Source organism: Strongylocentrotus purpuratus, unplaced genomic scaffold (assembly GCF_000002235.5).
Source record: "Strongylocentrotus purpuratus isolate Spur 01 unplaced genomic scaffold, Spur_5.0 spur5_scaffold_4, whole genome shotgun sequence".
In the NCBI taxonomy this organism is placed as follows: Eukaryota; Metazoa; Echinodermata; class Echinoidea; order Camarodonta; family Strongylocentrotidae; genus Strongylocentrotus; species Strongylocentrotus purpuratus.
This window is the reverse complement of record NW_022145610.1, coordinates 32520453-32585721: the sequence shown is the minus strand read 5'-3', so window position 1 is coordinate 32585721 and position 65269 is coordinate 32520453. Positions and strand designations below refer to the sequence as shown.

Here is a 65269-nt window from a genome sequence, read left to right as displayed (position 1 = left end):
GTAGAGTAGTAGTATAGTAGTAGTATAATAAGAAGTACTAGTTGTAGTAGTAGTAGTAGAAGTAGTAGAAGTAGTAGTAGTAGTAGTAGTATTAGTAGTATTAGTAGTAGTAGTAGTAGTGGTGGTAGTAGTGGTAGTTGTGGTAGAGTAGTAGTAGAAGTAGTAGTACATGTAGTAGCAGTTGAAGTGATAGGAGGAAGAGAAGCCATTTCTAAATTAACGATTCGGACGATGAACGGTATACAAAAATGTTTTAAGTTCTTATGTAAACTTAAAATATATACATATATGTTTAGGTTAATGATTTGGAATAGAAGATAGATAAAAATGTATATTCGGAGATTTTTTTAATAGATTTCCTGGGGCTTTTTGTTCCTACTAGTTTTACACCATTTTATTTTGACTAGGCTTAGCGCACTTCTGTTGTAACACTACCTACTTGCATGTTGACAAGACTTATCAATGCAATCCAGTTTAATTAACGTTTACAAGTAGGTTATGTATTCAACGCCCTGCATTCCAGTCCTATTCAATGATATTTCTATATCTCATTTGACGTCCTCTTTTATCCTGGTGAAATATTTTTTTCTTCATTCCACGGTACCCCCATACAAACATTGGATTCAGCTCATTGCTCACTAATACGTTGCGTGTGAAATAGCGGTTACACCCTACAGGCACAGACGTAGCCAGGATATTTGAATAGTGGAGGGGGGGGGGGCAGATGGGACGTGTCCACACACAAAACAATTTATCCCGAAACTCTATAACGAAACGTCGTATAAAGAATCATAGTCTAAATTTCAAAGTGTCCACACACAAGAAACGTCATATAAATAATCATCGTATAAATTCAAGGATGTCCATAAACAGAAGAAAGTAATCCTGAAACTCTACAGTCTGGTCTCCTTTCGCTCGAGGTCACGTTAAGCCCCGCCCAGTTAGTTACACTAGTTACACTCTCCCTGTCCACACACAACATTTCCGTGATTAGGCGTGATTCTTTATCGAGTTTCAGTTCGAAACGATGCCCAAACCTGCGTTTCGTTAGACTAGTTTCGTTATACGACGTATCGTTAGTGAGCGTCCACACCTACAATTTGCATCGTAAAACTATCGCGAAACGGTATCACTATCGCGAAACGGTATAGCTAATCATGACTAATGACGGAAAATGTTGTGTGTGGACCACCTGGTGTGGACAGGGGGGAAATTAAACAGACTTGGACGTCTCCCTTAGTGAACCGTGAAGACAATACATTTTGTTCCTGTAACTCATTTTTTCGTAATTTCAATGTATCCACATTTTGTTAAGTTATGTTTAATTTTTAAAGTAATTTTCTAAAGTATCGTGCATAGAATATTGGAAAAAATAACATTTATCTTCAGCCCGCATTATTTTGTGGTGCACCTCATTCAGTCAGTAGATCTAAATCTAGAACACAATTGGTGCTACACTATATTGAAGGAAGGAAGGAAAAACGGGCAAAAGAAAGAATCAGAAAGAAAGAACGTAATACTGTTTGAGCTCTGAGACTGTTTAATGGGATATATTTAGTTTCGCTCGTAAGTATAACAAAATAACAGGGGGAAATTTAGGGGAGGGGCCGGGCACAATACCGCAACATGAAAACACCACCTGGAAACACCATCAGCATGTCACAATAGGCCAGTTTACCAAAGCTGTTTTCACAAGTTTTAGTTAACTCGACTGGCCTTTGTGAAATCTACAAGCGGTTAAGTTTCATTTTTTTTCATTTTTTTAAGCTGAAACGTGCCCAGCAAAACAGCTATAGATGAAATTCCACATTCCTACATTTTTTCTTCACGTCCCTGTAAGATGCATGATCGAACTATTAACAAAGTACCCTTTGTCTTGTCACACATGGTTAACTCAAATTCATATAAATTCAACTTTATCACACTAACCACCTTTTGGTTTATAAAAGTGGGGGGGAAAATACATAATTTTCAACATTAAATTTTGAATTAAAAAAAAAAATCGCGCTGCAAAACAAATATTAGCAAGGATATGGCGACCTCAGAATTCAAACATTCATAACCCAATCAGGCGATCCCTTATTATTGGCCTAATTTTAATAAATGTTTGCACTATTAATGTTTTTTCTGTGCTTCTATACCAATAACCTATTTACATGGGTAGGATTGCCCTTTAATCTCTACTTTTTTCACCTTGAATAACTTAAAAGGTCTGATACACATTTTGCCCAGAGCCCTAGGTTCACACAGCCAATATATTATAATAATTTCATTTTTTGTGTACGCCTGGTTTGGTTGTGAATTCCATTCGAAGTTTTACACAAGTTTACGGTTGTGTTTAAAATTAGGTTCTAAATCTTGCTCTAAATGATCCTTCTGTGCACAAGGGATAAGAGTGGTTTCTATGTGGGTCAATAAAAAAAAATGATAATGTCCATTTTTGGAAGAAAAAATAGGTTTATACAGGGTAGCCCCTAAAAGCGGAGTGGTCTATGTTCGTTATTTTAGCATTATTGATTATTAGTTTTCATGCTGAAGCAAATGGCTCTACAAGATATCCAAGATCATACATTTTGGTTGAGTAGTTTTGCTACTACTCTATCTTCTCTTTCGAAATTCCGCGATCCAGGAGTGCTCCGAACCGCGAAACGATGGAACTTGGGTTACTGCGCCAAGTGAGCACTGATTGAGCGGGTATACAAAGGCATTCGCGCGGGCATTAATTGTTTCACGGCCCAATGAGCCCAATTTCCCAAACAATGACTTTGGCCTGCAGCTTGTGTTTAATTGCCCTAAAACAAGACAATTTTCGAAAATGACATCGTTCCTCTAAAATATGGGTAGGATCACCCTTCGTATGAAATACACTACCCGATAGAACCATTCTTTTTAGGGGAGGGGGGGGGGGGGGGAGGTTACACAATTCCTACATGAAGCATGAGGTACTGCATTAAAAAAAATAGGGACTGAATATGAGGGGGGCAGGGCCCCCTTTGTCCCCCCCCCCCCTGGCTACACCAGCAGCTACACCAAATGCAAATCTACCGTGCGCAAAAGGATGAAAATTAAAGGTAAAGTTGAGTTCTGGTCAGGGTTTTGCATTGTGAAAGAAACTATGTCGAAGTAGTTGGAAAATGTTAAGACAGGTAGCACATCAATATTGTTATATACCATGAGGTGACGGAATCATAGAAACTGACTCAGTCATGCTGAAAGTCACATGAACTGGTGTATAAATATGAGGCTACGTGGTATGACAGTGTGATATCCAACCTATACATACTGCTTATCATATTTCGAATTATGAGGACATTTGAATAGCCATACTGTTCAATGGACATTTTCTTTTCTATAATACTTGTCCACACTAATATATATATATATATTTTTTTTTTAATGCAAAAGCTCACAAAAATTATTTTTCACCTTTCCCAGAACTGTACTAACGGCATATTTCCCATTATTACGGTATGTATCAATGACGAAAAGAATGATTGTAATGTTAATAATTTAAAATAAGCTTCGTGAACAGTATTGCACAAAAATTGTAAGCCATTACGAAAATTCATATGTAACGCAACTTTTTTTGTCTGACGGGAAATGAAGTACGTTCACACTAAATGGAATATTTCATTGTGATGTTTTTTGTCTTAAAAATGGGGACTTAACTACTTACTATTAAAGATCCTGTCTTCCATATATTGGATACCACACCTTTCAAGTTTGGCTTTGGTGTACATAATTATTAGCCAAACGGTTAATTCAGTATTGAAAGATACAGTCATTCACTCCAACCCCCTCCTCTTTCCCCCACCCTCTTCCCAGACAATATTTCATGTTCTAGGAGGAGATGGGGCGTAGTCTCCATTTAAATGTATGCATGTTTTTTCCTCCAGAATCCTCTAAGTAATCATAAGTCCTTCAATCAATCGCAAACTTACATTTTCCTAACATGAAGAGTTACAACTCATATCTATCATGTCGTTATACTTGTTTATTAATGTATTTATATGTATACATGTTATTCTCTAGAGCCTCCTAGTTAATCTTTTGCATCACCTGTTATACATAATGACATCTCTATAAATGGAATTTATTTGCATGCATTAAGTGTTGCTATGTCTGAGAAGCCTCCAATATGTACATTAAGTTATGCATACACTATCTATTCATGTTGTGAGGGATTCAAAAAAATCGTAACTCTTTATAGGACGGGGCCCTGATTTTATTTACAATTATTTCTAAAATTGATGCAGATAACCTTTAATATTTGTATTTTCGAAGATCTCCGTGAACTAAAGATACTGTAATCACACATGTATCCACACACACCCACACCCACTTGCGCATCGTAATATCCTCTTATCTTCCTCATACCCATCACCCCACCCCTCTCTCCCTCTCTCTCTCTCTCTCTCTCTCTTCCTCTCCAACTCTCTCGTGCGCTTCTCCTCCCCTCTCTTCTTCCTCTTAGCCTCCTCTCTCTCTCTCTCTCTCTCTCTCTCTCCCTCTTTCTTTCCTCCATTTCTCCCTCTTAATAGTCAGGAGAAATTGATTTACTATTGAGTAAAGATATACTGATTCCTTTATAAAAGTTAAAAATTATGTAAGCATCACCACCATAAGAAATTAAAAGACAGGAACTCACCTCTGATAAGCAAAATCCTCCCAGCGCCAGCCAAAGGAATAGAACCGTATACGTCAAGCCCATGTTTCTAGAGATCATCTAACATGAGCCGAAAAATTGTTCAAAGTTGAACTAGTTTAACCTCGGCCGTGAAAACTTAATGAAATTGGTAATAGAACGAAATCATGGGTCGTTTGCATGTATTTCGTCCAATTAAGCGGCACTAATTGTTAAACTCTAGTCGACGGTCAAATTTATTAGTTACAACATCGATACTTTATTCACCGACAGCGCTGATTTTATGATTTCGTCCTGGTCCTCCTCTATCAAATGAAGTTATGGAAGCAGTAGCAATAATTGCTCATATTTTGGAAGGTATTTATCCAACAGCGATGCGTGGTTAAGCTTGGATGGACATCATGAATGGTCACAAAAACCACTAGAAGCGGATCTATTGAATGGATTCCATATTTCTGTACGCATTCGCATGCCCTCTAGAAAGCACCCTACAGATCACTATCAATATCGTAAAGCACAATGATAACGAACGAACCGTAACCTTTGCGTGACGTCACATGACGCGTTTTGGGCGTCGTCCCTTATCACAATTTCTTTCAAGTTGAATATTGTTATTGTAAAACAAATATTTCTTCATTTTAGTTTTGGATTTGGTTATAAACAAGTTAAGATTCAAATAAACCTGATTGACATATAAAAAGGCTAGGATCTTCGAAAGCAATACCTGTAAAAATGTACATCCAATACTACAATTTTGTAGGCCATATAGCATTCACTTTATTACGACGTGTTGCATAATTCTATCGTAACATTACTAATTTCTTTTTTTGGGGGTAATAAAACAAGGTAACATTCAATCAAACCTGATTTGCGACCGATAAGACTAGCTTCTTTGAAAGCAAAGCTATTCGAGTTACAATGTCATCCAATAATAAACTTTTGTAGGCCATATCATTCACGGTATTGCTGGTCAGATTTGTACAACCTACTTTGTAGATTTTCCGGTAATACATGGATCACCAAAAAAGATGCATTTTGCCAAAGTCTTATGGTTTCCTAGTAATGATCTCGGAACTGTACTGCTGAAAATGTAGGGATATCCAAGGAATTATTTCTTCTTTTTTTCAAAATAAGTAGGAGATAGCATATGATAAGCATTTAGGCCTACTTCAAGTACTGAGTGGTAAACTGCCGATCCTGATAACGGATATCAATGTCGCGGTTAGGATTTGAACCCTGAACCATTTGATTGACAGCCCCGGCGACGTAACCACTTGCCCACGACACCTCAAAATGTCATTACCACATTAGGCAAACAAATAATAATAACGTGTTTCTCGCCCGGGCTTTTGAAAAAAAAGGAGAAGGCAGGGCATTACTGTTTCCATTTTTGCATGTTTGCATTTTTTTCTCTAAGATGGCTACCATGCTAATTAAGACTGGCCTAGCCCATATTCACAGATATTGTGCTATGTGAGTTTTCTGATGCAATTTATGACAAAACAAATGATTTGGATCACACTAGAAGCTATTTAAACAAAATGTATATCACAGTATATTTTTTTTGCGTTTTTTCTTCTTTTCAGCTTTTTTTGGTATGGCTTTTCCCCCCTGAATGGTAAATGGTAAAAAAAAAAGAAAAAAAAAAAGAGGAGGCGGGCGGGGACAAGAAACACTTCATTTTTGTTATTTTGGCCTTATGGTGCGTGGGTGCGTTTTGTGAATAAAGGGGGGGGGGGGGATGTTGTAGGACAATAGGTGTGTGTGGTTATGTACTTGTAGGAACAAACGTCTGGCTGTATCAATCAGTTCTGTTATCCAGGCATATTATGAGACCGACCTTCACCTTCCTACATACGGGACTTGGGATCTAACTCGGATCGTTTCATGGACAGACCAGGGAAGTGGCCACTAGTAAAGATTGACTTATATGTTCCTCCTATTTTAAGGAACCCTTTATAACATTTGCGATAGATACATGTAGGATTCTACCAAGGGTGTCGATTTGTATCCGTGGTTGAGGGGATGATAGGTGCCAAAATATTTTCGGCAATAAATCAAAGCAACACAGAGGTATAAGCGTGTGGCAGGTTGCACCCCCTCCCCAAGCGCGTAGCTAGCATTTCATTTTAGGGGGGCGGTAGTGAGAACGCGAAGCGTGCGAATCACTTACAGAGCGTGCAAAACGCCCTCCCTAGGGGGTTGGGTGCAGGGAGGGGGGAGTTTCATTAAAGTATTAGAAAAAGAATACGATTCGTTGCTCGACTCTTAATCCTTGTTTGAATTAAGTTCCCCTTCCTCCGCGCGTAGCACGGCAGCTCTGACATTTCATTAGATTATTGAAGAAAGAAGACGATTCGATGTACCATTCTCGACTCTTAATCTTTGTTGGAATTAAGTTTCTTTATTTCCTGGTGATAGAAACATACGTTTTATGAATATTGAATAAATTCATCAATTCCTGATGAGCCGTATGATGGTGAATTATGGGGGGGGGGGGGGATGATTGTACAGGCCACCCCCCCCCCCCCCCCCACCTGAGATATTTAGGGGGGATATATCCCACCATCCCCCCCCCCCCCGGGATCAACACCCATGGATTCTACAGTGCTTCACATTAAAACCTATTATTTATTTGAGGTCACTACTTGACAATGTGAGGGAGATCGTATGCACTTTTTTAGGCTCAACAGGGAAGGGGGGGGGGGGGGGGTGTTGAGAAAGATTTTATTTTCGAAGTGCTCACTATACCTATTTTTAAGGAACCCTTTATACCGTGTGAGTCAAAACAAAAGTTTACGCCTAGAAAATTGCTAATTATGTTAAAAATCATCTATAAACAATACATTATTATACATCTTATAAAAGAGTTTTTGTTTTATCCCAAATCATTTGGTATCATTTGTGTGTGGTATGAGTTCACGCTTGAATGAACAGGGGGCATTGTTTGCGAGAGTGCACAAATCGACTTGCGCCAAAGTGATGCCTATTCAGCATGTATTATGTTGGGATTAGCGGAGTGAGAGAATGCATTGAATGTATCAAATGAAATGCATTGCATATGGTTTTTTGCAGAAGCAAAGTCAAACAAACACACAGACGCGGGGGCACACAATTTTATGTTCGTTGATATTTGATATTCGATATGTGTGGCATGATTAATTTTGTTAGGGATGATATTTGGATCTGCAAAGACCAAATTAATACCCAAATCCCAATTGTTTTCTTCAAACATCACATTAGCGACTTTGGCGCTAATCGATTTTTGAACTCTCGCAAACAATGCTGTTTATCCTATTGAAGCGTGAACAAATACCACACACAAATGATACCAAATGATTTGGGATAAAACACTCTTTCATAAGATGTATAATATTTACTGTTCATAGATGATTTTTTAAATAATTAGCAAATAAATAGCGTTTATAAGAATTAAACCAATAAATAACAAACAAGGGTGTCGATTTGTATCCGTGGTTGGGGGGATGATAGGTGCCAAAATATTTTCGGCAATGGATCAAAGCAACCAAGAGGTAGAAGCGTGTGGCAGGTTGCACCCTCTCCCCAAGCGGTAGCCAGGATTTCATTTTAGGGGGCGGTAGTGAGCACGCGAAACGTGCGAATCACTTACAGAGCGCGCTTCTTTAGGGGGTTGGCTGCAGGGAGGGGGGGGGGGGGGGTTCCCTCCTTCCCCGCGAAGCGCAGAAGCTTTGAGGTTTCATTAGATAATTAAAGAAAGAAGACGATTCGATGTACCATTCTCGACTCTTAATCCTTGTTTGAATCAAGTTTTCCTTCTTCCACGCGTAGCGCGGAAGCTCTGACGTTTCATTAGATTATTAAAGAAAGAAGACGATTCGATGTACCATTCTCGACTCATAATCCTTGTTTGAATCAAGTTTTCCTTCTTCCGCGCGTAGCGCGGAAACTCTGACGTTTTATTAGATTATTAAAGAAAGAAGATGATTCGATGTACCATTCTCGACTCATAATCCTTGTTTGAATCAAGTTTCCCTTCTTCCGCGCGTAGCGCGGAAGCTTTGACGTTTCATTACATTATTAGGGAAAGAAGACGATTCTTTGTATCGTGTCCTTATATGAGCGCAATTCCACCGCCCTCCCGCGCAAAGCGCGGAAGCTTTGGCGTTTCAATAAATTATTACTCTTAATCCTTGTCTGCATTCATTTTCGCCCATCCAGCGCTAAGCGCGGAAGCTTTACCGTTTCATTAAATTATAAGAGAAGGAAGACGATTCGTTGTATCGTGTCCTTGTCTGAATTCAGTTTTTCCCCTCCCGTGCGAAGCGCGGAAGCTTTGACGTTTCATTTGATTATTACTCTTAATCCACGTCTTAAATCATTTTCACCCATTCCGCGCGTAGCGCGGAAGCTTTCACGTTTCATTTAATTATTAGAAAAAGAAGATGATTCGTTGTATCGTGTACTTTGACGTTTCATTTAATTATAACTCTTAATCCTAGTCTGAATTCAGTTGCCCCCCTCCCGCGCAAAGCGCGGAAGCTTTGCCGTTTCACTAAATTATTAGAGAAAGAAGACGATTCGTTGTACTGTTCTCTATATTAATCGTTGTTTGAATTCAGTTTCCCCACATGATGTACATAATTATGGAACGTTTGTTCGCAAATCTGGGTAGAATGTTATAGTATTAATGACTGCTTTGAGAGAAATAGTTGTTTTATTACGCTCAAGGGAAGGTTAGAATTGTGCTATTCCCCGAGGCTTGCCGAGGGGAATAGCCCAATTGTAACCTTCCCGAGAGCGTATGAAAACAACTATTTCTCGAATATTAAAGCAGTCATTAATACTTTTATATGCCGAAAAAAAATAGACTAAAAAATAAAAAATAAAAAATAATTTACATTTTTGTCGAAGCCGGGATTCGAACTCTTGCGTACAACAAGAGGTGTATCGAAAACCAACGCTTAGACCACTCGGCTATCGCGCGACGTTAACATGCTCGGCAGTTTTCTCCAATATATACATTAAAATGGATTGAAAACGGCTCCGCGTGAGGGATGCTTCGCAAAAGCTCCATGAAACGGACCCTTCTTTTACTTTTGCAATGCACATTGGCACGAACTTAGATCAAGATCTATCGGCAGATGTTGTTTTTTGTTTTTGAGAGTTAATTTTCGTCTTCATGTCAACAATGCAAGATAAAATTGTCGGTAAGATCGATCGAGATTTAATTGTATTGAAATTGCCGACCAATTTTTCGCACACGTATGGTATCCTCCATCGCTCAAACCATTTTTTAACATGTAAACCTATGGGGTAACCATGGAGACTGACCTATTTTTTTAATAACCATGGTTATTAAAAATATTGAAATGTTTTATGCATGGTTACCGGGAATTTTACAGGAACAGTTGAAGTTTATGAATGCAATTCGACCAATCAGATGGCTGGATTTCTTAAGTGAGGTATATAAAGCATTTTATCTCCCGGCAGTGCTTGTCGCAATAGCTTCTGGAAAGGAATTGTATACTACTATTAGTGTTAATGACCACTAATTATAGGCCCATTAGTGACTATACAAAATATATGCTCTTCCTGGCTATTTGGGAATGTATCAGTTTGCAACAGAAATGGAGAAACGCGAATTTTGTTGAAAATCATGTGATATCACGAACATTTATAAATCACTTGTATGAAATTGAAAATTCGTCATGGTTGAATTTATTTTATTTTTATTTATTTATTTATTTATTTTTTAATTTTATTATTATTATTATTATTTTAATTTTTTTAATTTTTTTTTTTTAAATTTGTTTGTTTGTTTGTTTGTTTGTTTTGTTTTGTTTTTTTTTGTTTTTTTTTGGGGGGGGGGGCGCTAGCACCCAAAGCCGCCCTCCACCGGTACGCTAGTGACATAGGCCTACATCAGCTTTTCAATCAAACAAAAATTTGTTGTGACATAATAATCTTTCTCCAAAAATGAAAAATGTTTTAGGAAATATCAGGAAACAAAATGAGTGAAAAAACAAACAAATAAAGATACAATGACGTGAATTTTTAAAAGGGTGGAGGGAAACAACATAACACTAGTGAACTATCTTATAAGTCATACTAATGTCCGAAAATCTTTCTCCTTGTCTTTGATCTCATCACGAATTTGTCACAGAGTTCATACTGTCCAGGATTGTCTGATGTGCATTGCAGATTGCTACTTTTGCGCTTCGCGTTTAACATTTAGCTCGTTGCTTTTTAACGTTGCGTCTTTGCATTTGGCGCACTGCATTTCTATGATGCTGTTGATTGAACAAATTGAATAAATTCATCAATTCCTGATGAAGCCGTATGAGCGAGAATTCAATTTATTCTTATCTCATATACAGTTGTCTCACTTACTTCGTATATATGTATGTATTTTGAAAATGAGATAGCAAAATGTGTATATTGATGCCCATCTTGCGAGTAATAACCATTAACTACTCTCATCGGGTTCTCATCATTAATTGTTCTCTTTTTTTTTTTTTTTTTTTTGAGGGTGAATTATTGGGGGGGGGGGGGGGGAATGATTGTACAGGCCATCCCCCCCACCTAAAACATATTGGGGGGGGGGGATATATCCCCCCATCCCCCCGGATCGACACCCATGATAACAAGAAACACAATCAAATAATTTACTATGATATCTAAAATGTCTAATAAAAGTGTTTACCTAGTCTTGCATATCAGTCGTTTATTTATTAAAATAACGAAAAATAATATCCATTTCTTTCTATGTATGGAATTCAAAAAGCCCACCCCCCCCCCCCCGCCCGCTTATCCCGAAAGGGTGCATAAAGGTGGTAGGCCTACTCCGTTATTTATTTATTTATTTATTTCTTATTTCATTTGTAAAGACTGTTAAGCATGACTAGTTTACATCAAAAAAGAATTCTATACATAGAAAGAAATGGATTTCATTTTTATTTGGCCTTTTAAAAATATTTATTGAATTCATTAATTGATGTTATTCTTATAAACGCCTGATCTGCAAGACTACGTAAAACTAGTTTTATTTAATTTTTAATCTGTTTCTATCTTGATTATTTGAATTTAAACAACTTAATTTACTATTCCGTAAATTCTATTATAAACGACTGATGTGGAAGACTAGTCAACGCACCCTTTCGGCCAAACCGGGGGGGGGGGGGCTTTGGACGAATGGTCGCGTTCAAGTCAACGCGACGCTAACCACCCTTTCGGCATAAGCCTCTGCAGCCTGCTTTGACCGGCGTACTCTGTCCAAACATCGTATAAACGACCTTCACAAAGAGACATTTTTCTTTAAAGCTGTATAGTAAAACAGCTTTAAACTAATCAGCTCTAGATCGATACGATGATTTTATCCCTGTGTGAAAAGGCTGAATGTCATGTAAGGGGTTAGGAAATCAACCTGTAACCTGTAGAGGGCGGATTGCTGAGACAAGCCGGTAGCGACTATTTGCTTGTCCCTCTTATAGTCTTACAGGTGAGTTGACCAAACTTGATCCATTTTTATGATTAGTAATAAGTATTGATATTGTTACGCTAAATATTTGTTATGTAGGTCTAGACCTACATAATTATTTGCATTATTAGTCTTACAGGTGAGTTGACCAAAATTGAGCCACATTTATGATTAGTAGATCTAGATCTAACTTTAGATCTAGATCTAATAAGTAGACCTATTGATATTGTTAGGCTAAATATTGTTATGTAGGTCTAGACCTACAAAATTATTTGCATTATGTCAGAACGATTTCAGTGATTATTTTGATGTATCATGCGGGATGATATGATTATATCGAAAGCAAGGATTTAATGTTAACATGAGTGATGATTTAGATTAGCAATATGATTTGTTATATGCATTTACATTGTAGCATTTCATGCTCATTGAATTAATGCGGTACCAAAATTGGGTGTAGTGCGTGCGCGCTAATGTTTACCTGGTCCCAGGACCAGGACCAGGGTTACGCTCTAATTTGTGTGACGAGTATACGTCTTGGTTCAGGAACGAGGTCAGTGAGAAATATAGGGAGCATAGAAAAGAAGTGCCTATGATAGAAGTTGAGTGTTTCAAAGTATTGCATGTTGTTTGTATTTTGGTTTCTATTAAAAAGGATATTATGTCACGTCTAACAGTGATGATTGAACTTTGACTATTTAGCCATTAGGGGTTTTCTAGCGCCCTCTATCATTGCAAACCTTATTTCTCATTTTGCAGATTACTATGAAAGAATATTTGTGCATGTTAAATTGATACGGAATGATAAGAGTAAGGGCAGAGTTTAGGGTTAGACCATGAGATTATTTGGAGTTTGTTTGGAAGCAAGAAAAGTATGAAAGATAAATATTTGGATTGGATTGGTTGATGAAAGTTGTATTTGATGCAGATCAAAAGAGATTTATAGTTTCCAGGATTTATCAATGTCTCTGGTCTTGGGATATTTTAATATTTAAAAGCAGAGATATTTTGTCTTTGTTCCATTGTTATGATATTGTTAGTTTCATTATTCATCCTGTAATATGTGCTTACTTTGAAAAGGGGGAACCAGGATAGCCCTATTTAAGTTTATGTTACTAGGATATTTGCATTGTCCTTTGTCTTTAATTACAATGTAAAAGTTAAAAGTATAGTTAATATTGAACAGGAATTAAGTAGTGATATAGAGGTCAAGGTCATTAAACCTAGCTTGGTGTGTTGGTTTATCCAACTTTGTGAATTAGTTGCTTTAAATGAGTTTTATATTGACTGTTACTTATTTGTTTAAGTATTTGGGTCAGGTATTTACCTGTGTTAATGTTGAGAGTTTCAGCTACATTGTACTGTGGCAGTTGGTTTTAAAGGGCAAATTTACTCTTTGATAAACTGACACGTAAAGGGGAATGCATGATCTCCATGATTATCAGCATTATTATGTGTCAGTTATGTGTAATGTGTCAGTTACTGGTTACTACTAATAAAGATACTCTTTGCTTGTCCATCTTACAGGATGTGTGTTACTGATGTGTCCGAGTTCTCGATATAAATTAATACGTTGTGGTGTTGGTTATTTTACCTGACTGCTAAGAAAGCATAAATGCTTGTAAGTAAGCAACCAGACGGCCGATGTCTTTAGGTCCTCTCCGAGGGACCTGGTAATGAGGATTAATGCCTTACCAAAGGGCACTAGCGCATCGCCTTGGTTTCGAACCCGGGTCACCGGAGTACGAGACCATTGCTCTACTGACTGAGCTATCGCGCCTCCTAATACAACAACCTCGCTGCTTGAATATTCTTTTCTTTCATTTTTGTTTTCTTTTGATGGAGATCTTTGCTTTGAAATAGAGAAAATCATTGGTGCTTTAAAAAAACAATATCGTATATTGAACTAAATGCATATTCCATTGAGTTTTTGAATATACCTTGAATATACCTTGAATATACCTTGAAGTCCACACCTCACCATCGTGGTGATAAAGATCCCGTAGATAGTGTGGTGTGGCAAGGTCAAGGGGGTCCCATGGGACCCATTTAAAAACCCAGGTTGGATAGTTGTCTTTGAAGCTTAGGAGTGTCTACGAAATGACAGCGTATGCTTCTGATAACCCACGGGCATCTGCCCAATAATATAAAATAGTTTCAATCATTTCGATGGGGGAATGAGTCATTATTCCCTCTAGTCTCCGCCTCTTACGGACGTGGGTTCATATTCAAAAGCATACACTGTCCAACACCCGGGGAATTCGTCAAAGAAGACGAAAGACTTGATGCATGCCTGATCGTCAACAAAGCGGAGTTAAGTCTCTTGTCAACTCTGTTGCTACGGCAGGCATCCAGCGAAAACGAATTCGTTTATTCAAATTATGGAAATGCAAGCATCGCTTTAAACAAACAGAACGTTGTTATTCCGTGCTCATTTGCCCTGATTGAGGTGTCATATGAAAGGGCAGAAACTGAACGTTCTAGAAATGTAATTTTCTCTTTGGAATTCAGATACCGTCCGCCAAATGACTTTTTGGTTTCCTCTCTTCGAATCGATTTTAATCACTTATGCGTGAAATATGAGCTGCATCAAATGAAAGAGGAGGCTCTAAGCTTTACAAATATGTGTCATTTATTAACCTGTTGAAAACTGGATCTTCTCATTCCTATAGACTTAACACAGGGACAACCCGGTTCCAGTAGACAATGGGTTAATTATAATTGTGATTAAGTTATGATAAAACATCGATAATTCTCGGTTTCGTTTTTTCTGGGATGCACTGTATTATAATAACAATACCATAATGGAATTCGTATTAAAGCCCGTCTGCACTAGTTTGACCAGGGGGATTAGACCTTTCTGCAAGGTCACTGACAGGTGGTTATCTCATCATACCAGCTCTCAATTAACATAAGAAAAGGGGGATCATGATGGGGGACCAACATGCACCGATTAGGAATTGTTTGCTATATAGAGGGAGCAAGTAGCTATAAGTAGTGCAGTGGGTCTTAAATGTTTCATTTTTACTTTTTTCGTATTATGTGCATTTTTTAATTTTTACCATGCTTGATAAGGCTGAATCAACTCAATTCTTGTTCCGTTGCTTTACATTGTTTTGTCATGAATTGAAGTCTCTTTCCTTTTTTCTCTCTTTCTCTCACCTCTCATCTTTCTCGTGTCTTTTTTACCTTCTCACTCTCTTTCAAATTGTATCTCTCTTTCTCCTTTCCCTCTCCCCTCTTACTCTATTTCACTCTATCTTTCTTTTTTCTTTCTCAATTTACTGACAAAGTGATAATCACCATGATATCAATTTTCAATTTTAATCGATATCATTATAATGTATTATTTATATTAATATACCATTTTATAATTTACAATCATGTTTTTTGTGATGGTATTACTAAATATTTAAATTTACGGTTTTAATGCATTTTTATATGATACAATGTGATTCTTTATTTGGTATATTTTTGATGAAACCAAAATCTAATTTTAAATTGATCATATTGATCACTTGAAATACTGATATTGATCGTAAGACGACAATGCGTGAATTTGAATGCACTTTAATTGATTAGAGTGATAAAGTATGCAATTCAGCGGGAAAACCTATATTATCCTTATTGAAATTTGATGTGAGCAGGGTCCGTCCCAGTGTTACAAAATAATAGTTCAAAATAATACATAGAATCGTGATCTTTGCATCCTTTAGGATCAAGATCTTTATTAAGAATAGGATTTGTACATCTTTTATTTCATTTTCATCATGTTCATATCAGATCTTTGGCAGCTAGTAAGTATGAAGTGATCATGAACGTGATTTGATAGAGAATGAGTAAAGCACATGTGGACACTGCATTTTAAATCTAATGCAATTATCTAAAACATGCTTGCCCTTTTATGAATTGAATGACTGAAGAAAAGTCGAAGCAATCGGCATCTGATTTTGAATGCTCCTAGTTATGCTACCAAAGAGTTACATACATCACAAATGCTTCACACATCACGGTTCTTCTTTTTTTACTCTCTTGGGGTTTTCTCCTACTAGGGGTCAGAAGGGGGGGGGGGTTGGGGGTCTTGGTGGTTCTTTTTTTCCCTTTCTAAATGTGCTTCGCGAAAATTCTTTTCAACTTTTTTTTATTTGGGGGGACTTGAAGAAATTTGGGGACCCGAAAAACCTCTCTAGAACCGCTAGTGCTTTACCGACTCGGCCAATTCGCCTTAATTCTCTCTATATGCTACAAAAATACGTATACCACGGGCTTCAAGACTGTTTAACTGTTTCCAGTGAAGATTAATTAAACCCATGTTAACAGGGTTATAATGTAGCTAATCAAGAACATAAATCTTCAATTTAGCAAAGCACCAATCAATCCCTTTCATTCTACCGGCGGAAGAATGAGCTGAGGGAGGTGGGGAAAGAAAGTGGAGAATGGTTGGGGATGGGATAAGGGGATGAGATAGAGAAAGAGATAGGCTGAAGAGAGTGGAAGGGTGGGGGAATGGTTGTTTTGTGCAAAATTGCATGTGTGCTAAATGAGCGACCGTGTAAAGAGACGAAGAAAGCAACCGAAGTGTTAAGAGAACAATGTCACAATTTACCGACATGCATACAAACAACAAACAGCAAAGTATTTTCATATCATAACTTTATTCCTCGAAATACTTGACCAAGTATTAGTAATTTAGCCTTTGAATAAGTTTTATCCTAAGAAAGTGGAAACCAATCTTTTAAATTTACACATAAACTAGTAAATTACATCTAGACATTCATCGAATATTGAAAAGTAAAATAACAACTTCTAACTAGTATGGGTGCCTTATCTGTTTCAATGTGTATATAAATGTTATAAGCCCCTTCATCAGAAAGTAAACGGTACCCTGTTCTATTACCTAAACCCCCAAATAGATATTTAAAACTTATACATGTATAATATAAAATACAAACATATCGCACTCACTTATGGTAATATACATGGGCGTAAATCTGCAATTGATACCCATTGTTCAGGGGGGATGATCTATTCATTCACCCCCCCCCCCTGAACAAAAGGTATTACGTGAGGATTGACGCCCATGGTATACTCATATATTCCAATTGCATCTGATAAGATTGTGAGGATAGTACATCAAAGGTCATGGCATGTACTTCTTGGAAACTTCATCCACATAATATAAATCCCTACACCATAAATAGCAACCAGTTCTTTTGTTCATATATCCTTACCAGATCAATTTTTTCACTTCAAGTTATTGTGAGGATACAGTGCAACCTTGTTAATTAATAACACTGTTTTTAACAAATTGTCATGACATCATTGTCATTTTGCTGGTGTCCGCTTTTTTATATTCTACTCGTTTTTAACCCTGATATAACAATGTTTCAGTGTAATTCAGTTCCTGTCTACTGACTATAGCTCCCACTTCTAATAAAGCATATTCACCCAAAATATATCTTCCAACACCCATCTCTACCATGACATACCCCTCCACCCCAACAAAAATAAAAAATAAAAAATAAAAAAAATAAATAAACAAAGAAATATATATATATATACACATATAAAAAAAGCAATCAATCAATACATAAACAAAAAAAATATAGATCGACCATTACCTTTTATGACAATATGTACAGATTACAATTATAGCACCCACTTCCAGTAATATACGTATATAATATATACATCAAATGATAAATGATAGTCACACATTTGTAAAGCGCTTAATACTATTTTGCTATCGGAGCACGCTACATTGTAATTCTTATAACACCAGTCATAAATTCAATTGATAATTCGAACATGATGGTTCATATGCTCCACAAGCACACAATGCCAATCTGAACCATTGAACAATTGGGTGGACAGTGGCAAATTAATGTTTTGCCACAGGACGTTAGTGCCGGAAACAGTCCAGTACAATGACTTTGTAATACTTGATGTGTTGAGTAAATATATACAATTCTGGACAATTTTGCTCCACATAATATATACTGTACATTCACACATAATATGTGATAAAACCATTTCATCTGTTCAAGAGGACGCTGTGTAAAAATGTAGGAGTTTTGATACATGATATATGATAGTTGAGAGTGTAGGTGTTAACACCCTTTGGCTCTCAACAAACAATGATAGGTGGGAGCTATGTACAAGGAAACTATTGCTCAAATAAATGATATGAGAGATACAATTTTTTTGTAGCATAGATATTATTCTATATTCCAAATATACTAATAATAAGTACATGTAAAATACAGCACCCAATTTCCTTACGCATAATTCAGTAACAGTAGTATATAATTTATATAGCGTCTTTTCCTCTTGATAGAAGCGCTTTACTTGATGCATGTTCAAGAACATTTTATCACGAAATCATCTCTATGAATTTGATTTCAAATTCAGTCTATAAAAACAGGCAATGACAGAATTCTTTATTTTGTATTTTTTGGACGAGTCCTATTCAGCAACTTTGATTTCTGTCCATGTATTTAATGTTGTGTCAGAGCTATTGACGACATCAGTAGTATTGGTCGTGTACCGGTACCTATAAATGATGTAAAATGAAGAGAGAGAGATGTGGAGAGAGGGTGGAGAGAAAGAGAGTGAGAGCGAGAGAGAGAGAGAGAGAGAGGGAGAGACAGAGAGAGGGAGAGAGAGAGAGAGGAGCTTAATTAAAGCTTTCCATGATAGAGAAAATATATAAAGCATAATCAAAGCCAATGTGAGATTGCTTTCATTGCATTCATTATTTTTGGCATAACTGATTCAGCCAATTTGAAGTGCCTATACGGATAGTGATTATAACTTTCAAAACAAAAATCTTTCTTTGTGATTTCTTGTCCAATTTCATTCAAACTATCACCAGTCTACTTTCTTTTAGAGTCTATTAAGTTTGTATTTTTCTCTTCTTATTTGTTCTGTAAGTCATGTTTTTATGTAATCCTTTATTTTCTCCATAGTACTGAATAAATCGTTAACCCATAGAATGTAAGGTTAAGTTTTTGAGGTTGACTTTATACATCCTAGCTATATTTGTACACTTTAATTCAAAAGATAGGAAATAGATTATGACTTACCGATTCAATCTTCCCTGATGGTGCCATATAAGGTCGAACAAACCCTTCATTATAAGTTGTCTAAAATGAGAAAAAAGAGCCACAATGATAATAAACAAGAATGATAATATTAATAATAATAAACAATAATGATAATATTAATACCTGTTCCCCTACCATGGCATTGACTGACCAAAGCACTTACACTATTTTCATTATTATCACCCTGGTAACTTGATTCAATTGCTTGTATTAGTCTGCACATTACAGTGAACATTTAATTTTTAATTTTTCTCCCCCAAGCTTCATTTCAAGCCTGATTCAACCCCAAATCTAACAATTTGATTCATCTGCTAGTCTTTACAAAATGGCATCTCTATGGAAGGAATTCACTTTGCATACATAAGTTGTTGCTGTGTCGGTCAACTCTCTGCATGGGCGTCAATCCTTACGTAATACCTATTGTTCAGGGGGGATGAATGAATAGATCACCCCCCCCCCTGAACAATAGGTATCAATGACAGATTTACGCCCATAACTCTCTGGCAAGCTTTTCAGTCATCAACATCAATTTTTTTCAAAAAGTATGCATAAAATTAGTAAACAGGTCTATATTCACAGAAATTCAAATGGATTTCTTACCTCTGTGGTGTATACACCATTGGAGTAGCCAGGCTTACGCATGTGGCCGAGTTCCATGTTGGACGGGTAGTCGGCCATCGGATAACCGTCTCCGTAATAGCCGTTGCCGTTTCCAAACGGCATGGCTTCTCTCTCTCTGTCCAGTGGCGCAAGTCGACTGATTGACCTCCCTAATCTTCTGTCATGAGACATCATCTGACGCATTCTGATGAACAATGCCACGAAGAGGAAGAATATGAGGAAGATGATTACCACACTCCCGATGATAATGCCGGCTAGGACTCCGTCGCTGAGGCCTGCTGACCCAACTGTGTAATGTGTAAAAAAAAATATCAAACTGGTTAAACTAAGAAAACTCTGCATTATGTAAAGTGATATATAAAGGTTACTAAAGTGTTACAGTTGTGATAAGAAACCTTCAACTGTGTTATGTGAACTGATTTTCTGAAAAATAAGAAACCTTCAATGCTACAATATAAGTGGTTAGAAAAGACTTGCATAACAGTTTTCTGATTGTAAAAATGCCCATCATTTGTATAGTTTGGGGGTAATCTAGACAGATTTACTTTAAGATTGAGAAAGTTGCATCATTATAACGTATTTTGTTTTAGTACAGAAACAATTTCAGAGCGTACTGAGTTGAAAGGGCTATGAAACTTTTGTCTGGCTCCCAGTTTAAAAGGGTACCCCCCCCCTACATACACACACACACACACACACACACACCCCTCATTCATATGGAAGTTTAGACTCGATGCTCTGATATGAAATCATTTTCCTATTAATGAATTTTGGGATGAAGATATGATTGTGTCTGATTTGAATGAGAGACAATCCCCTCTACACTATTTCATTTCCTCTACATAAATGTTTGAAAGGGAAAAAGTAATATTGAAGTGAAAAGATAGACCTACCTGAAGTGCATGTTCTTCCATCGCCGGTGAAGCCCGCGAGACATGAACATGAATAGCTGCCGAAAGAGTTCGAACAAGTAGCAGATTGGGCACATATACTTGCATCACTACATTCGTTCATATCTGATAACAGAAAGGTTAATGCATGGAGATTAATAACGGCTGGGCTAATACAAGACCCATGGCAAATATTCATAGAGATAGCTTTAAATACAAGATTATAACATAGCTCTATAACAAACCTTCCCATCGACAGTTGATTTCTTCATCATTCCTTCAGTAAAGATTGTACATTTATCAAATCTCTGTTTTTTTTTTAAATTGTCAACAAAATAAATTGTGTCCCCTTTTCTCAATAATTGGTATTAAATGATTGGATCATTTTGATGAAAATATGAATTAGGGAGTCCTATAGTCTTAATGGACATAAACAATGCCACAAAATAACAATAAATAATGAGGCGGGGATGGCTGCATCCCCCTTCAATTTGGACCAAAATTTATTTTGCCCTGTTAAAATTCAAGAGTAGCAGATCCAAATGCAAATGCCCTGAGAGAATGAGGCACTATTCACCCAGGAAATGAATTTCTTGATAAAATTCCTTTCAAGAAGAAGGAGACGGTTAGAGAAAGAGAGAGAGGGGGTATTTTTCTTTTTCTTTACCCCCCCCCCCCCACCCCCATGCGGAAGGTTACTACGTCACATCTCAACGATCCTTAACAAGTGATCCAACTAACCTTCACATTGTCTTCCGCTATCTGGTGCAGGAGTGGTGTCAATGAACCCTTCTTGGCATGCACATGTAAAACTACCCTCGGTGTTAGTGCACTCTGCATACGAGCTACAGTCGTTCAATGTGCTACTGGAGCACTCGTCAATATCTAAAGAAAAAAAAGCATAATTGTTATTTTAACAAACGTAATTGAGAAATTTCTAGAGACTTTCTTTTTTTTATATCGAAAAGACAACAAAGGGGAAAACAACATTAACAATTTAGACCTATTTGATTTAGAAACACAAAAAAAGAAAACAAGCCCCCCCCCCCCAACAAAAACAAAAAAGATAACCATATAGAGAAGTTGTAACCATCGAAGTATTGTAATGGTGTTTGGAGCAGGACTGGGAACTTGTCCTTGCATGGACATTTCATTATGTATTCTTATGCTTTTTTGGTGTATAGATTCCTGAAATGCCTGTACAAGAGACACAACCTTGGTTGATTTTCCGTGATTTATCTTCAAGTTTCCTTGAATTTAATTTTTTTTTGTCCTTGATCCTTACTACGATTCCCTAGTTTTCCTTAAAACAAGGACATTTTCTTGGAACGTGGAATCCCTGATTTGTCGTCAATGCATATGTCAGAGGAGCACTACTCACCAGTAACGGTTGTCCTTGATGGGACCAAGACAAATTCTCCAGTAGAGTTTCCATTCCCGAGACTCTCCGTAAACTCTTGGGCTGCTTCGACTGCGGTAGGGGGTTGTATGGTCGTGGGGCTTTCGGGTTCATCGAACATGAGATCGGCGTCGACTTCGAGACTCCCTAAAGAGAAGCCTCTGATGACTACGCCGATGAAGATGGGTCCATATCGGGTTCGGTATATAGCAAATATCTGCAGATGACAAATGAATTTGATCAGTTATAAATATATACCAAAATCTCAGATGTGGTAGGGGATGTACTATAGTTTAGTCTTGCACTTAGAACATACCTAAGAAAGGCGTTCGCACAGAAATACAGGTGTAAAATAAGAATGAGCACCCATAAATTTGTAGCATTTTCTTGTCTTTCTTGCCATAAGATAATTATTTATACCAAGCTTCTTATATGACATATTAAACAGCCAATGCAGGAGGCTATCAATTTTAAAAGATTTAAAATGCCTTCTTACTAGTAAGAAGAGTATTACCAAACATTTGATGATGGCCAAACTTGTTTACTGGTTAAGCAAGTGCATTGTAAAAGAAACTTATTAAAATTTCTTTGAAAAGGCTGATTATGCATGATAGCACCAAGTAATTTGTGAACTTGGAACCGAAACACATAAATGGGCTTATTGGACTGCCCACATAATCATGTGGCATGTTAGTTGGGTTCAAACCTTATATTTTTAGGCATATTTCATATTTCCAATACGAGTACATGTAAAAAACCATTATCCCTTTCGTTGTTGGGAGGGGGGTGCATTTGTATTATGCTATTTGTCCAAACTGACATACAAAGATTGAGAAAGCTCCCCAATTATTTTCATCTCGACACTAGACCTTCCCTTTAAATGTTTGAAAGTAACTTACGATGATAGTAAGGCGCTGTCTAACGTCCATAGATGCTACTGAGGTAGGATTGTTGACGATGGCTTGAAAATCTGTGGTGCTTTGGAATTCCACAATCACAATGCTCAACGATAAAGTACGGCGGGGTACTTGAATTTATAAATGAATAAGTGAGAGAGAAAAGATGAATACATTTCGGTAATGTAATTGCATTTAATGTATACGTCTGTGTTAAGTGCCTCGTTATGAAATATTTCAGTCCCCTGTTACAAATACTTGTATTTCAATATAATTAATGTATACCTCAACGCTAGGTGAAGGTGTATAAAGATGAATACATTTTGAATATGATAAATACTTTTTTCTGACATTAATTTATTAGTCGATATTCATCGAAAACCTTGTTCTTCTGCATGGGACATTAAACAAAATTTGAAGGAAAAAATAGAAATATGCAACATGTATAATTATGCTCTCTTTTCAATATAAGACGCACGCATGATATTTATTTAGTATTACCAATTTTCAGGTTAGACCAAATTCTGAAATGCAACATGTACAAATTGCTTATACATGATTGCTGGTAAAGTTAATACGAATAAGAAATATAGTGTACAACATATTGGGTAATATAAGTGTAAGGTGCGGTAACAACCCACTGCAACTTATATTTATTGAAAAACACTAAAGCTATGGTCATAACTCAGAGAGTCGACCGACCGATTTGTAGCCTGCTCGGTCGCCGCTGGAATTGAGGCATCGCCCAAAGATTTTGAAGAGGTCGAGCAGGCTGTAGAGCCCCGGCGATACCTGGGCGGTGCGCTGTCAATTTCCCGTCGGTCGCCGGTCGATTTGAGGTAAAAAATGGGCGAAATCGGAGAGCTAATTCTCCGGGCGGCCTCCCGGCAGTGACCGACTGATGACCCACCAATTCCCGAGCGGTCTCCCACCGGCCACCGGCTGATTTTAAAGAAATTACCCGGCAACCGGCCGGTGATCGGCGGGGCACCAAAATACGCTCGGTGCCCGGGCGGTCCCCCCCCCCCCCCCCACGCCGCCCGGCTGCTGAGCAGGCTACTATTTTGGGTTGTGACCATAGCTTAAGCGTAACAACAAAGTTGGACAATATTTATTAAGATTTTCAAATAAATATTTGATATATACTTTTTTCTTCTTCATATATCAAAATAAACGTAAATTATCAATAACAATCATACTGTTCACGCATGGTAGCTAGAACATAGCCATTTTACAATAAACGAGTCTATAAAAGAAAATTGAAAAAATGGGTTCATCTGGCCATTCAAATGTTGATGAGCACGAATGCCTGTTTTCAGGGCAGCAATTCTAGAAACCATCACAAGTTCACTGAAATCCCATTCAATGCATGTTTTACGTTTAACACGCTTTTCAATATGATGTTGAAGAACTTGTACTTAAGACGGTTTCGTGAAATGACGCCAAACTGACTGTCGATCGATCACCACACTCAGACTTTTTCAGACTTCATATTGCATGTAATTAACATGTCGGTTCCAGCTAGTCTGTAATTTTATATTGTAAGACTAGTTGGTAGCCCTGGGTGATGTAAGGTCATTATATTGTTAGAGGGGAAAATTAATGAATGTAGGACTTTACCTCTGCAGACACCGTTAGCATTCCTCACCGAATTCCCGCTACATTCACACATGTTAGTGTCGGAATTGCAGCTCTCTCTTGTGGGGCATCCGGTATTACTACTGCAGCCAGTCTTGGCTGTTAATGGTAGTCGAAAAACGAAAAAGCACATGTAGTAAGTAACAAGGGAATATCAACAAAAAAAATTAAAGGTATCAAACAGTTTTTGAGCGTCAAGTAACGCCTGGCTGGAATGCTCCCCAGGGAGTGGAGATTTTGCACACAGTGTGTGCGGGCAAGCACTGAATCCAATGACCGGGATAATAGTATATTTGTAAAGCGCTTAGAGACATTTGTGATAAGCGCTATATAACAACTAAATATCATTATTATTATTTTAATTCCCATTACATAAAAATATTCTAACGCATGGATTTCGACCATCCCTTTCTTTCATCTCCCCATGATCGTTCATTAGGTGAACTTCTCACAAAAAAGTCCCATGTTCGTACATTGAGTTAATTCAAACTTTTTTTTTTTTAACGTCCGGTGTCAACAATTAAATAAGAGATCTTAAGACAGCTAGGTTCCAAGCAATCTTGGAAATCAGAGAAAATCTGTAAATTGACGTATGAGTTTACTTATTCCGGCGAGTCAGGGAAAATGTCATGATATTTTTTTGTAATCGCCCAAATTGGGAGCAAATGAGAGAATTTCACTAGCCCCAGAAGAAACTAGTCAGATGTCGTATGTCCTAACAGCGTACCCACACGTTATTAGTTCCCCTATTACTGGGGTGGTTTTCTAACAAGATATTTTGCCGAAATTTGTTTATTCATATTTATTCAAGAAAGTACATATACCATAGATACAGAGATGTTACATAAAGCCCAGGACCGAGATTTGAATTACATTGGATGCATCTCATGCAGGGTTAAACAATTACAATACACAATAACAAAACGGAAAAGAGAACATCATAACGTCATTTAAAAAAAAATGAAAGCATTAATAATTCCTAACAAAACAAAACAGAACAACAAAATATTTTCTTAGTTAGGAATACCTCACATTTATATACCGTGGTCATATCTATCAATCTCTTCTGTCGTAATATGTCCTAACAGCGTACTCACACGTTATTAGTGCCCCTATTACTGGGGTGGTTTTCTAACAAGATATTGTGCCGAAATATTATCCAACATTTTGTATTCCGACAACATACAAACACATGAAAAAGATGATAAGTCAAGAACAAGGTTCCGATGATTCAAACGGATATATATTAAAGGGTCGTAAAGACAAACCTGTTTCACAATTGGTTCCCTCGTGAGTGTCTGGACATGTACATAAATAAACAGCATTACTTGACGAGCAATCGCCTCCATTTCCGCACGGAGATGATAAACATGGGTCGATCTCTGCGTAATTAAATGCAAATAAAAAGCAAAAGAAACCATTGAATACAAAATATTTCTAATTATATTCCACATACAAAGAATCTTGCGCTAGGATTGGTCAAAAATAAATCACGCGATGGAAGATAGTTCGCCCATCATTAATGGGAAAAGAATAGTTTGTTACACTGTTCGCTTTGGAAAGATAGTTACATCCAGATCGCCTCGGAAGTGATAGTTTGTCCCATCCCCTTCATCAACGGTAATTATATGCTTACTACCGACAGAGTAATAGATTCAATTTGATAGATATTATGATCAGAGGTAAAATGTTGAGAAAAAAGTCCCTTGAACTTAGATGAAGGCAAAGTAACTACACAACCGATTGTAGTAAACAAACTAATATATTATTTTGAACTATGTTTGAAATATGACTACTTTGCCTGTCAATGTGGTTATCTGTTACATGAATTTGAAAGAGTATTCATACTAGAAACGTCTGTCCGAATTATTTGTCTAGATGGACAGACTATTATTACGTTTAGATTGAGTGATCTCCTTTGAAGATTTCCCATTAAACCTTTATCTTGCAATGAAGAAGGAATTTGGTCTAAGATTTAAATGGTTACAACTTCATACGTGACTGTAAAAACTTATTCCTGACAATTATCCTAGAAATTCAAAACTAAATTATTTATGTGACAAGTATCAAGCGTTCCAGAACAATATATTTGAAGTGTGTGCTTTACTCCAAGTGGTATGTACATGATCTTTTTTCAAAGGACTGACATTGCATTCCCCTTTCATATTTCAGTTTTTGATTAATCAAAGATTTATCTCAATCGATTCCCTCCCTAACCATCCTAAAATCAGTTCAAATGTACTTGAATTTCATATAACAAAAAAAAAACACAGAAACGCTTGTTTTGTCACTTTTTAGGATTCGCCTGTTTATCATTCTAAATTACCTGGCATTGGGGTTGCAGAAGGCTCACTCGTGGTTGCAGTAGGCTCACTCGTGGTTGCAGCAGGCCCACTCGTGGTTGCAGCTGGGCCACTCGTGGTTGCAGCAGGCCCACTCGTGGTTGCAGCAGGCCCACTCGTGGTTGCAGCAGGCCCACTCGTGGTTGCAGCAGGCCTACTCGTGGTTGCAGTAGGCCCAGTCGTGGTTGCAGTAGGCCCAGTCGTGGTCGCAGTAGGCTCACTCGTGGTTGCAGCTGGCCCACTCGTGGTTGCAGCAGCCTCACTCGTGGTTGCAGTAGGCTCACTCGTGGTTGCAGTAGGACCAGTCGTGGTTGCAGTAGGCCCAGTCGTGGTTCCAGTAGGCTCACTCGTGGTTGCAGTAGGCCCAGTCGTGGTTGCAGTAGGCTCACTCGTGGTTGCAGTAAGCTCACTCGTGGTTGCAGTAGGCCCAGGCGTTGTTGCAGTAGGCCCAGTCGTGGTTCCAGTAGGCTCACTCGGGTTTGCAGTAGGCTCACTCGCGGTTGCAGTAGGCCCAGTTGTGGTTGCAGTAGGCTCACTCGTGGTTGCAGTAAGCTCACTCGTGGTTGCAGTAGGCCCAGTCGTGGTTGCAGTAGGCTCACTCGGGTTTGCAGTAGGCTCACTCATGGTTGCAGTAGGCCCAGTCGTAGTTGCCGTAGGCTCACTCACGGTTGCACTAGGCCTAGTCGTGGTTGCAGTAGGCTCACTAGTTGTTGCAGTAGGCTCACTCATGGTTGCAGTAGGCCCAGTCGTAGTTGCAGTAGGCTCACTCGTGGTTGCAGTAGGCTCACTCGTGGTTGCAGTAGGTCCAGTCGTGGTTGCAGTAGGACCAGTCGTGGTTGCAGTAGGCCCAGCCGTGGTTGCAGTAGGCTCACTAATGGTTGCAGTAGGCCCAGTCGTAGTTGCCGTAGGCTCACTCGTGATTGCAGTAGGCCCAGTCGTGGTTGCAGTAGGCTCACCCGTGGTTTCAGTAGGCCCAGTCGTGGTTGCAGAAGGCTCACTCGTGGTTTCAGTAGGCTCACTCGTTGTTGCAGTAGGCTCACTCGTTGTTGCAGTAGGCTCAGCCGTGGTTGCAGTAGGCCCAGTCCTGGTTGCAGTAGGCTCACTCGTGGTTTCAGTAGGCCCAGTCGTGGTTGCAGTAGGCTCACTCGTGGTTGCAGTAGGCTCACTCGTGGTTGCAGTAGGCCCATTCGTGGTTGCAGTAGGCTCACTCGTGGTTGCAGTAGGCTCACTCGTGGTTGCAGTAAACTCACTCGTGGTTGCAGTAGGCTCACTCGTGGTTGCAGTAGGCTCACTCGTGGTTGCAGTATGCTCACTCGTGGTTTCAGTAGGCCCAGTCGTGGTTGCAGTAAGCCCAGTCGTGGTTGAAGTAGGCTCACTCGTGGTTGCAGTAGGCTCACTCGTAGTTGTAGTAGGCTCACTCGTGGTTGCAGTAGGCCCAGTCGTGGTTGCAGTAGGCTCACTCGTGGTTGCAGTAGGCTCACTCGTGGTTGCAGTAGGCCCAGTCGTGGTTGCAGAAGGCTCACTCGTGGTTGCAGTAGGCTCACTCGTGGTTGCAGTAGGCTCACTCGTGGTTGCAGTAGGCTCACTCGTGGTTGCAGTAGGCCCAGTCGTGGTTGCAGTAGGCCCAGTCGTGGTTGCAGTAGGCCCAGTCGTGGTTGCAGTAGGTCCAGTCGTGGTTGCAGTAGGCCCACTCGCGGTTGTAGTAGGCTCACTCGTGGTTGCAGTAGGCTCACTCGTGGTTGCAGTAGGCCCAGTCGTGGTTGTAGTAGGCTCACTCATGGTTGCAGTAGGCCCAGTCGGGGTTGCAGTAGGCTCACTCGTAGTTCCAGTAGGCTCACTCGTGGTTGCAGTAGGCTCACTCGTGGTTGCAGTAGGCCCAGTCGTGGTTGCAGTAGGCTCACTCGTGGTTGCAGTAGGCCCAGTCGTGGTTGCAGAAGGCTCACTCCTGGTTGCAGTAGGCCCAGTCGTGGTTACAGTAGGCTCACTCGTGGTTGCAGTATGCTCACTCGTGGATTCAGTAGGCCCAGTCGTGGTTGCAGTAGGCTCACTCGTGGTTGCAGTAGGCCCAGTCGTGGTTACAGTAGGCTCACTCGTGGTTGCAGTATGCTCACTCGTGGATTCAGTAGGCCCAGTCGTGGTTGCAGTAAGCCCAGTCGTGGTTGCAGTAGGCTCACTCGTGGTTGCAGTAGACCCAGTCGTGGTTGCAGTAGGCTCACTCGTGGTTGCAGTAGGCTCACTCGTGGTTGCAGTATGCTCACTCGTGGATTCAGTAGGCCCAGTCGTGGTTGAAGTAAGCCCAGTCGTGGTTGCAGTAGGCTCACTCGTGGTTGCAGTAGGCCCAGTCGTGGTTGCAGTAGGCTCACTCGTGGTTGCAGTAGGCTCACTCGTGGTTGCAGTAGGCTCACTTGTGGTTCCAGTAGGCTCACTCGTGGTTGCAGTAGGCCCAGTCGTGGTTGCAGTTAGCTCTCTCGTGGTTGCAGTAGGCTCACTCGTGGTTGCAGTAGGCCCAGTTGTGGTTGCAGTAGGCTCACTCGTGGTTGCAGAAGGCTCACTCGTGGTTGCAGTAGGCTCACTCGTGGTTGCAGTAGGCCCAGTCGTGGTTGCAGTAGGCCCAGTCGTGGTTGCAAGAGGCTCACTCATAGATGTAGTAGGCTCACTCGTGGTTGCAGTAGGCCCAGTCGTGGTTGCAATAGGCTCACTCGTGGTTGCAGTAGGCTCACTCGTTGTTGCAGTAGGCCCAGTTGTGGTTGCAGTAGGCTCACTCGTGGTTGCAGTAGAAGTCATGGATGAAGAGGATTCTGATGTAGGGGTCGCCATAGACATGGTAGTTGCTCCTTCCATGGACATCGTACTCATAATTAATGTACTGGTAGAGCTGGGTGTTGGTATTGGGGCTGGGGTACAATACCTGTACGTGAAGTTTAGTGTTCCCGATCCTACCCAGTTTAATATGTCAAGTGTTTCCGTTGAAGGTTCAGTGAGTGATCTTAGGTGTGATGAACTGGTCATGCGATTGAAATCCACTACCATGTTTCCAACTGTGTAACGACCAGATGAACTTAATATATTTCCACCACTGACATTAACACCAACGATGAAGATCCCATTCACTCTGAGTCCTGTAAAACATTAACCATAGCAAATAGTTATGCGGAATACGCGCGAAAACAAATATCGTAATGAAGATAGTTGTAAGCATGAGTGTCACATTTTAATACCACACCTGAAAAATTACACCGAAACTATGAACTACTATAACGACGGTCTACTAGAACTTCTATCCACGACTGTCAGTCGCGCTTTGGGGAGGGATACCCCCTCACACACACACACACACGCACACAAAATTAAACATGCATTGAGACAATTTCCATAATGAAAGGACCCCTTTTACTGTCGTATCTGTTGGCAATACTCTAAATCTTTAGAGCAATTCATTGTTTAAATTATAAATTTGAAAACAAATCTTCACTCTGGTAGACCGATTCGAAATGTTGTGGTCCCCCATATCCCTAATCCTAGTCTATATGTTCATTGTAAGTTACAAATGAAGTCCTATAATGAACCCCCAATAGTTCAAGAACCATGTAGAATTGGAAAAAATTCAAATCCGAGTATGATCAGCTGTATCATACAAATGTTTCAGGCTCGGCTTTATATAACATAATTATAGTTGTACTTAACAAAATGTATGAACCATCACATTTAAAAGAAATGTAGAACCAGGAAATGTCACTGTCAAAGCAGCTCTATTCAGCGCTGTAAGTGTTGCTTTAAATAAAGGTCATGCGCGTTTACTCATGCAGAATTTGTCTCATTAAAGGGGACATCCATTGTCTTCAAATTACAGTCTCATTGACTGATCAGTCGATAAATATTGTAGGCAAGCATACTTGGCTTATAGACTTATGTCGAGGTAAGAACATGTTGAAACTAAAAACTGTCGAAATATTGGTGTCTGGAGAGACTATTCATTTATATGATAAGGATTAAACCTTCGTCGTGGAAATTCCCCGATTTGGGCTTAATATAACGTGGAAGGGTCAAGCTTACCTACAAAGGCATTGGCATCATACGTATCAGCTGTAATACTCGTTGAACCAATTGGTATTGTTGCATAAACGGCCTCTGTAAATAAAACAAATAAGAAGACATAATTGCACTATCCCCTTAAAGTAAGATCATAAATAAAAATGCTTTAATTCCTAAAATAAGGAACGAAACGAGAATGACAACCCTGTCAAAATAGAAATTTAACATACAAAAGAACAAAACCGAGCAACGCTGTATTTGTAAACAATTACCATGTTCGAATGCTTTATTTATTCATTTATTTATCTCGTTTTTAATATTTCAACAGGGTAGCCCCATCAGTAGTTAAAATACTACTTAACAAAAGTGAATGCAATTACAGACTCAAGAGAAAAATATGTAGTATGCGCCTCTATTGTTTCGCTCGTGGCCGTGTACTTTCTTCCTTTCTCCTATTTCTTGTCTTTTCTTTTTCGCATATCAAAGATAGCATACGACCGATAATATTGTTAGATGTATCGTGGTCGGGCGGATACGTAATTATATGGGTCGCGTACAATTTAAAGTGTAATAGGTGATTCCGTGCACTGTGCCCCGTGCGACATCCATTTATTCATTAAAGAATGAAAATCTCTTGATATGACTAATGGATAATGATTCTTTCTGGAATCACTAACATCATCAATATCAAAATGTTTTAATTTTCTATTTTTTGTTTGTGATTAATGTCCTGGTTTTGCTGTTTGTGAGTTGTAAACCAAACATCGCCTCTAATTTTGACAGACATGGCGCATAACAAAATGTTTACTATCATTATCATTATCATTATCACCATCATCATTATTATTATTGTTATTATTATTATTATTATTATTAATAATATTATTATTATCGACCTAACTGAGGACTTTTTGTTTAACGTTTAAAGTGGTGTTTTTAATATTGAATGAAAGTACCTCAAATTGTGTTTGTGTGTGCGTAATTTAGATATTAATTGATGATTATTTATTATTCTAAAAGTAGAGAACCGAAGTGCTCAAGTCATATTCGCTCGTCGTCCAGGAAGAATGCGTATGTTGATTTTAACTACTCCCCTGATTGTCTGCTGTGTATTTAACCATTAGTGGCCCAACAAAACTTGTTATCAGAAGAATGGAAGAGTGACCCAGCCTCCTGAATAATAGGGTAAATAGGGGTAAATGGAAACAAATCTTACCCAAACCAGACATACGAGTGGTAGTGCCCCCAGTAGTGCAGTTACACGATGATCCGTCACCACCGCAAACTCGACAGTCATCATAAACCGCATTAGAATTCAGAACACCATCGCAACCAAATTTCTGGATTTAAAATTAAAATGAAAATGTCACACTGATCTGTATGAAAAAGATCTATGATTTCAACCTTACATAAAATAGTAGCAATTTGCCAAAATACAAAGCCCTCACTATTGTGTCGCTATTGCAACATGTAACTCAAATGAAGAATAAAACGAAAATCCTTTCCGTGGATACGAAAAAAACTGTGTTAAATTCTGTGATCACCCAAGAAACGTATGCATGTTTATTTTTGTCAAGATGTTGGGCGTTATTATGACAAAGAGTGAGATAAAATCTGCCGTAGGGGGTAGTTGAAGTTCACCAAAACTTAGAGTCCAGTGGTATGTCCAGCATGGGTTAAAAGTCCCCTCTCCTGTTTGAAGGTCCAGAAAAAGAATCGATCATTTATATTGGGTCGACAGCACCGGGGCAGCCTACATACCCCTCCACCATCCACTTGGCATAAATGTGTCAATGTCTGGACACGCTGCTGTGAGTCTAAAATTTCTGCGGATTAGGCGACGTGACAATAATCCAGGCCTGATAATTTCCCGATTTTTCCCGATTTTTTTTTCCTTCCGATAATTCCTTTTTTGTCTCTTCCCCCCCCCCCCCTCTTTTCCCCCTCTTTTTGCCCAATTTTCTATCTCAAAGGGGGGGGGATTTATTGTTAGATGCCTTCTTTTTTTTTACTCAAGGGGGGGGGGGGCCTTAGTTGAGGGGAAAAAACACCTTTTTTCAGTGCTCACTACCATCCCTGCACTAATCACTGATTTATAAATATATCAAACAAATAATTAAAATTGTATACCCCTACGTTATGGTAATATACAAATCATAATTGAACAAAATTAAATAAAAATATCCTTGAGAGTTCACTTCTTCACGGTTTCAATTTTACTTCTTTGTGAATTCAAAATTACACATTAAAACACGTGCAACAAAATATATACAAGCCGATTACGCAAAAATGGCGCTATGCTTATATAATGTATTGTGAAATCATAGTAAAAAATATTTTGATGTATTGATATATTGTATCAATATTTTATTGTCATGATATATTGTAAAAAAATATATAATTTTGATAATATACTGATAGAATATATAAATATATTATCGTCATGGTATTTTGTTTTAAACACATTACATGTTCAATTAAGTACAAATGGATTGAAATGACATAATTTTAAATATGATGTAACAATACATGATATAAATATACCGTTGCCAATCAACGTGCCACTTTAGCTCAATGCACTTGCACGCATTGTTTGTATTTAGTCTGTTGCACTTGTGTGTAATTTGTAATTTTGAATTCACTATCTAAAGAAAAGAAAATCGAAACCGGTCAAAGTGAAGAAGTGAACGCTCAAGGATTTTTTTAATTTCAATTATAGTCCTACACTTGTAGCGTGCATTTACCTGACAGCGTCCACCGATGCACAACTGTGTTGATTTCACATCAGTCCCATCCTCATCCCAACACTGCGTGCCATCGCAGAAATCTCCCGGTCTGTCATTAATTGTGAAGGAACTTGACACTGTCGGTGTTCGGCAAGTTAGCTGGCACAATTCATTTCCTGCGAGGAAGAAATATTTCACTCACACATTTAAAATGTAAATAAATACATTTGAACTTAATATTGGAGGTTCTTATTTCGGAGTGCGAAAAATATCTAGTATCTTTCGAAAAAAATCTATATAAAACAAAAATGATTTGTTTTCTTTCTCTTGATCCATGATACATCATTTCTAGAAAAGCCAATGCATAATATCCTTAAAATAAACAACCTTAATATACACGTTTTTTAAGAGCAAGCACTTGTAAGCTTCGACAAATCTTTAATATGAGGGGCGATCTCCCGACGACCAAACCAATTGATGTATCAAATGTGTTGGTGATTGGTACGCATTAAAGATAAAGTTGAGTTCTGGTCATGCGATTGCATTGTGAAAGAAACGGTGTGGAATCGATCAGAAAAGGTTGATCATCTAGCATATAAGTATTGGTGTGTACTGCATGGTTCTGGAATCATCAAAATGATAAGAAATTTGGCCCAGTCTTCGTAAAGTTACAAGCACTGTACACAGAAATATGTATATGGGACTACACGAACACGTGGCGTAAAAATCCTACCCTGGATTTTTACGATGTAACATAACATATTTAGAATATGGAGGCATTTGAAGAGCCATGCTTTTCAGGGAACATGTCTTATCTGATGTTCTTCCACACTTTCATAATAAGAATGATAACGCTCACAAATTATTTTTCACCTCTTCCCAGAACTCGACCTTCTCTTTAAACCTACCTGTGAAGATTGGGTAGTCCATCCAGCTGTACGTATTGCCGTTCAGTGGGATTGAATTTGTTGCAGCACATTGCTCATTACGGAAGTCATCCTGCGAAGTTGCGCATGGCTGTAAATAAATATCGATGAGACACTTTATAAGCCTTCGAAACTGTTTCAATAGACAAGGTAAGGGGTCCACTTTTGGAACCCGTCATAAGGCTAACTTCTTGGACATCTCGTTGAACATGTTTCATAGAATTAACAGGCGTTTCTATGGGATGTTCACGAACTTTAAACTTCTGACGATTTCGAGAATTTGGCCCCTGTGTACTAATTACATGCATACTGCTTGAACAAAAGTTTCTCTTAACGATTAAAATGTTTGCCAGAGGCATGTCAGACGCAGCAACATTTAATGTGTGCAAATGGACTCCGTAAATACAGATGTCATTCTGTATATAGCAGGTAAATCTACAGTTAGTATCCATGGGTTCTGGAGTGAAACATGTATTTAAATAGTTAACATGTCTGTTCATTCAAATCAAGGATATCCCAGTTAATCGCGTATGGCTAGATTTACTGTCATGAGGATTAATGTAAAAATAGTACCAACTTTTTTGGGAGAGAAGAGGATATTGTCAGAGGGCGAGATTCAACCACCCCGCAACTGAACCCTGCAATTCAAACATTTTATTAAGGACTTTGAATGAAATTAAAGATCTTCGATATGTGTTAGGTTTTATGGGGTTCAATCAAGGGGCGGCAACAAATCCTTGCTAATTGATTAACACCAGGCACGGATCCACGGGGGGGGGGGGGGGGCGACGGGCCCGCTCCCCTGGCTTTACACTACCCCCCCCCCTCCCCTCCCCCCACTGAGCGAAAAACAGTCTGCGCACTTTTCGAATTCCCGGGAGCAAAAATGAAAAAAATTATAATGCTCACTATCCCCCCCCCCCCCCCCCCCCCCCCCCCCCCCCGCTTATTCAGCGGCCGGCTGAGTCGTTTCGAAATTTTCTGTCTAAAAAAAAAGTGCTCTTACCCCCCCTTAAGATCTATACCGACCTCATTATTAACCCACAAGATTGAGCTTTTAACATTAAACAAAATCCTGTTTATGCAATTTTCGAAGAGAGGCTGTCAAGTGCCATGTTGTGAGTGTACATGTTGCATTGTCTGGCTCTGAAAATTGGACATTTAGAAGAGCAGAGGAAGGGTTGATTAACAGTTTGGAAATGTGGTTGTGAAGAAGAATGGAAGGAATTAATTGGAGGGACATGATCACAAATAAAGAAGTACTGCATAGAGTAATTGAACAAAGGCACCTTAGAAAAAATACTCTGAAGACGGACGAAAAACTTGATAGGACACATATTACGGGGGGATAACTTGGTCAGAGGCATATTTGAAGGGAAGATTGGTAGTTCGAGTTCGATTTTAAGTTCAAGATAGTATACATGTAGTAGTAAACGTGATAGACCAAGAATTTGGATGGTGTAAGACAGTGGCGTACGCGATTTTTTCAAGGGGGGGTTTTAACATTTTGAAATCGGACCGAAAATTTCGCAACGATTCAGTCAGCCGCTCAATAAGCGGGGGGGGGGGGGGGGGGGGGTTGGGTTGAGGACACTTTTTTTTTGTCTTTTTGGTCTCGAAATTTGATAATTTGACATTTTTCTTCGTTGGGGGGGGGGGGGGGGGGGGGGTAAGGTCACCTTTTTAAGGTCAGCCATGGGCATAATTTACCAAAATACCAAAGGGGGGGGTTAACCCCCTAACCGCCCCCCCCCCCCCCCCCCCCTGCGAACGCGCCTGGTGTCAGACTTGATAGGAGAAAGATGGTGCGAAATAAGGAAGAAGAAGGCTAAAAATAGAGAGGGATGGAGAGAGAACTCAATATGGCTCTGGTGTATGGACCTGCTTTTGCAGAAAATCTGAGACAGAGAGAGAGAGAGAGAGAGGGAGAGAGACAGAGAGAGAGACAGAGGGACAGAGATATTGTATGAATGGCTAGGTGATATTCGTTTAGTTCGTATCGTTAGATATAGAATGCACAATTGGCACTGATTATCAGTTATTTTAATGAAATAAAAGTTGTAAGGTTTTACCTCCTCATTACACAGCATGTAGATTTGGCTTTCTCCAACGCAAGGCATTCCTCCCCATTGTGGGTTGGGATTGGTACAGGTTCGACTCTGAAGTTGAACCCCTGTCCCACATGTTCGCGAGCAGGATGAGAAGCTACTGTATTCTGTCCACCCGCCATCGACAGGTATAGTGACGTTCAGTGTGTTATTAACGCATTCTGCATTTATGCACCACTAGGGAAATAAGGTAAAATATATAAATATCTTAAATTAGGAACAATGTTAAGTCAATAAAGTACTAAATAATTTCCCCCGATTCTTTTAGTCGTTTATTTTGTTGCTGTACATGAGATTTACGCAGGCATCTCGGGAATTCCGATAAATCCACTGTAATTCCAGAAAGTCTGCCTTCAGTTTTAAGGATGAAGTTGACCTACTGGTCAAGGAACTGTAAAAGAAACTGTCTAGAAGCAATTGAGAAGGGCTGATTATGTAGGGAATAAGCACTGATGTATGCTAAGATGCTTAGGAATGATCAAAAGAATTAAAAAAGGAATAATATTCAATCGTGTACTACACAAAAAAGTGGGTAACATAGTAATTTGCGTGAACGTTCCGTCCTAATACACCAACTATTTCTCGTCGTATTTCGAAGAAGAAGGCAGTTGAAGAACGATTCTTTCTAGAGAACATTTTTTACTAATTACATTTCCTTCTATGATTGATATTCCTTCAAAATAGCAAACAAGAGTAAATCTAGCTCACAAGTCATATTTCAACTTTACTGCAACCTTTCTTAAAATAAATATAAGTGATGATACGAATTCGTTATAAACGAATAATACTTAGGTTCACACGAGAATCCGTAAACGTTAGTGTATCGCGTGGTTTTTTAACTTCGAGGATATTTGTAGTTGCGAAACGTGTGGACGTACTTATGGTAACAAAACGTTAAGTTTAATCGAAGCTATTAAAGGGATGGTTGAGTTCTGTTTTCATACTGCAAATGCCTTCAAAGTGCATGGTTATTGCTCTTTTTCTTATCTATAACATTTCTAATGCCTTTTTAGAACTTAAAATTGCTATGAAGGTAATTTTAGACCCCAAATGTGTGAAATTTAGCCAATACGAGCATACCAATTCAGCTCCACTTTAAAAAAAAAACATGGTGACCGTTAATTAATTATTTAATTAAAAATAAAAATACATGGGCCGGCTGGTTGTGCGTAATATAAGCAACACGAAAATGCCAACAAAAAAACCAACATCGGCATTGGCTGAAATACGACGTAAAAGGCGTTATTCCGTTTTTTTCAACGGTTTTTTCAAATTTTTCAAACTATCTAATATTTGTGGTGGTACACAAGTATTAGAAATCGTTATATTTCAACCGTCTCTGAACCGATTTTGATCAAACAAAGATGATTTTGTCATTTAAATATTATGTTCTTTCAAATTTGACAATCAGTTTTTCAATATCTCACAACAAAATTATTTTGTGTAGCGCCCTCTGCAACAGAACTCAACTATCCTTTAAGGAGCCCAGGGGGTCCACATTCGAATTTGATGTGCCGTGTGGACGCAACTACTACTCTGTAAACTGGTGTAACAGGGTCTCTGTAATACAGCGACTGCTTGCTTGGTATGCTCGGTTTACACATTGGAAGACTCGTTGCTCGGGTCCCGTGTGAACCCTCGTCGTTGTGAGTGGATCGTTGTTTAAAACTCCGAGGTTTCGCAAACTTAAAAGTTAAAAATACAACGATCTCAAGTGAATATCCCTGATGAACCATAAACTTACCATTCCTTCTCCACATGAAGTTCCTTCGGCAGGTAGGCCATGGCCGGAACAAGATGAGGAGCCCGAACACTACACCAAAGTTTAGTGCAAGATGTTGTCTGTATGAAAAGAAAGGGATAAATAATAAATCTTCATTGTTAGACTTACTCGGGAGAAGGAGCTGCCATCTTTATTTGGTATGTACCATTTAAGCTTTCAATATAATTTCAGAATACCCATTAATCATTGCATGTATTTTATGCGTCATGTTTACTTCGCTTCAGATTTTATTCATTTCATCACTTTAAACACAGTATGTTTATGTTATACGATTGGTCTTAAGTTGATTAGTATTTCCTTTTTCAAAAAGTGAAATTAATTTTTATCCCTGCTGAAAATCGTAAAGTTCATGGTCATAAATTATTTACATTAATTACAAAGAAATCACAATAGTTTATTTTGTATAAATATGTTTGGAGAGAACAACATAAATAGTCTCACAAGAGAAAGATCACATTATCATGCTTCATCTTTACCATGCTACCTTGGATACTGGACTAGTGAACTTTCTGCCTTAGCGTACTTTTCATTGCACAGCGCCATCTCACGGTCCACTGGCCAAAGTTCGAATCCAATACCTAATTTCCACAGAGGACTCGATGCGAGAACCAACAGCGCTGCTAGGGATGCCCAGATTTACCGGACCATAATGCTACAGCTTACCTGAGATGAAGCTAGAGGGGATTTGGCAGTATTGCTTTAAACCTAGCGCTGGATTGATGTTTGTAGAATACATGGCATTGTTTTACGAAACCGTCATAAGTACAAGTTCGCCGACATTCCATCAAAACTCGTGTTAATTTGATAAACGCATTTCAATTGACGTCGGCCACCTTACAACGGTTTCCTGAAACGCTTTTCGGACCTACAAGTTTGAAAGGTTGATAATATATATGCTTACCAAAAAAGTGCACCTGTGGGCGGTTGGAATGCTCAATTCCATTTGACACTGCATGTCTGCACTATATCTCAGACCCGGGAGATCGTCGATGGGAGACAGATCGAAAATAGGAACATCATCCATGCACACTTCGGAACTGAAATTAAGAAAACTCCTTTTACCATTAACATGAAATGGGGCTATACGAAATTAATGTGCATTGCTCTAACTTGACCACGGTGACATAATTTGAAATCGGTAGTAAGACACTTACGAAAACTTGGCTAACTTAGAGATAGCGCTTAATAACTACAGGTATTTATTATCAGGATTATTATAATAATTACTATCAGTAGTAACAGTATAGTAGTATTAGTATTAGTAGTAGTAGTAGTAGTAGCAGTAGTAGTAGTAGTAGTAGTAGTAGTAGTGGTGGAAGTAGTAATAGTACTAGCATCATCATCTTCATCATTTTCATGATAATTATAAAATCAAATCATCGCCATTATTATCAATATAATTATTACTACTCTTCCTTTACTTATATTGACAAATTAAATTACAGGTAAAAAATATAATGTATGGTTGGATATACCTTAAAGGTACATGTATAGATCAGTTCTGGTCATGCGGTAAATTAAAGTTACAAGCACTGAACACAGAAAGATGTATATGGGACTACGCGATATCTATCCAGGCCGGAAAGATAAGATAATTCACCAAATATATCAATTAGTAGGCGGTTTCCGGCAAAATTTGTATCATCATGTATTAGTCAAAACATATTCTTTCACATGGTTGGTAATAAGAGCTTCCATTTCATTTTTTGAGAGGGGGGCGTTTCAAAAACAGGTCTATACCTTTAACAATAAGCATTTTTTCAAAATCTTTTTAAATTGATACGAGATACAGTGTTACTGAGCAACTAACTTTTACATTTACCTGTTATAATTATGTGCAATTTGCATTCCGTCTATTGAGATTGAGATCATAACAGATGAATGAAATAATCTGTAAATAAACGCCCTTCACAAAGAGGTATGCATTTAATTTGATTACATTGCCAAAACGGCCTGTTGACTCCGTGCATTGTGTAAAGTGTATCCAACACTTGACAGATTGTGTGAGAACGTTTTGACACTTCTGACACTCGATATTAAACCGAACTTATACCCAGCGTCGGGTATAAAATATCTATCGAATACACGGAGCTACAAGTCTATGATATATGTCATAAACTGCTAGCGCTGTGTAGTAGAAGCACTGTGATATATTGCTGAAAGCCCATGATTCTCATATCCCGGGTTCGATCCTCGTTCATGCTTATATCCTTGGACAGGGTATTTTGCCAACGTTATCCTTCTCGACCCAGGGGGTGTTTCACAAAGATCCTAAGTTGAACTTATCTCTAAGTTGGACTTAAAAATTATGGAAAGCCACTAGCATCTTTGAAAATATTTTGTAAAAGTTATTTTGAAAGGCATTAATTGTTTATTCAAATCATTCATATTTTCTATCATCAAGGAGATTTCATGTTCTGGATGTGGAATTTATAAAAAGTCTAAAATACTTGAATTTCTGCTTTTGAATATATTTCATTTTAAGACTCCAATGGCTGTCCATAATTTTTAAGTCCAACTTAGAGTTAAGTTCTACTTAGGATCTTTGTGAAACACCCCCAGGTGTTATAATATATCTACCTTGTAATGCTGGGGTAATAAATAATAATAATAAAAACGTTACTTATAAAGCGCAAATAAACATACAAAGTACAATACATATGGAATACACGTCAAAGTGAACAGAGTTAATTAATCATCGAACGCAATTTTGAATAAATGTGTCTTAAGACTAGTTTTGAATAGGTTAACGGTTTGACAGTTTTTTACATTTGAAGGTAATCTGTTCCAAAGTTCAGCAGAAGCTTTGCGACAGGAGCGATTACCATAAGAAAGAGTTGACACAGAAGTAAATACAAGGTTTAATTGTGAAGATGACCGTAAACTGCGTGAGGGTTTGTATTCCTCGATTAATTCTTGCAGATAAATTGGTGCCAATTCATGAATGCATTTATAAGTTAAAACTAAGATTTTGTACATAATGCGGTACGTCACAGGCAACCAATTCAATTCGCGAAGTACTGGGGTGATGTGTTCACAAGAACGCGTGCGTGTTACAAACCTGGCAGCAGAGTTTTGGATTCTCTGGAGTTTTGCAATGTGCGAGTCCGGAAGGCCATAAAGAAGGCTATTGCATTGATCAAGACGGCATGTAATAAATGTAAGTATAAGCGTTTCGGTAGATTTTTGATCAAGAAAATTTCTTATACGACCTATCTTGTACAAGGCATATGAAGCTGAGCGACAAACATTTTGTATATAATCATCCATCCTAAGATCATTTTCACAGATGGGACCAAGGTTACGTGCACTTTTGACAGGTTGTATCGGAACATTAGCAATTTCGACAGATGGTAAATGGGAGGACTTTCTGAATCGAGATGTTACATGTATAACCTCAGTTTTATCCTCATTTAACTTCAAATCATTAGCAGTGGACCAAGCTTTGATATCATTTATACATCTTTCAAGTTTAGTAATAACAGAATGGTCGGAATCGCGTTTCAAAACAACTTTGGATGTCATCTGCATATATCATTCGGCCTAAACCATGCGCGTCAATAATATCTTCAAGTGGTGCAGTGTACATAGTAAATGATAAAGGGCCGATGACGGATCCCTGAGGAACACCTTCAAGTGGAACATGAGGTTTGGATAATGAGTCATTAATGACAATAGATTGTGAACGATTCATAAAGTATGTTTTAAACTGGACAGAAATAACCGTCTGATATGGGTCATTTCTTTAATAAAACTGACATTTGTTGACATTCCCCATATACCCAGAGATCTCGTACCATGGTGGTAATCTGGCCAATCCAGCTGCCACTTATGGTTATAGAGCTTTCTCCCCGATTTTCACTATTTAGATCTAATTTTCTGATTTATAAATCAGATATAAATTAAGTATATGTATTGTAATCATATTTACACTAAATAATAATTATTGACCTATCATACAAATGCGAAATTTTTGGACTTATATGATTTATCCATTTTTTTCTCCGAACCGTGAAACGTACCGTTCATCCATTCAAATTAGTAATCTATGACTTCACCCGGCCGATATATTTCCGGGTCAACCTACCAAAACATAGCGAATGGCCAATCAGAGCACTCGTTTCGTATTGGGTTTATGAATATTCATATATCACTGGGTTGACTCGTACGTAGCTATTGGACGTTCGAAAAGAAAAAATGAATATTCATTAATTAAAACCAAGATGGATGACAACGAATCATGTCGACTACGAGACTTTCTCGGATTAATCATTAATTTAGGATATAAATGAGCAAGCTATCGTAAGTCAAAGCCATATTTGTTTGTTATTTTTTATATTTTTATTAGCCTAATGTTATATTGCAGCAAAAGTGCATTTATGAGGATGTAAAGAGTGAAAATCTCGTTGCATATCTCACTCATCGCGGTCCTGCCGAACCGAACCATTTGATCCACTAGTACGGCATAGGCCGTACTTCAGTCTATGTAAAGAGGCGGTCAGTGGAGCCAGATGCAATCTCAGCGGAACCACCGTTGATATCAGAGACTGAAGCTTTCGGTCTAGTTTTAAACCAATTCAAGACAGTACCTGATACACCATATATATTACGTAAGCGATCAAGAAAAACATCATGACTGATAGTATCGAAAGTCGCAGAATAGTCTATAAATATTAAAACAGCCTCATCACCTTGGTCCACAGCTAACAACAAATCATTATATACACGTAAACGAGCAGTTTCAACGCTATTAGAAGATCTATAAGCAGATTGCATTTTACTACACAGATTGTTTGATGATAGATAGCCCTGAATTTGAGAAGCACAAGCACGTTCAATTGTTTTAGCAAGAAACTTAAGGTTGGCAACAGGCCGATAGTTTTTCAAAATTTCACAATCCAAATTTGGTTTCTTCAAAAGAGGAGTGATTTGTGCCGATTCAAAACATCGGGAAATTGACCACTTTGAATAGCCATGTTTATAATGTTGGTAATGACTGGTACAAGCTCATCTAAACAGTTCTTAAGCAGCCATATCGGCATTGGATCGAGACTACATGAAGTTGATGGAGATTTCATTATTATAACTCTAACAGTATCCTCTGATACTGGTGAACATTCAGGAAATGAAGAATTGCATGAATCAAGCATGGATATGGAAACATCCGTTTTTGATGAATCCTTAAGAACATTTTTGATACTCCGAATTTTGTCTTTTAATAAAAAAGTCAGAAAAACGTTCAGCAAGTGAAAGATCAGAATCGTCAGAAGGTAACACCTTGGATACTTTTGGTGTGCACAATTTGTTGACTTTTTGAAATAGCTGCTTTGAATTACAACCTTCAAATTGTTTAGAATGATGGTTTTGTTTAGATTGTTTGATCATGCGATTATATTCATAACATTGGTTTTTGAAAATTTGACTGTCAATTTCTAATTTAGAAGCAATCCAACGTCGCTCAAGGCGTCTTAAGATCCGTTTCATTTCATGTAACTTTTCTTTGAACCAAGGTGCGTTAGGACGACACCTGATTGTACGAGTTATTAAAGGTGCGTGCTTGTCCTTAAGGTCATTTAGAACAGAGTCATATTGACAAACAAAGTCCAATTCAGATCCGGGAGATTTATACAGAGGTGAATTTAATATATCAGTGCGAAAGACATTAATATCAATATCACGAAATTTACGAAAAGAGATTTTGATTTTTGCTGGTTTTGGTCGCTCAATATTCAAATTACATATCACAGCAGAATGATCAGACGGCAAATAACTGGTAGTATTTAAATTTGAGACAAAGTTATCAGTATTTCGAGTTAGGATGAGGTCAACAGTGTGTCCATCTTTGTGGGTGGGTCCAGTTACATATTGAGTAAGTCCAGCGGAGGTTATGAGATCTGTAAAAATAGTAGCCTCTCTATCAGTCGAGTCATCTACATGAAAGTTGAAGTCTCCGGCGATGAGAAGTAAACCAGGTATAGATGCAATATCCTCCAAGAAGGTGCCAAACTCACGAAAGAAAATCGGTGCCAAATGCTGCTTATCTTTTGTTTTTTGAGGCCGATAAAGAATGATGAGGCGAAGAGGTTTTAGGGAGTTAGATTGTACAGCCAAATCGATATATTCAAAAGAATTGAATGATTGAAGTTCGGTTTTGTGAATTTTGAAGGAAGAACGAAGAAGCACACATACACCACCACCTTCCCTTCTAATACGTGGGATGTGATGTATGTCATAATTTGGGAGAGTTGTAGTAAGATCGGCAATGGGTGGGTCAGAGTGGTCGCTTGTAAGGCGCTTCTCCTCTTTTTTTTTTAATAAGCCTCCTCGGAAAGGGCACTGTTGATAATGATAAGGCTACTCTAGCTGGGAAAATAAGACCAAATTGCCATCATTTTTTAATAACTCACCTGATAGATATTTTCATGTGTTCTGAACTGCAGGTTGACCATTCGAACGCACCAGTGCTTGAGGGGAGAGATGCAGACATGATGTTACGTCCTTCAGCACAGCCGTACGTTCCATCGTGATTTAATCCAAGTCTAATGAAAAGAAAGATGCCAACCGACGAATCGCAATTAATCAGTCATTTTGGACACATGATCGGTTAACATCATTGTATCAATAACAAAAAGTTTAAGTTAAATACATCACACACAACAATATATAATAATACCGATTACGATGTACATATAAATCATCAGTGTCTCTACAGGTTACATTTATTTTATGTGTTTGTTTTTCTGTGTTCGCTTTCAATTTCAATTTCAATTTATTCATGTTTCCAACAAAACATTACACATCAATTATAAGCATTTAAAACAAATGTAAGAAATACATGTTGGAAACAGAGGGGTCCATTAGCTACTCAATACTGATGATCATTGATTAACATAAAAATCTGATTTTAATATGGACTTTAACCGTACTTTATATTTGGTCTGATCCATGCCACAGTAGTGATATACAAAATATAGTCAATAGGTTGTACATTTAAATATCTTTCAATTTAGGAGTAACATATGGAACAAAATACCAAAGAATTTCGTAACTACAACAAAATAAGTAGTGTTACAAACTTTTTGGATAATGGGACCTAATTCATGTTTTATGTAGTTAAATGGGTCTATCAAATCGATTAAAAATATAATTAAAGCCATCTATTTTATGCCATTTAATGTGGTGAATTAAAACATGTTCAATTAAGACAGACTGCCAATGACAAAAAGTGATAACTCGAGTCCATCGTAAAGGCAAGAAGTCAAAACCAAATGGACTTTTTGTGTAGCTTTGGGCATCGTCTAAAAAAATTGTCCTAAGTTAACCATCATCCTATAATGATACGCGTATCAGATGTGTTTTTTGCGAAATTGTACTTATGACGGTTTGATGAAATGCTGCCTTGATCTTTAAACCACTATGCACAACAAAAAAACACAACCACACACGCAGACAAACCACACTTGTACCCTAGTCGTACCAACGAAACCGACTCCGGAACGACAACAGACTGAACGTTCATCCACACATGTCGAACGGCCAAGAATCGGTTGGCTTGGAGTCGGTTTGGACTTTGGAGTCTGATCTGGAGTTGCGACTGAGGTATATAATAACACCCCAGTTACCAACGAGACTGGCATAAAACCTACCGCTGACGGTCACTTTTCCATCAATATCAACTATAATACCAACATCACACAACGGCCAATCGAATCAAGGTTTCCACGGAAGTCGCCACCATTACTTTTCACGCACCAAAATCCGGCTCGTATTACACAAAAAATCCGGCCCGTATTGACTTTACACACCGGTTGTTGTTGTTGGTAAATGTTTTCTGGCGTTCATTCAGTATAGAATATATACGCCATAAATATCTTCAATTTTATAAGAAAATCAGTTATAGTCTTCATAAAAGAACTGAGAATAAAGATTTGTAATGAAATATTTAATTAATAAGTAACGCAATTTATTAGGAGTCTCTGGATGGTTTGCAACTTAGTGTTTCTGCTTTTTTTTAAAGTTTAATCTGGTCAGCCCGGTTTCGATTGCGTTGAAACTAGCTTTGCCCGATTTGAAATAGGCTTCTCGGCTACTCGGCGTGCGTGCGCATTGATCTTTTTATTTTGTAACGCACGGTGCCTAGACCACTCAGAAACACATAAACACTAAATTGAGACACATCGTACAGAGGCGCTCCTGAAACCGAATTTCCAATCCATTCAAGTAAATTGTTATACAAATCTTATCACAAAGTCATTATCATTATCATCATTATCATCATTACACACTGGACTTAGGGGGTGTTTTCAAAAGGAGGGAACACGCATATGCGTACCCTAAATTACACTGAGTGGGGGGGGGGCGGGCCCACATCAGACCGACAATAGAATGACAATAGACCCACAAACAGACCCACATCAGACCGACAATAGACTGGCAATAGACCCACAAACAGACCCACATCAGACCGACAATAGACCCACAAACAGACCCACAAACAGACCCACATCAGACCGACAATAGACTGACAATATAGACCCACAAACAGACCCACATCAGACCGACAATTGACTGACAATAGACCCACAAACAGACCCACATCAGACCGACAATAGACCCACAAACAGACCCACAAACAGACCCACATCAGACCGACAGCAGACGGACAACAGACCGAACAGAACATTACATTTGGGCCTTCCATGAATGGCCAAGAACCGATCGGTTTGGAGTCGGTGCGGAGTCATATATGCTGTCTGACTGAGTTCATCAATACCTCCTTGCTATCTCGTTGTAAACGCAAGAAAGCTCACTCATCGAATGCTAATTTGCACTTTTTGTCTATTAAAGTACAAGGAGATCGCAGACTTTAGCTTTCGTTCTCTTCTTTTCAAATTTTGTGTTGTAGTTTTGTTTCTCTTTTTTTATTTTATTTTTTATTTTGGTTTACTTACGAGTGCCCTGTTTCATGAGCCATAACTAGTCCGGCTCCAAATCCGTAATCCTCGTTGATAGAACACTTAGTGTCCAGGTCACAGACTCCAGTTACATATGCAAGTCCCAGCAGCCCCGTGTCAACACCATCGGAAGCGATGTCGTGACTATTAAAGACCGAAGCGGTGAGAGAGAGAGAGAGAGAGGGGGGGGGGGGGGGAGAAAAGGGAAAATATCATTGTGTGAACCATGACCATAAGAACTTTATATGAAAGACCTGAAATTAATCGGAAGAAATTTGTTGCTGTACGCTTACACAGAAACCATACAAACCAACTACCTTTCAGTACAACAATGAAAGAAAAAGATAAATGTTGTCGACTTTTTATATTGTTCACACTCGATGGTAAACTGAATGTTCTGCTGCTTTTTTTTGTTGCTTTTAAGCTAATTTAAATTTTGTCGAGGGAGTCAGACTTACGTGGTCAAAAAATGTTTGGTTTGATAAATGCAGGTTTTTCCCTCATAGATATTCCATATGCCTTTATAATAAATAATTATATTGCTTATATAGCGCCTAACACTTACTTTATCAGAAGTCTCTAAGCGCTCTACAATAATGGAGCATAATTACCCTGGCTTTAGCAATGCAGCTGTTATGCGCGCTGCGTTTCAAGAAGTAAATTCCTACCAGGTTCCCATTTACTTCACCTGGGTGTAGTGTGGCAAATGCACCACTAATCTATGTAAAGTACTGCAGTTGGGGTTTCCTTTTAGGTAAATATATGAGGGTTTATTTCAGAGCCAGAACGGTGTGTACTTGGTATAAAGTATTTGAGTTAACACCCTTCTGGCTCCAAAACAGACAAATAGCATTAACACATCCGCTTTGTTTAAAATTAAATTAATTGATCTCTTGATAACTTCATATACTTTCTATTTGTTTTACTGACCCTGTGAAAAGCATTGCTAGGTCCCAGTCGTCCGGATTCGAGTCATTGTTGACGCTCTGAGCAGCCTGCCAAACGCAGAAATCGTCGAGGCTTGTATCTCCGTTATTAGTAGGCGTCATAGTTACTGGAGATCCACCGGTGTCAGTGGCCTATAGGCAATATCAATAAAAAAAAATAACTAAATTAATTGCGTTGTCAAAGGTTACCGGCGGATCCGACAGGGGTAGCCCCCCCCCCCCCCCCCCCACTGAAGGTGTACACATATTGGATCCAGGGGGCAAGTAGGGCAACCCCCTCCCCTCACCCATCAAAATCCCGACCTCTAGTATGAACGAAAATTTGCCCCCCCCCCCCCCATTGTGCCGTAACGGTATAAAATGTCGACCGAAAATGGACACATGGAAATTGTAACAACCCCTCTTGCGTATTGGAGTCATTTTCAGAGTAACTCCTCCCCATTACCGGCTGGAGAATCCTTGATCCGCCAAAGACCATACAGACAAATATATATTTTTATGTTAACAATTAAGCGATTATTTTTTCGATGTAAATCAGAACGAGTGGATAATTTCTCCACTTAAAGAACAATACTCATATGCAACATTTATAAATCGCTAAATACTAGCATGCTGCTAAGCGCACACGAAGATAACATGAATGAAAGGAGAGAGAAAGAGAGAGAGAAAAATAATTAGCGATACCAAAATATTGTACAGAAATTAATTCTCAGTAGTAGCTTGGGTTGTTAATCATTATATATTGACTTACAGTATATATATATATATATATATATTTATATATAATATTGATATTGTTAATATTATTAATTACATCTTGTCACGAAAGACAGAAACCATAAATATATTTATAATGTGCGCCAAGTTAAAGAATAAAGTAGGCCTACTGCTACCCAATAATTAGTTCAGATTCTGTCTGTTTTTATATATTTTTCAATCTTCAATAATCTATGTCCTCCTCTCTTGTGCCTCAGTCACACCTTCGCGTATTTGGCTTACGTATACTGCTTATTTATGGCAAACCATTTTTTCTTGATATCAAGAAATGTATTATTGATATCAAGAAATAGGAATAAATGTTAAAACGGCTTGCCATAAAAACGCAGCAATACGCAAGCCAAATACCCAAAGGTGTGGCCGAGGCATTTACACGCATCCCGCACGCACACATCCTGCGACCCACGAAATTACACCCGTCGAAAAAAAACTCCTGTTGAGAATACAAAGCAAGAACTGTCGCCGGCTTAGCGTTGAGGGTGTGTTATTTTTCAGGATTTGGCGCGACATGGAAACAGTCCAGCTAGGCAGTGGACTCCCCAATAATCCGTAGCAATAGAACATAATTCTACAGGATGGCAAGTACAATGTCATATTAAAGGGGTCCGGTAACTTTGTCTAAGATTCTGAAAACAAAATTCTGGATTTAGCTCATGCTGCAATGATAATTATATACCTTTAGGTCAGTCAGGAACCCCTTGACTTTTACAAGCCGATCGCCTGTCTCATTATCAGGATATTTATGATTGGAATTACACATTTTGAAAACCGTTTGTTTCATAACACTACAGTGTATTGGGGAAAATGAGTATCGTATGGTAAAACCCGTCACTCAAAGATTTTTACTTTTTTGAGGCACTTCTTGATCATTTTGAAGCGCAGTTTTTGTTAGGGCTTCAATATTACACCATATCACAAACACTGATAACACGTAGGGCCGTGTATCTCAGATTTAACATTGTTAAACGATCCCTTTAATGCTAGGACCTTGTCTTAGAATACCCCTTTTCATTGGTGACCAGTGAACCATAGAATCAGGAAAGGTATCACTGAAACCATTCAATTCCGCCTTTAGGTGATTTTTTTTTTGATCTGGTAAGAAATGATATTATATGGCCATATGGTGCCATCGTAATGCTGATAGAGGAAAGCTGCATTTAATTATTGTTGTATACAAAAGTAGAGCAATGAAGGGCAGCAGTAATTTTTAAATATGACCTTAGTTTATGGATATATCATAACCTCGTATATTGGATGAGTTTTCATGATTGTCACAATGCCCAAGGGTTGTAAAGGGGTTTATTTGATGTAAGTGAATAATAATACACGATCAATGGAAACAATAAATTCAATATGACAGGAGTTAAATATATAATATCTTACCATCAACGTTTCCGTCATTGAGATAAGAAGACGGACCACTGATATTCTCATGCTGATGTCAAGGCTAGGGTCTGCATAACGTCTGCTCATCTACGTTTCGCGGGGGAAGTAGGAGGAAAAACACAAAATTGCTAAAGTGAATGATCTTAACCCTTCAAAAAAGGTTTGGAAACTCGAGTTTGATCGATGATATCTCTCTTGACTGTCATGGGATAGTTATTGCTTTGTTTACTTTCATTACAAGGTACATGTATGTTTATTCCCCGTTACGATGACACCATATTTGTTACGATTTTGCAGCAATGGAATCAGCTGTATATCAGAATAAGAGGCAGGGTCAAAGGTGAAAAGTTACAAAATAGAGTGATAAGCACTGGTATTTTATAAAGTAGTGCAGTACACAGCAGCCCTGCACACTTCAAAGAAAGGAGAATGCATAGCCGAACAACCGCGGTGCAGTTTGCAACTTTTTACTACATGTGTACTATGTCAGTAAACGCAGACTGGGTAGTGGATATTATGGAAAATAATAAAAGATATTAATACAAACTATTGTTTAAAGAATAATATTAGAAGAAATATCTATTTCAAAAAAATTACATTGGTCTTCAGAGAGGCCCTGCAAAACATTAAACAAACAGAAGAGATTAAACAAAATTGAAGTACAATGTAACAATGTAACTAGGTGTTTTTTATTTTTTGTGTGGGGGGGGGGCAGGTCATATCATAAACATGGGCATATGTATCTGGCGAGCACATACAGTATGATACCCGTCATCATTAAAAAAAAAAAAAAAATAACTATTGCAATGCCTAATTGGGAGAGCAGAATATGTGTATGGTTTATACAGAGGTTTGTCATTAATACCATTATTTAAAATTAAGAAATAGGAACCATTAAAATAAATCAAGGAACAGTTCCTCTAAAAAAGGAATAGTTTCTCCAAAGGGGCTTACAATGTTTAGTATGGTTATGGCATAGCTCTCTGTATCATCCAAGTATTCATTGTAAACTAGACTGTCCACCACGTAGAAGATCTCCAGGAACTTGGCGCCGAGGTAGGGTCCCGTGTAGACAGTCTCATTGCCAGGAATCACTGTGCCATTCGCTGATGCACTGTTTGAATCGATTGTGACTGTGACTGGAGAAAGAAACATTGTAAAATTAATGTAAGATAAACCAAATGAACACAACCTGTCCTCTATACATTGACAAACACAGAACCGAGTATTTCAAAAGATCTTTCGGTTATCAAGGCTCCGTTATATGGAATGCATTACCCCCTTCTTTACGTTTATTAAACTCACTGGATTCATTAAAAAAACACTGGAAACTCCTTTCTCTCACAAAGTTTAAAATTTACTTAATACTGACATGAATATTATATCCCCCCCCCCCACCATTTATTTCAACATTATATCTTGTTTAATTTGTGTGTTCATTATAACTTATGTATGTATATATGTTTTTGATTATGTTTATACAGGGCCCCTTGGTCAAGCAGTGTTTTTTTAACTGAAAGGGCTACCCCGAATTTGTAGAAGAGTAACGCCTTGTTGATATATCACGTAATATTTTCACCAACCTACCTTTATCATTTTTCTACTTTCTTTCAGAGCAATTCGGTATCAGAGTTGGATTTTAACCTGACATAAATGTGTATATTAAGTGAACAGAAGTTGTTCAGGAGGCTTACATGGTTCTACTGGGCAGGAGGTGGCATCATCTGTAGATGGGCTACGTTTGTAGATGATGTGGAGTTTGACTGCATCTTCACTACTTCTCCTCTTCATCCTCTTCGCATGGTGCTCTTTGAGAGGTTCTATATGTAGCAGCTCATCTGCCACTGACAGTATTCCTCTCTGACAATGAAATGAAAACATTTTGGTACAGTATGGCAGCGAGTAATTCCATTTAGGATACTTGGCCTAGCTCCAACGAATATACATCTTTGTTACGAATATTTGTATCTAAATAGACAGAATGCAAATTGCAAACATTTGTTGTTGCAACATTGGACAAACAACTACGGTTGCCCTACTTAAAACAAGTAATGTATACAATGTGCATTCTGACTATTAAAACAATTATTAGTATTATTAGGAGTATTAGTACGAGATGAAATCATTTGTAACGAGGTACTCAATAAAAAAAGGAATACATTGCATTATGGAAATGGCATATTGGTTTTGTTAATGCTTGGATTGGGAGTTAGTTATTTTGCATTATCCTGGGTAGAAGTTAGACATTTGGTTACTCTAGGAAATATACTATAAATCATGATTCGTAAAATTACCCAAAGGTAGTGTTTAATGTCAGAGACCAAACGTCTTGACAATAAAGAGATTGTAGTATTTTCCTTTCAAATATTTTAGTTTGGAATCTTGGAGGAAAAAAAAGAAAGATAATAGTGAAATCTCAAAAATAATCCTATTGATATGTAAGGGGCAATTTCCCTTTTAACGTTGAAATAGGTCTTTAATAAAATACAACTAAAATATTTACCAATCCACTGCATGTGCTCAGAGCTCCCGTTGATCCTGTATGAGAGATTGACGTAGCGAAGAAATGGCAGTCTCTGGTCTGAACCGGTTCTTTCCTGATCGATCCATCCGGCTGTAGATATTCCACCTCCAGGTCGGGTCTCAGGAGCCAGCCATTTTGCTCAAGGACCACGTGATGCTCCTCATCGAATGCGGTGAAAGTGACTTTGTGAGCTTCATTGTCATTGGCTGAATCTACGCTTCGTTTTGATACTTTCGAGGGATCATGAACCAACGGCAAGATGATGTCATATTCTAAATTAAGAATGCATGAAGTTAAAAGTTATGGTAGAAAAGCTTCATCGTGTATTCAGAAAATTAACAACATGATGCGTTATTTGTTACAAATTCAATGTTTTTCCTCACGAAGTACTTTCATTATTTTCTATGTGACAGGTGAAATAATCTTGACTTCTTATAACAATATCATCACTTTATTACCATTAATTCATCTCAAGGAACAAAATCATGTAGGCCTAATATACATTTTGGTCAACTTTGGAACAGTTGGTCGCAATATGGCGTATATTCCTTCGTTTTGTTTGTGCCCAACAAAACTAGCAGTATTCCCCATAAGCAACTAGACCCGTGTTGGCAAAACTCGGTATATCGATGGCTCTGAAAAGGAGTGGATTGGGTTCTTGTCGAATTACGCACTTAAAATAATAATGAGGAAGGGGAATAAGACTTGAAGGCACCCATGACTCATTCAAAGTGTATGAAAGTAATTAGGATTTAGCCAAGATTAAGATTGATTTTCTTCAAATCTGATTTCATATTATCATTTATTCTGTTATTGATTAGGCCTATTTTTCCATATTTCGTTAATCGAAGGTTTTCATCAACAACAAAAGATCAAAGGCACAACCAATGACAATGTATGACTGTGCTCTTAAAACATAAATTAATATTTTAAAAAGATACACAGTGTAATAGCATATTCATGTAATATTTTTACTTCATAGTTAAAACCAGGTATGTTGTGAATGTATTGCATTACCTTGTTTGGTGTTGCATTGTGTGTGAGTTTGAACCTAGACCAACTTATCAGAAATCCAACATCACAAAAGTGACTATGGGATACTGACCTTTTATCTGTGCTTTCTTTGTGTAGGAATGAAGTTCCTCTTCAGTTAAAATGCCATGAAACTAGGAGACAAAGATGTAAATATAGGAGAACAATAATAATTATAAAAAACATGCGTGGAGTTGTTCTCTCTCTGTATATTATATCTCTCTCTCGCCTCTCCTTTCCTCCTTCCCTCCCCTACATCCCCTTTATTTCTCTTTCTTTTCTACTCACATCTCTTACCACTGTCTTACACCCCCCCTTTCCCCTCTCTTTCTCTCTCTTTTACAGTCACTCTTCTCCTCCACTTACCTACCACTCCCCTACACCCCTTTCTCTCTTCTCCCTCCCCTATCCTACCCCCTTGTCTCTCACCCTCTTCTCTCATTTATCTCTTTTCCCTTCCCTCCTATCCTCTCTCCCTCTCCCTCTTCTTCTTCCCTCCCCTATGTACTCCTGTATCCTCTCCCCCACCCCCTCTCTCTCTCCAGTTTACCTTACCCTCTTCATGAACAAATAATATTCCTTCATTTTTTCATTCAAGCTATGTCTCTTTACATTCCCTATCACTATGCACTGCGCAACCAACGATCAAACATAAAGTTACTTCCCTAATAAGTCGTTATACTCTTCATTGAGCTAATGTTATGAACAAAAGACATTGTATTCAATCAGGATGTTATTATTGTGTCTGTTCAGTATACCCAAACACTTGATGCACTGGCAGAAATATCAATCACTGGCTGAATATAATATAGTACAGGATTTAATAATAGGTAAGCAGTCACAATGCCATACCGACCCTAAACCGACCGATAAACGACAAAAGATATTTGGGGGTATTGTGACCAACTTTAAAGATAAAGACAAGTTATGGTCATGCGATTGCATTGTGAAAGAAAAGTTGAGAAATCATTCAGAAAAGGTTGATCATCTAGCATATAAGTATTGGTGAGCACTGCAAGGTTCTGAAATCATCAAAATGGTGAGAAATTTGGCCCAGTCTTGGTTAGGTTACAAGCACTGTACACAGAAATATGTGTATGGGATCTACGCGAAACATGCGCGACACCGTGACGTTCGCGATATCTATCCGGTCCAAATAGATATAATAATGTACCACATATATCAATTAGTAGGCGGTTTCTCGGCAAAATGTATATCATCACATATTAGTCAAAACATATTCTTTCACATGATTGGTAATAAGAGCTTCCATTTCATTTTTGAGAGGGGGCGTTTCCAATACTGGTCTTTACTTTAAAAAGTCATTATGTACCCACGCGCAGTCAGTTGTGTGTGAATAATGGAAGCGAATATGCAATGCATGGAGACATCGCAATGTTTGTTCTCACATTTTGAAGAGTAAACAGTAGTAAGCAGAACCTATCCGCCATATTAGTAACGTAAATTTGTGGTTAAATTGGCTTTTGTCTTGTGTCAGTCTGTTGTGGCTAGGGTATAAATGAAGGGAAGGTGGACAGTTTTCAATTAAAAATGATAGTCTATTTCAGATATCAGATACAAATCGTCAATGGAGTGGGAAACTCTCAAATCTATGCTATATCCTATTTTGTACCCCATTCCTTAGTGCACCGCATGAAAGGGAGTCCTTTTAAAAGGTGATACAAAGTTTTGGTATGGGGTCATGGATTTGGTTCAAATGAACATATTTGAAGCATATGCGATCCTACAATATTTAGTGATCGTTGTCGCGGTTGGAATCGAGTCTTAAACTCTTTATGATGTATAGCTCCCTCTCAAGGTAAAGATATTAATAAAGCTATAAAACAATGTTTCTTGACTAAAATCGACCGATTAGCTATTCACGCTAGGAAATTATATATCACAACTAAATATTCTGAGATTTTCATGGTCGCGCTATTTGAAATCTATCAAAATTTACCGGGAGCACCGGTAATATTGTATATTCAATTTTTCTCGAAAGCAGAAGTGTTTCAGGGGATATTTTTTCTAGGGCTTATAATACATCAACCTGGGCATCAAAATATATCGAAATTGTAAAGAATCACTATCCACCCAAAAAAATTCACAAAACTTTATAAAGTTCTGTAATATATATATTACCTTTACAATCAGCATGCCATAATGATGATGAAAGCATGTCATCAAACCAGGTCATCATGATTCTATGAACAGAGTTCAATTAATATTGTGGCTACTGTGGTAATCCCGTCTACCATACAATAATTATTTTTTATTGCCAAACCTCACCTATCATTCAGCCTTGAAAAATCCCAATTGCAATGAAAACCCACAGTGGGTGCAGTCAACCGACAATGAATTGAATAGAATTCTATCCAGTAGACTTGGCTTTGTCACCCTCCCGGCATACAAACCACCTTGTATTTGACATACTTTCCGGTGTCTGCGCAGGGACTGTGCCATATTTTTCTACATATCACTGGTAGAAAACTGGTGCGGGGAATCAACCCCTTTTTAACCCCACTTCATAAAAAAAATCTGCTCCTATATGTTTACAGAAATACTGTAAACATATAGGAGCAGATTTTTTTTAGATCTTACATTTACATCAAAGTTTGATATGTTGCCTATACTATAAATGGTGTTACTTGCTGTCTCATACAAGATTTAGTTTCTTTATATTGACACGTACATTTGTAGCATCACTATGTAAACATACAGTTTTCTCTTGTTAAGGATTTGTTTGATGTCCATAATATTGCACAGATACGTCAGAGATAATGATGTATCATCATATACTATGTTGGGGTAGATCCGGGTTCATATTTTGATATTCGAATTCTTCTTGTCATTGTAGAGATTATGATAAATGTGTGTGTGTGTGTGTGTGTGTGATGGGGGGTTGATGTCTGAGTGCAGGAATGTGGCTGATTTATACACATTTTTTCAACCAACCGTTCGTGATCATCAGGCTATTATCAATTTCCCCTCTATTTAAAGTTTTGTTTGATGCTGATAATACTGTACAGATACGTCAGGATGACGTATGTAAATCATTTGAATTCTATCAACGGTGGATCCAAGCTCATATTTTACTAATCGAATTTTCCTTCTTGTCATTGTAGAGATGATGATAAATGTGGGGTGTGGCCGCTTAATTTAAACTTGTTTGAAATTGATTATCATATGACCCCGAACTGCACTTTGTCTTCACACCTCAGACAAACCACCACATTAAACCCAAGACACACCGACTTCCAACCAACCTTTTCTCCACCATTCTGTGTAATGTAATTTTTTTGTCGGTCTTTCGTTGGTCTCGTTGGTGTGACTGATGTATCACATAGTTCTGGATACGTGAACCAGTCGGTAACAAATTTAGGAAACCTTGCACATTTTCCTGAAACAAAATTAGGTGTGTGTACGAAAGTGGAGGTTCACTTTAGGGAGGAGTCAACTTTGGCGTCACTTCATTCGAAGTGATAATCTACGCCAAGAATAGCAGAATCTACTCTCAAAAAATGTTATTTATTCACCACTTTCAAATGAATTCCACAAAGCTTTGCATTGGATTCAATTAAAAATGAAGTGATCCCGTGGAGGTGACGCGATAGCTCAGTCGTAGAGCAGTGGTCTCGTATAACCGGGAGGTCCCTGATTCGAAAGCGAGTCGATTCGCTAGTGTCCCCTGGTCAGTGGCGTACCTGGGGTACTCCGTCAGGGGGGGGGGGGGCAATCGACCGAAACAAACAAAAAGGGCGATGCTAATTTTCACTTCTGGCGAGCGAGCGAGCAAAAAAAAATCTTTAAGTAACGTTTGGTATATAAACTGATATTGTTGCAAGTTGGGGGTGGGAACATTCACTTGTTAGCGACGTTAATTTCATTTTTGTGCAAACGAGTGTAGCGAGCAAGAAAAAAATCACTTCTTTTTTAATAATTGCCACTTAAACTTGGTTCAATTGTCCCATGCAGGGCGCGGGAACAATATTGTGTTTAGGGTGATTTTATACCCATTTTAGCTAGCGAGCGAAAATACATCTTTCTCTCGATGAATTGCTATATAAAATTTGTTTCATTGTTGCAGGTAGGGGCGGGCACAATCGTGTTTAAGGCAATGTCAATCCCATTTTGGCGGGCAGGCAACCCCCTACATTTCTCTTTTTAATGATATTGTAGCAGGTTAGTGGTGGGCACATAATACCACGAGCTAGCGAGCGTAGCGAGCGAGAAAAAAAAAAATCACTTTTCTTTTATAGGGAAAATATGGTACATAAAACTTGGGTTCATTGTTCAATGTCAGGGACGTGATTATTAAAAGCGGTGTTATTTCTATTTTGGCGAGCGAGCGTAGCGAGCGAGCAAAAAAGAATCACTTCTCTTTTATAGGGAAAATATGGTATATAAACTTGGGTTCATTGTTCCATGTCAGGGACGTGATTATTAAAAGCGGTGTTTTTTTCTATTTTGGCGAGCGAGCGTAGCGAGCGAGCAAAATTTTTGTAATGATAATTGGTTCATAAATTTCAGATTTTTTTGTTGCAGGGCAGGGCTTACACAATCATGTCTAAGGTGATGTTAATTCCGTTTTGGCGAGCACGAGCACACCAAAACTTCTTTGAATAACGTTTGGTACATAATTATTAACTGGTTGTTGCAGGTTTGGGCGGGCACGTTAGCGGTGTCAATTTCATTTTGGCGAGCGAGCATAGCGAGCAAGCAAAAAAAATAAATTCTCTTTTAATAGAAATTAATAAATAAACTTGTTTTTATTGGTGCAGGTCAGGATGGACGCAATCGCGTTTAACGCGATTCAATTCCTTTTTGGCGAGAGGGCGAAAAAACTCTTCCATTTTTAATGATATTGTTGCAGGTCAAGGGTGGGCACTATTGTTTCCAAAGCAATGTCTATTCATTTTATTCGCGAGCGAGTGTAGCGAGCGAGAAAAATGAATTAGTCTCTTTTAGTAACATTTGGTACATATATTGTGTGTTATTGTTGCCATGGTTGCAGGTCGGGGCCCGTCGGGGCAGGCACAATTGTATTCTAGGCAATATTAATCCTTTTCTTTTTTTCAGGGGGACAAGCAAGTGAAAACATTTAATACAAAATAGGCTAGCAAGCAGTTCGCGCCAGCGAAGAGTTTCAAATTTGTTATATCACTTATATTTTCCTATTTTCATTTGTTTTAATTTTTCAGGGCCGTATGCGGAATATTTTTCTGGTGGGGGAGGGGAAAGATGCGTTAAAAGTTTTCGAAGAATCTCAAAAGCAAAAGGAGTGAAGGGAGTTCGAGCGACCGAACTGGTCATGAGGGTACTTTTGCATTTTCAAAAGTAGCATTGAAGGATTTGGTATAGGCCTACACTACATTTTCAGGAAAAAAACTGTACGTTTTCAAAATATCTGGGGTCAACTGCCCCCCCCCCCCTGGTGCATACGGCCATGATCTTTTTTTTTTTTTTAATTCCCCATTTTTATTCCTTTCCTTTTCTTTTCCCTTTTTCTTCCTTTTCTCTTCTTCTTCCTTTTTTCTTTCCTTTTTTTCCTTTTCTCTCTTTCTTTCCTTTTTTCTTCCCTTTTCCTTTTTTCCTTTTCTTCCCTTTTCCTTTTTTCTTTTTCTTTCCTTTTCCTTTCTTTTCTTTTCTTTCCCCTTTTTCTTTTTTTCCCCTGGAGCCCGTCAGGGGGGCACTCTGCCCCCCTGCCCCCCCCCCAATAGGTACGCCAGTGCCCCTGGTTGTTTATCTACAAGCATAGACCTGCTTTCTAAGCAGTCAGGTAAAACAAACAAACAAAAAAGCCTAGTATGACTAGTGAAAAGCCTGTTTCCACTCTTCTGCATTGAAAAGGTTTATAGCATTTTCTAGTTGATCTCAAAGAATAATATACATACAATACATTGCTTCCCTTAATGGTAATACAATGTAGGGCCAAGGGCGTATTTCGTTGACCTTGTTTCACGTGGATAGTTCACGATCACTATCGATATTAGGCCATGAAGTCTGAACTCTTACAACACCCAATGACTTTCCAAACCAATGTATGTGATCATCAGATCAATAGCCATGTGAACAATAATCTTTTCTATAATTCTTCGGGCAATTTTATTCACGAGTACACCAATCAAATGAAAACAGATCGATTTCTGGCTATTCGATGTAGTTCGTTCCATAAATTAGATAGTTACTCGATATTTAGTTATAAGGTGAAAATCATAAATATGTAAAATTACCAAGTGGATGAGAATATCAAAAAGGCGAATCGGTTACGCGACTCCAATGTTTTTGTTGATTGGAATATTATCAGAAATACAGTTGACTTTTAAGGTGATAATAGGATATTTTGGGAAAATGTAGTATTTAGGCAGTGTCCTTGCATTACATCAGGGTGATCAAAACTATCAAACAAACTGATCATTTAGCCCTTTCATCAGTTACATCATTGTTTGAACAAGTTGCATACATCTCTTTTTATAGTTATTGATTTATTTAATGATGCTTTGTTGCATAAAAATAGGCACAAAGTATCTGCAACGGGAATACTTTTCACTACGATTGTAACCTATTCTGTTTCAGGAAGGAAAACATAGCCATTCTCTGCACAAACGCATAGTTCAACACTCATGTACTTTCAAGAAAATTTCTATCAAATCTCAAAATAAAAAAATAAAGAAAATAAAAAATCAGTCTTCTTCTCTCCGTGAAAATCAACTCGTTATCAAGTATGAATTGACCTGACATGGATGAAGAAAAAGAAGAACTACAAAAAATAGACAAAAGAAGAAGAAGAAGGAGGAGAATGAGTAGGAGGAGGAAAAGACGTTAATATCATTCAACCTCAGTTCATTCAGAAAATATATTATATTGTAGATGTGGTCGCACCCCGGAACTTCAAAAATGGGCAGTTATTGAATAGACGAGTTCAATTGGCCTCAAATCGATTGTTAATCTTCAATATTGCGACAAACAGCGTCAATGAATGACAAAAAAGGTTGAAATAAAAAAACTTTGGTGTTACCCGTTCTGCCTTAATAGAGTGTACGATCAAATAGCTTTGTGTTGCCTTTTGACAAACATCAACAACAACAACACTGTTCGCATATTCCAGTTTCATCATAACAAAATTTATATGCTTGCTGCAAATATCGATCAACTTTTCCACAACCCACGCTAAGTGTTGACACCGATTAGCACATTCTTAACACAGCGTGTTCTACTTGCATTAACCTAAAGCACCTATATATGACCCCCCCCCCCCCTCCCTTCTTGTTGGTCATAAACGTTTTGTATAGTTTTTGGTTAAAGAATAATTTTGTTAAAAATTTAAAAAACGGTACAATAGTACCAGAAGCAGGATCTGAATGAGTAGTAGTCGAATAAGAAATAGTAGTAGTAGCATCAGCAGCAGGAGGAGCAGCAGTAGTAGTAATAATAGTGGTAGTACTAGTAGTTATACTAGTGGTAGAAGTGGTATTAGTACTATAAGTAGTATTAAACAGTAGAGGTATAGTTGTAGTAGTAGTAGTAGTAGTAGTAGTAGTAGTAGTAGTAGTAGTAGTAGTAGTAGTAGTAATAGCAGTAGCCGTAGTACTAGCAGTAGTAGTAGTATCAGTAGTAGTAGTAGTAGTAGTAGTAGTAGTAGTAGTAGTAGTAGTAGTACTATCAGTAGTAGTAGTAGTAGTAGTAGTAGTAGTAGTAGTAGTAGTAGTAGTAGTCGCATCAGCAGCAGCAGCAGCAGTAGTAGTAGTAGTAGTAGTAGTAGTAGTAGTAGTAGTAGAAGCAGTAGTAGTAGTAGTAGCAACGGCAGCAGCAGCAATAGTAAAAGTAGTAGTAATACTAATAGTGGTAGTAGTAATACTGGTAGAAGTGGCAGTGGTGATATTAGTACTATAAGTAGTAACAGTAGAGGTATAGACGTAGTAGTAGTAGTAGTACATGAAGTAGCAGTAGCAGCAGTTGAAGTGTTAGAAGGAAGAGAAGGGGGATAAGCCATTGCTAAATTAACGATTCGGACGATGAACGGTATAAATCTGTTCGGTGCATATAGCTAAAGTATGTTCTAATCTGTATGGAATGCGTTGTCCGTGCGTCCATTTCCTAGTCGTTTATAACATACGAAAATATATGTTTTGGGGCTATTTTCTCTATATTTTATGATATTTCCTAGAAAACTTAACTGTTTTTTATAATTTTCTTAAGGAAAGAATGGAAAGTATACTTTGAATAATAATATATATTTAGGCTAATGATTTGGAATAGATGATAGATTAAAAAAAATATGTATATATTTGAAAATATATATTTTTTTTTTAAATATGTTTTCTGTGGTTTTTTTTTTTCGTTTTACACTATTTTATTTTGACTAGGGTGAGCACTATTCTGCCAGAAAAGTATCTACTTGCATGTTGACAAAATTTTCCCATGAAATCCGGTTTAATTAAGTTGTAAAAGCTGGTCAGGCATTCATCGCCCTGCATTTCAATCAAATTCAATTATATTTCTATATCACGTCATCTTTTATCCTGGTAAAATATTTGTCATGCCACGGTACCCCCATACAAACGGGGATTCAGCTCATTGCTCTCTGATACGTTGCGTGTGAAATAGCTGTTAAACAATACAGAAATACAAAATACAAATCTACCGTGCTCAAAAGAATGAAACTTAAAGGTAAAGTTGAGTTCTGGTCAGGCTTTTGCATGGTGAAAGAAACTGTAAGGAAGCAATTGGAAAATGTTGGACAGGTAGCACATCAATATTGTTATATACCATGAGGCTACGGAATCATTCAAATGATAAGAAACTAACACGTGGTATTACAGTGCGATTCAACATCCTATTATTACTTGTCATAATTCGAATTATGAGGAAATTTGAATAGCAATCCTGTTCAAGGGACATTTTCTTTTCTATAATACTCGTCCACACTAATATATTTTAAAAAAAGAATGAAAAAGCTCACACAAATCATTTTTCACCTTACTCGACAATCTCTTTAATAATGAAATGCAGGAATTATCAGTACTAAATTACTGGCATATTTCCCATTATTACGAAGGGATTATGGTATTTATTAATGACGAAAAGAATTCACGTGTAACATGGCCTCGTTTGTATGAAGGGAAATGAAATACGTTCACAAATTGGGGTATTTGATTTTGATATTTTGTTTTAATAGAAATGGGGACTCAACTACTAGGGAACTGTTAAAGATCCTGTCTTCCATATATTGGATACCACACCTTTCAAATTTGGCTTTGGCGTACCTGGCCAGGCATAGGCCACGGTAAACTCAGAATTGAAAGATACGGTCATCAATTTGAACCTACCACTTACAATGATTTTCTAAGTTTGATGCAGATAACCTTCAATGTTTGTATTTTCAAAGATCTCCGTGCACTTAAGATTCTGTAATCACATATGTATCCACACACACCCACACCCACCTGCGCTCCATAATCCCATCTTATCATCCTCATACCCATCACCCCCGCTATCTCTTTCTCTCTCTCTCTCTCTCTCTGTTTCTCTCTCTCTCTCTCTCTGTTTCTCCCTTTCTCTCTCTCTCTCTCTGTTTCTCCCTTTCTCTATCTCTTCCTTTCCAACTCTCGCTCGCTTCTCCCCATCTCTCTTCTTCATTTTTGCCTCCTCTCTCTCTGTTATTCTTTCTTCCAATTCTCCCTCTTGTCAAAAGGAATTGATTGACTACTGAGTAAAGATACATATTCATTTTTAAAGTTACACCATAGGCGGTGTCACACAGAAAAATCCCTTAAAAAAATCCCTTGAAAAATCCTTTCAAGGGGGAATTTTCTTGTTTCGTTATAGGATTTTTAATGGGATAATATTATTGATGACAGACATCAATTAAGAGGATAACTTAAATCCGGATTTTTGGCCTCGACACCACCTATTTAATATTTTTATATTTTACCATCATAAGAAATGAAAAGATAGAAACTCACCTCTGATAGGCAATACCCTCCTTGAACATTCAGCACCAGCCAAAGGAAGAGAATTGTATACGCCACGCCCATGTCTCTAGAGAGCATCTAACACAATCCGAAAAGTCGATCAAAGTTGTACTTGATGTTACTTGCTGAATGCGTGTACAAAAGTTTAACATCGGTCGTGAAAACTTAATCAAACTGCTATTTGAACAAAATGATGGGTCGTTTGCATGTATTTCCTCCAATTAAGCAGCATTAATGTTAAAACTTTAGTCGACAGTATTATTTATTAGTTATAACATCGATATTTTATTCACCGACAGCACTGAATTTAGGATTTCTCCCTGGTTCTCCTTTATCAAATGAACTTATGAAAGCAGTAGCAATTGCTCATATTTTGGCATGTATTAATACAACAGCGAGGTGTCTTTAAGCTTGGGTGGTCATCACGTATGATAACAGAATCACTAAAGCGGATCTATTGAATGGATTCCATATTTGTTATTGCATTCCCTCTAGTAAGCACCCTAGTAAACTGTCAATATTGCAAAGCACAATGATAATGAACGAACCGTAACCTTTGCGTGACGTCACATGACGCGATTTGGGCGTCGTCCTCTATACTATCACAATTTCTTTCATGTTGAATATTTCTATAGTAAAACAAATATTTTCCTCAATTTAGTTTTGGTTTTAGTTATAAACAAGCTAAGATTCAAATAAACCTGATTATTAACCGTATCAGACATCTGAGCAGGGAAATTTTTGAATGTTATTGCCCTCAAGGTTTGATGGACAAGTGAACAAAATTACAATAAGTTAGTCCGCTCAGAAAAGTCAATGGGATTTTGTGTGTAATTTGGCGGGCAATATAGTGTAACGATCCGCTCCGCGATTGTGACGTAACAAAGAGGCCTAACTTATATGAGTCATCGATTGTTGTTTTCAAGCGCGTCATACACGACGCACAGTGTATACATAAATAATTTGCATACGAGCGTTTGACATGGATCTTTTACTGAGATGCTTTAAGATGTTAAACTGTAATTGTTCATAAGTATATCACATGAATTTGGATGGAAAGTTGTTTAAACATTGTATCTTGTTAATATTAATTGCAACTGATAT

At 38.1% G+C, this 65269-nt stretch overlaps 4 protein-coding genes across 4 annotated transcripts; all 4 read right to left on the bottom strand.

Annotated features, from left to right (window-relative positions):
• Positions 1 to 16740: 16740 nt before the first annotated feature.
• Positions 16741 to 27253, bottom strand: LOC578620 (neurogenic locus notch homolog protein 1). The gene is made up of 10 exons (XM_030998197.1): positions 26981 to 27253; positions 25923 to 26036; positions 24637 to 24753; positions 23020 to 23147; positions 22103 to 22337; positions 21463 to 21606; positions 20725 to 20847; positions 19811 to 20118; positions 19190 to 19249; positions 16741 to 18657 (listed from the first exon to the last, which is right to left on the bottom strand). Exons 1-10 carry the CDS (start codon positions 26985 to 26987, stop codon positions 18631 to 18633), a joined length of 1263 nt encoding a protein of 420 aa, XP_030854057.1. The 5' UTR covers positions 26988 to 27253; the 3' UTR covers positions 16741 to 18630.
• A 405-nt stretch (positions 27254 to 27658) lies between these two features.
• LOC115929116 (mucin-5AC-like) lies at positions 27659 to 34684 on the bottom strand. The gene is made up of 6 exons (XM_030997327.1): positions 34663 to 34684; positions 33773 to 33930; positions 32245 to 32368; positions 31050 to 31124; positions 28651 to 30115; positions 27659 to 27716 (listed from the first exon to the last, which is right to left on the bottom strand). The coding sequence occupies exons 1-6, from the start codon at positions 34682 to 34684 to the stop codon at positions 27659 to 27661; spliced, it is 1902 nt and encodes a 633-aa protein (XP_030853187.1).
• Positions 34602 to 47697, bottom strand: LOC115929314 (A disintegrin and metalloproteinase with thrombospondin motifs 3-like). Its single transcript, XM_030998048.1, has 6 exons — positions 47523 to 47697; positions 44979 to 45110; positions 39473 to 39608; positions 38533 to 38630; positions 36753 to 36965; positions 34602 to 34771 (listed from the first exon to the last, which is right to left on the bottom strand). Exons 1-5 carry the CDS (start codon positions 47543 to 47545, stop codon positions 36956 to 36958), a joined length of 399 nt encoding a protein of 132 aa, XP_030853908.1. The 5' UTR covers positions 47546 to 47697; the 3' UTR covers positions 34602 to 34771; positions 36753 to 36955.
• Positions 47698 to 47838: 141 nt separating this feature from the next.
• LOC752142 (A disintegrin and metalloproteinase with thrombospondin motifs 15) lies at positions 47839 to 64478 on the bottom strand. The gene is made up of 8 exons (XM_030997326.1): positions 64157 to 64478; positions 54265 to 54325; positions 53139 to 53431; positions 52330 to 52495; positions 51590 to 51774; positions 50633 to 50722; positions 48456 to 48604; positions 47839 to 47842 (listed from the first exon to the last, which is right to left on the bottom strand). Exons 1-8 carry the CDS (start codon positions 64241 to 64243, stop codon positions 47839 to 47841), a joined length of 1035 nt encoding a protein of 344 aa, XP_030853186.1. The 5' UTR covers positions 64244 to 64478.
• Between the last annotated feature and the right edge of the window lie 791 nt (positions 64479 to 65269).

Coding starts and splice junctions, on each gene's coding strand:
- LOC115929116 (XM_030997327.1), bottom strand. CDS start 34,684: ATGGACTACCCAATCTTCACAG. Junction 33,931..34,662: donor GGACTACCCAATCTTCACAG/GTAGGTTTAAAG, acceptor TCTTCCTCGCAG/GAAATGAATTGTGCCAGCTA. Junction 27,717..28,650: donor ACGACTGGACCTACTGCAAC/CACGACTGGGCC, acceptor ACCATGAGTGAG/CCTACTGCAACAACTAGTGA.
- LOC752142 (XM_030997326.1), bottom strand. CDS start 64,243: ATGCTCTCTAGAGACATGGGCGTGGCGTATACAATTCTCTTCCTTTGG. Junction 54,326..64,156: donor GAGGGTATTGCCTATCAGAG/GTGAGTTTCTAT, acceptor TTTGTCTCCTAG/TTTCATGGCATTTTAACTGA. Junction 48,605..50,632: donor CAATGACGGAAACGTTGATG/GTAAGATATTAT, acceptor TATTGCCTATAG/GCCACTGACACCGGTGGATC.
- LOC115929314 (XM_030998048.1), bottom strand. CDS start 47,545: ATGGCTCATGAAACAGGGCACTC. Junction 45,111..47,522: donor GCTCATGAAACAGGGCACTC/GTAAGTAAACCA, acceptor TCTTTTCATTAG/ACTTGGATTAAATCACGATG. Junction 38,631..39,472: donor CCCACAGGTGCACTTTTTTG/GTAAGCATATAT, acceptor CTTTTCATACAG/ACAACATCTTGCACTAAACT.
- LOC578620 (XM_030998197.1), bottom strand. Junction 23,148..24,636: donor TGCTAACGGTGTCTGCAGAG/GTAAAGTCCTAC, acceptor TATAAATTCAAG/TACCCCGCCGTACTTTATCG. Junction 20,848..21,462: donor TAGCGGAAGACAATGTGAAG/GTTAGTTGGATC, acceptor TTCTGTTATCAG/ATATGAACGAATGTAGTGAT.